At 49.7% G+C, this 70,006-nt stretch overlaps 2 protein-coding genes across 5 annotated transcripts in view; both read left to right on the forward strand.

The window, feature by feature from the left end:
• The window catches only part of Top3b (DNA topoisomerase III beta), a 24,081-nt gene extending 6,816 nt beyond the window's left edge, over window positions 1-17,265 (forward strand). For 3 of the 4 annotated variants that reach the window (XM_059277722.1, XM_059277723.1, XM_059277724.1), the window contains 17 exons: window positions 1,705-1,888; window positions 2,890-3,021; window positions 3,265-3,371; window positions 4,718-4,792; window positions 6,578-6,774; window positions 7,163-7,319; window positions 7,994-8,107; window positions 9,426-9,516; window positions 10,235-10,389; window positions 10,516-10,621; window positions 11,247-11,393; window positions 11,502-11,675; window positions 13,596-13,724; window positions 14,240-14,389; window positions 14,726-14,826; window positions 15,699-15,900; window positions 16,686-17,265. In XM_059277722.1, coding sequence (XP_059133705.1) covers window positions 1,819-1,888; window positions 2,890-3,021; window positions 3,265-3,371; window positions 4,718-4,792; window positions 6,578-6,774; window positions 7,163-7,319; window positions 7,994-8,107; window positions 9,426-9,516; window positions 10,235-10,389; window positions 10,516-10,621; window positions 11,247-11,393; window positions 11,502-11,675; window positions 13,596-13,724; window positions 14,240-14,389; window positions 14,726-14,826; window positions 15,699-15,900; window positions 16,686-17,167 — 2,589 coding nt within the window. In that variant the 5' untranslated portion in view covers window positions 1,705-1,818 and the 3' untranslated portion in view covers window positions 17,168-17,265. Of the gene's footprint in view, window positions 1-1,704; window positions 1,889-2,889; window positions 3,022-3,264; window positions 3,372-4,717; window positions 4,793-6,577; window positions 6,775-7,162; window positions 7,320-7,993; window positions 8,108-9,425; window positions 9,517-10,234; window positions 10,390-10,515; window positions 10,622-11,246; window positions 11,394-11,501; window positions 11,676-13,595; window positions 13,725-14,239; window positions 14,390-14,725; window positions 14,827-15,698; window positions 15,901-16,685 lie in introns of those variants that run through there. The other variant, XM_059277725.1, reaches the window with a different exon arrangement.
• Window positions 17,266-23,026: 5,761 nt separating this feature from the next.
• Window positions 23,027-53,540, forward strand: Ppm1f (protein phosphatase, Mg2+/Mn2+ dependent 1F). The gene is made up of 8 exons (XM_059277467.1): window positions 23,027-23,120; window positions 29,978-30,244; window positions 38,272-38,417; window positions 42,373-42,575; window positions 43,462-43,650; window positions 45,917-46,060; window positions 50,533-50,626; window positions 51,735-53,540. The coding sequence occupies exons 2-8, from the start codon at window positions 30,042-30,044 to the stop codon at window positions 52,112-52,114; spliced, it is 1,359 nt and encodes a 452-aa protein (XP_059133450.1). The 5' UTR covers window positions 23,027-23,120; window positions 29,978-30,041; the 3' UTR covers window positions 52,115-53,540.
• The last annotated feature ends 16,466 nt before the right edge of the window (window positions 53,541-70,006 follow it).

The following is a 70,006-nucleotide window of genomic DNA, read 5'->3' on the forward strand; positions in this document are numbered from 1 at the left end:
CTGCAGCAGGGCCAACAGTGGTCCAGATATGAGGTTTGCGTGTTCTCTTGCAAGGCATCACTGGCCATAGCACAGTGTAATGTGGGTTAGTTAAGACAGATGCCTGGCCAAGGGCTATGGGTGTGAGAAGAGAGGCTTGACTCTGGTAGACAGCGTTAGAAGAGCTCGGAGGCTGATGCAGCTCTGTGCAAGAGCCTGGCTTCCATACCCTGCCCAAACAATAAGCCAAGAGGAAGAGGGGTCACCAAACGGTATTTTTCAGAGTGGTAGAGCAGTCCAGCCAGGGAGCGCTGGCAGGGGCTCCAAATGGATGTCTTTGGTTGGTTGTGGTTTTGCTATTTTGAGATAAAGTCTCAGGTAGTCCAGACTGGCCTTGAGTTCCCTGTGTAGCCAATGACCGATCTTAAACTATTGATCCTCTCACCCTACCTTCCAAGTGCCCAAGTATGGTTATTGTTGTTTTGTTTTCTAAGACATTTTTAGTGAAAAAAAGATTTTTTTCATACAATATATTTTTATCATGTTTTCCCCTCCTCTAATTCCTCCCTACCTCTCTATGCACCCAACTTTGTATTCTCTTCCCCCCTTAAAAAAAAAAGTAAAACACAGATACAAACACACACACACACACACACACACACACACACAAAAACCAATGCAAGGAAAATGTCAATAAGACAAAAAATGTCCAAACAAAGCAAAATGAGACAAAAAGACTACAGAAATACTGTTCAGTTCATTTTGGGGTGGCCAACTACTCCTGGGCATGTGGCCTGCCCTGAGGTGTGGTTAATACACATTAAGACTCTGTTGGAAAAAAATGAAGTTTTCCTTTGCCAGTGGATGTCAGTTGCAGATAGCTTCCTGGTTAGGGGTGGGAGCCTGTGTCCACTTCCTTCTCTCAGTGTTGCGACTCCATCTGGCCCAAACTTTGTGCATGCTGCCACAATCTCTGTGAGTTTACATGTGCATCAGTGCTTTTGTGTCTGGAAGATACTTTATTGAAGTCTTCTATCACCTCTGGCTCTTAAAATCTTTCTGCCTGAGCCCTGAGGGGAGGGGTTTTTGATAGACATCCCATTTAGATCTAAGTCTCTTCTCTGCACACTGTCCTGTTGTGAGTCTCTGTTAGTTCCGGTCTCCTGAGCAAGGCACTGATGTGTGGGTATAGAATGTCATCAGGAGTCACTTTGCTGCTGTGTTCCTGTAGCAGAACAGTAGTATTTGGTTTTGCCAAATGTAAGAAAGAAAAGTGACTTTCCTTGTTCTACCCACCTAGCCATCTTACCAACCCATGTTGCTTATACCTACTAATGGGTTTCATCGTGACATTTTCATACATGAATATAATATATTTTTTATCACATTCATGACTGATTGCCCTTTTTGCCCCATTCTCTGGGATTCCCTTCTTCTTCCCAACTTGTTGCCCTCTGCTTTCACGTCTGACATCTTGTGTGTGACCCAGTGAGTTTCATTAGGTTATTTACAGGGTCCTGGACGTCACCAGTAGCTACACCACTGAAGAAAATGTTTCTCCTTCCCTCAGCAACTGCTGAGTGCATGCCGTTAGGTCCTTGCTGCCTGGTAGAAAGCATCTCACTATGCTTCACTCCTGCCTCTACCTTCTTTCTGCCTCTCTTCAAAGAGTTCCCTGAGCACTGGAGGGGATGAAATAAATGTATTGTCGTTTCTTCCCTTCAGGAGTCAGCACTGACAGTCGTGTTGAGCTACAGAGGAGACATTTCTAAGCTTTTCTCCTGCTGTTGTCTTGGGTGTGGGTGCTGCAGTCTGTGGCCCTGACAGCCTGGAGCAGGAATGAAGACCGTGCTCATGGTAGCAGAAAAGCCATCCCTGGCACAGTCCATCGCCAAAATCCTCTCCCGAGGTGAGAAAAAACAAAAGTACTAGGCTGTTTGATTGCTTTAATCTGTAAGCACTGTCATTTATGCTTTTTACAGCATTTCTTTTCCAAAAATGTGCCTCCACCGGCTGGTAGGGTGAGCTGGGATTGTTTTAGGAAACACCTCAGTAGCAGATCTCCTGTGACGTGCTGTGTCCACATACAGGGTACGAGGGCTGAAGCCTCCAGGGAGGATAGTGGAGTAGAACTGCTGTGTCTGTCAACATGCTGGACCAGCTAGGGGCACTGGTCATACGCGCAAGAAGCAATCCTGGGAGGAGGTAGATGAGACTAAGTCTTGGATTTTGCACCACTAGAAATTCACTACTGCCTACTGGGCCCTTGATGTACTTACAGTTACACCCTCTACTTCTCACAAGTGACCAGTGACCTAAGAGCCAGGAAAGTAGAGGAAGATTTGCCCATCAGGACCCACTCTGCCATTGAGGGTTGGCACATAGGGGTTGTTTCCCTCTAAATAGGAAGAGCAATTGGACCTTGACCTCCCTTTTACCAACAGTTGGAGAAGGAAGAACCCCTAGTTAAGCTGAGAATATATCCAAAGGTCCAGAGGGGTACAGAAGGCTCATCTCATCTCCAAGTACCAGGAGTGTTCAGCTGAGGGAACATAGTATAGGGTATGATAATTAGGAGGTTTCTGGTAACCTTAAAATCTAACTAAATGAAGGTAGAATTCAAATTGAGAAGAGAAAACAAATGCAGTGAGAGTCCAAGAGTCTCCGCCTCTAGTTCCCAGCCAGTATGGGACTCCGGTGTGAGTCACTGTTACATTTTCATAGATGCCTTTGTCCCTGAGCACTGTAAAGTCACCCCGTACCTACCTAACTGCAGGTGGGCTGGGGAATGTTATCAGTGACCACTTTGGGGAAGGAGTACTCTTGTCCTCTGAGGGTCAGCATGTAGGCTCAGGGACCCACAGCATCTACAACTCAGTCTCACGGTTGTCTGTGGCCTTGCCTCCCCAGGGAACATGTCCTCACACAAAGGACTGAATGGGGCATGTTCAGTGCACAAGTACACAGGAACCTTTGCTGGCCAACCTGTCCACTTCAAGATGACATCTGTCTGTGGTCATGTGATGACTCTGGATTTTCTGGGTAAGATGACCTCTCCCCTCCTGCCCCTGACCTATTGAAAGGAGCACTGTACAGTACTACCCAGGGTCCAGTTAGAGCCTGTTTCCAACAGGTCATGAAGTGGTTAGCAACTGGGTAAGGTAGCCATACCCATCTCTGCATGATGCACCTGCCGTATCCCTAGGGTTGTGACAGCTGCAGAGGCTGAGCCTTGTGAACTGTGAAGTATCTGTCATTCAGTGTCTTCATGGATATGGTTTACAGGAAAGTACAACAAGTGGGATAAGGTGGATCCTGCAGAGCTCTTCAGCCAAGCTCCAACAGAGAAAAAGGAAGCTAACCCCAAGCTGAACATGGTCAAGTTCCTGCAGGTATGTGAGGGAGTATGAGCTCACCAAGGAGGTCCCTCCAGCCCCCTGTGTTGTAGGTGGCAACAGCGCTCTTGTTGCACATCATTTGTGTCCTCGTCCACATCTTGGACACCAAGGCTTTTGCTGGCAGCCCTGGACCCATCTTTCTGCCCTTTCTGTGGAAACTGCTACCCCACGGGGCACTTCCATGCCTGGTTCCATGTCCAAGACATCCTTGTGACCAGTTCTGGAGAGCAGATATTCTGCTTTTATAATGGCTCAGCTAATTTTAAAATAAATATGTATGGAATGGAGAGATGGCTCAGAGGTTAAGGGCGCTCACTGGCAGCTCTCCCAGACGTCCTGAGTTCAATTCCCAGCCACCACATGGTGGCTCACAACCATCTATAATGAGATCTGGTGCCCTCTACTGGCATGCAGGCATACATTCAGGTAGAACACTGTGCACATAATAAATAAATAAAATCTTTTATAAATAGATAAATATGTACATATTATTTTTTAAAAACTGAAAAGTAAAGATAAGTTTAAAGAAAAAAAAATACGACCACATGACCCAAAACAACCACTGTTAATATTTAACTGTTTCATTTTGGCTCTTTTAATATTTATGTAGGTTGGGACATTAAGGTCATATTGTAGAACAGGAAGAGGGTCAGTGAAAGTGGACAAGACAAAACAATGGAGTTGAATATAATCGAAGTATATTATATACATGTTTGAAAAATATTGAAAAATATTGAAAATAAAACCTTCAGTAAATCTACTTTAATCTTTTATTACCCTCTGAAAATTATGGAGCACATGTATGTTTTGTTACCACATAATAAAAATAAGAATATTTTTAAATGCCTGTCATAGGGTCTAGAGAGACACTCAGTGGGTAAGAGCACTTGCCGCACAAGTGTGAGGACCTGAGTTTGGATCCCAGCACCCGTGGTGAATGCTGTGGAGGGCAGAGGCAGGAGGATCCCTGGGGCCTGCTGACCAACCACATATCTACAGGGCCAGTGGGAAACCTTGTCTTCCGGGAATAAGACAGAACGGTAGAGCAAGGTACCCAGCCACCTCCTCTGGCCCTGCCAGCAGGCTTCTGCACCTGCACAGTCATGCACGTGCACCACACCACGCAGAAGGATAGCTCACATTGTAATGACAAGTTTTTGATCTAACAGGATGATAGTTCTGAACCAAAATCTTTTCTGGGTGCGGAGACAGCCTCACTCCAGACAGCTTCCTGCTCAGCCCAGGCTTGGTCCTCCGACCGGAAGCTCAGAACCGGCTCCATCCCCTGTCCCCAGAGGGGAGTGTCACAGAGATGCTTGTCAATGTCTGCTTTGTGACAGGTGGAGGGCAGAGGCTGTGACTACGTTGTGCTGTGGCTGGACTGTGACAAGGAAGGCGAGAATATTTGCTTTGAGGTGAGTATGGGACCGAGTCTGGTTCCCTTTAGACCTTCTCCCCACCCTTCCTGACCTGATTGTGTCACACTGTTCCTGAGGCTAGCATAGGGAATATAGTGGCTTTAAAAAAAAGTCTTCTCCCACTCCATTTCAGAAAATGTGTAGCTACTTTAAAATACATACGCCTAGGGTTGGAGAGATGGCTCAGTGCTTAAGAACATTTGTTGCTCTTACAAAGGACCCAGATTTATAACCATCTGTAACTCCCAGTTCCGGGGCATCTGATGCCCTCATCTGACCTCCCAGGGCACCAGGCATTCATGTGGGGCACATACATACATACAGGCAAAACACTCATACACATAAAGTGAAAAAAATTAAATCTTTTTTTTTATTTCTTTTTTTAATGAATAAACTAGGGCCAACAAGATGGCTCCTCTGGTAAAGGTGCTTGCCACCAAGTCTGACAACCTGAGTTAATTCCCAGAGCCCCACATAGTAGGAGAAAGCCAAGTCATGAAAGTTGTCCTCTGACCTCTACACTCAGACCATGGCACATGCGAGTGCACCCACACTAATAATAATCATCATTATCTTCATTTCTTTTTTTTAAGCCCCATTCTGGACAGGTACAAGCTTCAGAATTGTCAGTGTTTGGTCTAGCTCCATGCCCGTAGCAGACCTTTAGTTGTTGTAGTTAATATCCTTGGCAATCTCCTAATATGTGTGTGTGTTTTGTCTATATGTATGTATGTATGTATACTGTGTACATGCCTGATGCCCTCAGAGGTCAGAAAAGAGCATCAGATTCCCCAGAACTGGAGTTGCCCATGGTTGCAAACCTGAGTCCTTTGTAAAAGCAACAAGCGCTCTTAACCATCTCTCTAGCCACAGATCTCATCTTCCACCTTACACGTCCTCGGCCCTACCCACCCTAGGGAGCCCTGCCTACAGGGAGGCTGGTGAAGGTTTCCTGTGTGCCCTCTGTAATGGCACTTGAATGCTGCTGGCTATGCCTGCTGGTCCTGCTAGTACCCCTCATGCTGTGGCTGCATAGAGGTCACCTCTGCGTCCTTATTCCCAGCCCCACCTGGGAACTAACATACTTGAGTGCAGGAGATGGTTCCAGTAAAACAGGGATTCAGGGCCCCCAGCGTTCTCGTGCAGCTCTCTTGGCAAACTTAATTGTATACTGTCTCTTCTCTCCTTTCCCTGTCCACCCCACAGGAGTACCCCCTCTGGGGCTAGAAACAACAGCAGCTCATGGACACTGCTTTCCCATAGTGATGCCACTGCAGGCCCCAGCTTCCCTGGTGACTTTCCTCCCCTGCATAGCCTTAGCAAATCTCAGTTCCAGGGCCACCTGTGCATAGCTCACACACACAGGGCCTGCTGTAGCCTTCCCATTCTTACTCATTTCCTCTTTTCCTTCTCTGTCTTTTCTCCAGTCATATAAAAATTCTACCTGTCCATCCAAGCACTCCCTACTCCCAGAAAAGGGAAGGGATTTGGGGCCATGAGGCCCTTTGCGGGCTTAGTAACGTAAAAGAGGTAGTGGCTGTGGGGCCACACTAAGGAAGGAACTGGGCTGCGGAGGTAGGTGCATACCTTATATGGAAGTGTGTCCAACTAGAAAGAGAGACAGCCAGGTGGCAAGGGGTTTGTGGGGAGGCCAAGACATCTAGAAGGACAAAGAAATATAGGAGGGCCTGGTATGGGTGGGGAAAGGTTAACCGGGAAGGGGGCCAGCCCAGCAGTGGGGGTAAAGAGTGAATTAACCACTGCCAGGATTCTTTCTTCCAGGTCCTTGATGCCATTCTGCCGGTCATGAATAATGCCCACAGTGGTGAGAAGACAGTGTTCCGGGCCAGGTTCAGTTCCATCACCGACACAGACATCTGTAATGCCATGACACGCCTGAGTGAACCGGACCACAATGAGGCGCTCTCAGTGGATGCCCGCCAGGAGCTAGACCTGCGCATCGGCTGTGCGTTCACCAGGTGCTGGCTCCTGCCACATGCACAGACTGTCCCTTTAGCCAGGATTCTGCCTCTCCTCAGGCCCTCAGAACCTGCATAAGCTACCAGAGATAACTTTTTTAAAACCTCAATAAAATATCTGTTTATCAGATGCACATCACACCCGCCACAACTTGATAAGCAGATTATCTGTGTGCCGTCTGTCCTCACTCTGTCCTGTGCACACAGGACAGACATCCTGCTCTTTGATGGCTTCTTGCTCTGTCACTTTTGCTTTCTTCTAAGTGAGGAGCATCCTCCTTGTGTGCCCTCTCTGCATGTACCCCCAGATCCACAAGCTAAGTTTGCATAAGGTTTGCCTAGAGTGAATCATTGATCTGACGTTTTTCTCTCTTCCCCAACCCTCTAGGTTCCAAACAAAGTATTTCCAGGGAAAATACGGAGATTTAGACAGCTCTCTCATCTCCTTTGGGCCGTGTCAGACTCCTACCCTGGGATTCTGTGTGGAAAGACATGATAAAATCCAGTCCTTCAAACCAGAGACCTACTGGGTACTACAGGCCAAGGTTCTCTTCCCTTCTCTGTTCCTGTGTGGTGGTGTAGGTTTGGGGTGTGGACTATGAGAGTTTTACCAGTCAGCATCAGCACTTTGTTGGTCCAGGCTAAGAGCACAAATGTGGGTTATAGTACCAAGCAGTTGTTGGTCCTGGTGCCCAGGAGGAAGAGGCACCAGTTTTCATGGGGTCAATAGGCTAGGCTGAACCTGGATACATTACATTTGGATAAGTAGGAGTGAGTTCCCTCTGGGGTGCATGATGAGGTCAGCCATTCAGCCAGTGTCTGCAGTCGGGAAATCCACGCATAGGATGAAGACTGGGCTTTCAAATTTTATCCGTCTTTAGAGCCTTTTTACATAAAAGCCTCCTAAAGCATAACAGAGGTTTAAAATGTAGGGCAGAGGACTGTGGGGATAGGAAGGTACTTTTGTTAGGCAGGTCTTGATAGGCAGGAGCAGAGTGAGAAGCACAGCTCTGTTCAGGTGTTCCTTTAAGGCCCTCGTCAGCAGGGCCTCAGGACTATCTGATGCTCAGTGGGTGAGAAAGAGTGAGGTATCAGCTCTGGACCCATAGCTCAGCAGTTAGGAGACATTAGAGCAAGGCCGTTTGTCTATGGACAAAACCAGCCTCCTCTTCTTCGGCTTTCCTCCCTGCAATGTGCTTTCCTTTTGTCTTTCCTACAGGTTCATACCAATAAAGAGGAGTCTCTCCTGTTGGACTGGGACCGAGTTAGAGTTTTTGACCGGGAGATTGCACAGATGTTTTTAAACATGACAAAGCTAGAGAAAGAAGCTCAGGTATTCTTTCTCTGTCCACATCTGTCACATCTGTCCTGGATGGGCAGGCCCTAGAAACCTATGATCAGAGAAATCATTGTGGCCTTGGGCCTTGCCTTTCTGCCTTTTTGAAATGCAGATGGCTTCTTAGACAAGTGAATGGTTATTCACACATACATTCCTGATATACTTCTGCCAGTGCAGCTGTGAAGCACTACCCCAGCTGCTGTCCACATCTGAGACACTGCCCCGCCATTTCCACTGTCTCCTCCAATATTCCCAGGTGCAAGGTCTCCTTTGGCAGGACTCCATTTCACACAGATTTTTTTTCTACAATATCCAAAGCTACTAGCTGCAGCTGGACCTTTGTTCACATGAGTGAACTTGCCTGAGGTCACACAGCTAGAAGAATATAGGTCTAAAATCTCATATTCAGTCACCTTTACCCTCCGGTGGTGGTGTGTTTTACTCGGGGCTTTTTTGGATCAGAGGAGTCTGCTTCTTGGTGATTAGGAAGACGATGCAGCTCAGCAATGGCTGGCTGCACAGGATAGAACCAGGCCCTACAGCTGTCACAGCTAACCTCCATCAGTCACATTCTAATTGCCTTTTTCAAGCCTTGTGTTGGTGCCATTTTGCTCAGGCTCTGCTGACTCACAAGTGAAGCTGTTTGATACTGGTAACACTGATGTCAGGACCCACCCCCAGGAACCCTAACCTCCAGTTAGGGTTGCACACAGATATCCTCAATGTCAGCACCCATATTTGTTGGTCTGGAATCTAGAAAGTGTTGCCCTGGCCAGTCTGTGTGAGGTTGGTAAAGGCGGGAGACTGGCTGGTTTGTTTGGATTATTTTTACAGTAGACAGAGAGTCAGCTTTTCTATGAGTATTCTACCCCATAGTGAAAAGTGGTGGCTCACCAGACAAGCATGGCGCATAGATAATTTCAAAATGATTGCCATCGAGCAAGTGTGAGGTTTAGCATAGAAACATGACTTGTAGCGTTCCTTAAAAAATAGGAAGGTTTTGCAATGCCAGTGACGCCGTTGGCAGCCCTGACACGGCCCGCAGGCTGGCCTGGGGCTTGGCCTGTGTTGACTTCAGTGGGATTTATATCTACAGCCCCTTCCTCCACGTTTTCTTCTTCCTTCAAGAAAAATAGGGAGTGTGTTTCTTCTCTTCCCCTTCCCCCTTGCTTTCCTGATCTAAATACTCAGTTCAGTTGTCAGGCTGCTGGGGAAGGTGAATTTCAGGAGCAGGAAGACCAAATGATTCAGTTCAGACCTTTGTCCACACAGTTCAACTCTGGTATGGCCTCCTCATCTCTCCCGACCTTAGGTGCAGGCTACAAGTAGGAAAGAAAAGGCCAAGCAGAGACCACTTGCCCTGAACACTGTGGAGATGCTGCGTGTGGCCAGCTCCGCTCTGGGTATGTAGAGACATTTCTCTAAAGCCCCACCCCCACCCCCAAAGACATCTGTAGACCAGCATAGGGCAGAGCCAGTATCTCAACCCACACCAAGCACCTCTCATGCTGTGGTGTTTGAAGCTTGGAGGGTGGGGGTCTTGAGTCTCATTTGAATTTCCTTTCTCTGTGAGTCCTAGAACAGGACTCCTCGAACGCTCCTCCTTAGCTGTCACAAGAGTCAGGCTGAATACTGGTGGTCTTTGACAGTCGTCCCTTAAAGCACCATCCTCACAGCGCTGGCCCTTGATACAGCAATGCCATCAAATGACCAGTAGCCAAGTGCCAGCTCCCCGGTTAGAGAGCGATAGGACAAGCTCTCTTAGAGCGCCGAAGCCTAGGGACACAGAACTGAGTTGTGGTTCCAGCAACCTCAGCTACTCAAAGACCTAGATCCAACTCGGTGGCCATGTCATCAGCACCACCATGACACTCTAAAGTGGTACATGGCACAGTGAGCAGTGTTTCCCATTGGGCCCACTTTTGCAGATTCAAGACCTCAGTTTTGGACAGGCTGTGTCCCAGGTGCCCAGCCAACCTCTGAGCCCTGGCAGTACCCACTAAGAGCTATCTTTGCCCTCTTAGGAGGTGCTGGTCTATTTGGGGAGAAAACGAAACTGCCCAAGCCTATGGGTGAGCTCCTAGCCACCTTCCAGACACCTGAGCCTCCTGTTTTTGGCAGGTATGGGACCACAGCATGCCATGCAGATAGCTGAGAGGTTATACACACAGGGCTACATCAGCTACCCACGGACAGAAACCACTCACTACCCCGAGAACTTTGACCTGAAGGGTTCTCTGCGACAGCAGGCCAACCACCCTTACTGGGCAGACATGGTGAGTGGAGTAGGCCTTGCCCTGCACAACCCATCAGCTGTGGCCTCCGGACAGGCTTTGGACAAACCCAAGACCAGTGGGAGGCAGCCAGCCTGACTGGACTCTGCTTTGCCTCCCCTCCCCCAGGTGAAACAGTTGTTAGCAGAAGGCATCAACCGCCCACGGAAAGGCCATGACGCTGGTGACCACCCTCCCATCACACCTATGAAGTCAGCTACAGAGGCTGAATTAGGTATTGGGTACTCCTCTTCCCAACATGCTCACGCTCCTCAAGCTTCCAGAGTGTGAAGGGCAAGCTGCTGTAGGCATTTGGCACCAGTGGACAGGCTCAGGCCTCTTACCAGTATGGCTGCTCCTCAGCCTGTCACTGGCTTAGGGAAGACAGAAGTGAAATGATTGCAGCTGTTTGGGAAGAGGCCGGGTTACAGACAGCCGTGGTGTCGGGGAGTGAGGCAGAGTAGCCGCACTCAAAGGTGGGTGGACTGTACCGCCTACCTAGCCTAAGGTGGTTCTGAGGACCATGTTCCTGAAGAATGCCAATAGACCAGGGAGAGCAGGCCAACGGAGCCAGGAGCTGCTGCCCCTCTGAGTGTGAAGCAGGAGCACCACTTATAGCAGTCCACTAGAAACACTGTAACGGGCCATCCAGGCAGTAGAGCAGCTTCCCTTGCTGTATTTTCCTTCCTCCTCTTAGGCTTTGAGGCTGGGGATAGGGCTTAATGGTACGGCATTTGCCTGGCATGTGCTTATAGCCCTCCATTCAATTCCTGCCATCATTAAATATTCACACATCCTTGATACCCATGCCAAGGCTCTGTTGTTAGTCCAGGGCGCCTGGTAACGCTCAGCCTTTCCAGGGGGTGACGCGTGGCGACTGTACGAGTACATCACCAGACACTTCATTGCCACAGTGAGCCATGACTGCAAGTATCTCCAGAGCACTATCTCCTTCAGGATCGGGCCTGAACACTTTACATGCTCAGGAAAGACAGTCATCTCCCCAGGTAAAATGGCAGGCCATGGGGTCCCTTTCCTCTCATCTCCACACACACATGGGATCCCTGGACGGGAGGCCCAGGTGGGAACCTCAAATGACAGTGGCGTCTCTCTAGGCTTCACAGAGATCATGCCTTGGCAGAGCGTGCCCCTGGAAGAGAGTCTGCCCACATGCCAGAAGGGTGACACCTTCGCTGTGGGTGAGGTGAAGATGCTGGAGAAGCAGACGAGTCCACCAGACTATCTGACTGAGGCTGAGCTCATCACACTCATGGAGAAGCACGGTATCGGTGGGTGTCCAGATCTGGGGTTTCCATTCCCAGGGCCCCTGGGCCAAAAGGTGATCCTAGCAAGCGTGCCCATGACCCCTGTGCACCCAGTCAGTGTGTGGTGACAGGTGGCCCAGTGTATGTGCACCCGGTGGTCAGCGTGTGGTGACAGGTGACCCAGTGTGTGTGCACCCAGTCAGCGTGTGGTGACAGGTGGCCCAGTGTGTGTGCACCCGGTCAGCGTGTGGTGACAGGTGGCCCAGTGTGTGTGCACCCAGTCAGCGTGTGGTGACAGGTGGCCCAGTGTGTGTGCACCCGGTCAGCGTGTGGTGACAGGTGGCCCAGTGTGTGTGCACCCGGTCAGCGTGTGGTGACAGGTGGCCCAGTGTGTGTGCACCCGGTCAGCGTGTGGTGACAGGTGGCCCAGTGTGTGTGCACCCGGTCAGTGTGTGGTGACAGGTGGCCCAGTGTGTGACCCGTGGCTCTGGCTGACCTCTGTGTACAGCTGTTTGCAAGGCCTTCCATCTGAAGATGTGGTATAGCCTTGTGCATCATGGGACCAGGACACACTGAGAAGTGTCCACCAGACTCAAGGTTAGCCCAGGATTCTGAAAGATTCCTGGGACAGATCAGCAGCCTCCCCAAAACACAGCTAACTAGGCAGGCTTACCCTAGAATTCTGGTCTAGGTCCGCCTCTCCCCAGGGCCCAGGTACCTGAAGTGAATCCTGACAGTAACCTCAGCCTGCAGCGAGTTCCCATTGATGGCATAGCCAAGTGCTGAGAACCTTTTCCACATCCATGACTTCTAGTAGCCACATGTGAGACTGTTCTGGACCCAAAGACCAACATACACTTCAGTTTGGGACAGTGAACAGAGTTCTTGTGTGACCTTCTGAACAGGAAAGTAAGTGAGAGCAGTACTGTTGAACAAGGTCCATGGGCCATGTGAAAAAGGCTTGCTTACCTGGGCGTAATGACTCCTATCTGTAATCCTAACATTTAGGAAACTGAAAAAGAAAGACTGTCACAAGTTCAAAGCCAGCCTGGGCTATGGAATGAGACTCTGTCTTTAAAAAAAAAAAAAAAAAAAAAAAGCTGACTATGGCAGCCACCCAGGGACTCTTGCATGTCAAACTCCCGTGATCGGGGCCAATCCCTACCTTTGGCTGTGAGCCGTGGAGCCTCTGGAGGCTCCTGAACCCCCAGTGCCGGTGTCTCCCCTGTAAAACGTGCTCAGAGTGCCGTGGGAAGGAGGTACGTCCCTCTGCCAGCACTGGCAGGTGTGCAGGCAGCGTTAAGTCCCATTCTCACGTCCTCTGAGCAGCAGCACAGCAGGGCGCCTCACCGTCCACTCCTCTGCCAAGAAACTCTGCCAGGTGAAAGAAGCTGCATCCCCGGAGTGGGAAGCATGCCTTGGGTGTTGTGAAGGGCCTAGAGAAAGGGAGAAGGTGAGAGGGGAAACGGATAAACTACCCAGGTTCAACAGTAGCTTAATGAGCTCTCTCTGAGAGAGGCTGGACCTGACATAAGAGGGCGTATGTGCCACAGTCCAGGTGGAAGAGGCCGGTTTGCATTTAGTGTTTTTAGGGAATGCTCTCTGACCTTAACAGAGGCCTTTATACTCTCTGGGCTTCTGTAGTCTGAACACAATGAAGACTGTTCCTGGATTCACAGGTGTGCCAGCACAGTACAGGGAGAGCCCTGCTCTGTCTTGGGAACCTTTCTGCATCATAGCTTCTGGCAGCCATACACAAGACAGCAGTCTGGACCCAGTGAGCAAAATAAGCTTCAGTTTGTGACATGATACTCCTTCCATGGGTATCTGGGAGGGTCCAAAAAAACAGGGTTCCTCTGACAGGTGGTGAAACTAGAGTGCATAGTCCAGAGCATCTTGTTGGGGCAGGCTGAGGAATACCCAGAGCCATGCTGTGCCTTCCAGGGACTGATGCCAGTATCCCTGTGCACATCAACAACATCTGCCAGCGAAACTATGTCACTGTAGAGAGTGGCCGCCGGCTCAAGCCCACCAACCTTGGCATTGTCCTGGTGCATGGTTACTACAAGATTGGTGAGTCTCTTACCCACTACCTATGACCTGCTGGGCTTCCCAGCTCCTTCCTGTGCTGTACCTCTGCTGCCTCCTGAAGTGGCCCTGTGCTCCTCATGCATTTCCCCAATCCCCACTACAAAGATGCTGTGGAGACTCAGGAATCTGATGGATGAACAGATTATAATGGGTCCAACAGAGGGTTCTCCTGCAAACCAAACCTGGTTTCTTTACTAAGATACCCACCATCTCTGCCCACTAAAGTGTGCCCCTAGTTCCTTGGGAGATGGAGAAATACAGCACAGACCTAGCCATCCTGCACAAGATTTCTACACAAAAACCTTTTCTGATGGGAAATCAAGGAAAGTCTGATGGCAATAGGAGCTGCCCTTGATGACTTCCAACTCTGTAGACAAGCAGTGCAGGGGGACTCCAGGAAGACTGGGTCAAACAGGACAGCAGTTCTTGCCTGCCTAGTGGGGTGGCAGGGTCCTGGGTACCAGTGCCCACAGCAGCATCCACCCACTGGCTTATAGATGCAGAGCTGGTACTGCCTACCATCCGCAGTGCAGTGGAGAAGCAGTTGAACCTGATTGCCCAGGGCAAAGCCGACTACCACCAGGTCCTGGGCCACACCCTGGATGTCTTCAAGAGAAAGTTCCACTACTTTGTTGATTCTATTGCTGGTAAGACCTGCCTCTTCCCTGCCCCTCGTCAGCAGCCATTCCAACAGGGCCGAGCCTCCTGAGGCCCACTCCCAGATAGATCTGGGCTCTGAGCTTCTGCGGGTCACAGCACTGACGTCTCCTCATAAGCTGTTGTTGGGAGCAGGTTAATTAACGTCCACATCAGGGATATACCAAGTCGATGAACAGGGCTGTAGCCCCCTAGTCTATCACTGACAGACAGTCACACTTGGCCCCTTGACCGTGTATGCTGGCCTCTGTTTAGTTCAGCCAGTTCCACCAAGCCATCTCTTGGAGGGAGGGCTGACCTGACTCGTGTGCTCTGCTTGCTCTCAGGCATGGACGAGTTGATGGAGGTATCCTTTTCACCCCTGGCTGCCACGGGCAAGCCCCTGTCACGTTGTGGGAAGTGCCATCGGTTTATGAAGTATATCCAGGTATGTGCAGCTGGAAGGACTACAGCCACTTCTGGCCGCAGCATTCCTGCGCAGACATTGCCTTAAGCCTCTGCTTTGTCATTAGTCACGCAGAAATAATGTTCGTTGTCTTAATTATCACACAAGAGTGATCGAAAGGCCTGAATCGGCACCAGTAACGACATAAACAAGCCACCAGACCAGTGTGTGGTGTCCTTCACACTTGTCACCATTCCTCTCTCCTTCCCCCCCCCCCCCCCCCCCCCCCCCGAGATGGGGCTTCTCTGTGCAGCCCTGGCTGCTCTGGAACTCACTCTGTTGTAGACTAAGCTGGCCATAAACTCACAGACATCCACCTGCCTCTGCCTCCTAAGTACTGGGATTAAAGGCGTACGACCACCACCCACTGACCACCACCCACTGCCATCATTTCTCTTGCTCTCATGAATATTGTTAACATTCTGGGGCTTTACAGTGTGTGTGTGTGTGTGTGTGTGTGTGTGTGTGTGTGTGTGTGTGTGTGTGCACGCACATACATGCATTCCATAACATGTGGAGGTCAGAGAACAACTTGTAGGAGTCAGTTCTCTCCTTCCATCACATGAGTTCTAGGATTGAACTCAGGCTTAACATCATGCACCTTTACCTGATGAACCATCCACCAGCCCCTTACTTAGAATCCTTGCCTTTGTGAGGGAGGTAGGAAAGAAGAGATGTGGTAACTGTGCTTCATACCAGTGCTTGAGAGGTCCTTGCCTGACACTGAATTATGCATTCTGTGTATCTGTCTGTTAGGTATTCTGCATTACCTGTTCAGTGCTGTGAAGGGGAGGACATAGAGCAAGAGTCAGACCCAGCAGCCCTCACCCCTGCTTATTGTCCCCATCCCCTAGGCCAGGCCAAGCCGCCTGCACTGTTCCCACTGTGACGAGACCTACACCCTCCCCCAAAATGGAACCATCAAGCTCTACAAGGAACTGCGGTGCCCACTGGATGACTTTGAACTAGTCCTGTGGTCCTCAGGCTCCCGGGGCAAGAGCTACCCACTGTGTCCCTACTGCTATAACCACCCACCCTTCCGAGACATGAAGAAAGGTGAGTGTGGCATGTGACTGTCCCCAGCTTCATACTTCAGACTCCAGTGGGGTCCCTTACCCATCCTTCCCTACCTGTACCCACTAATACTCAGTCAGGGACCTCAGGAAATACTTGGGCCACTGCTCAGGCCCTGGGTCACAATTGAACAAGCGGCTTGTTCACTTAGGATCTGGGCAGGGAGCAAGCTGTGCCTCAGGAGCTGGGCTGAGTGAGAGGCAGGCGGCCTCAGAGAACGACACCTGTCAAACAGCCCCCTAGGCTCTCAGACACTGCTGTTGTCTTCCTTTGCACTCTTTGCTGGAAAAAAAGAGAGCATGTATCCAGACTAAGCAGAGCTTGCCACCAGAGGGGCTCAGTGCCCACACCCACTCTCTGGTGGTACCACCCCTATCAGACTGGGAGCCAGTACCTTTCTTTCTTACCCATGGCACTTATAAGGAGTCCTCAGGGGGTCTTGATCTGCATTCATACTGCCAAGATAATGAGGGTCTCTTCCTGTGCCCGAGTGGCTTACAGAGCAACAGTTAAGTACCAGATGATCTGAGGGCAACCTAGAATAAGCTTCAGAAGCAAAATGAGGGTTTAGGGGTCAGCTGGAATCCTCAGAGCATTGAGGACTGAACATTTTTAGATAAGCAGAAACTGAATGCTAACAGTTAGAACCCAGGCCAGTGTGAACAAGATGCCCCCAAAGCAGGTTAAGAGAACCACTTTGACATTGAAAGCAGCCAGAGATGAGGGAGCCAAGACAGGTTTAGGTCACTGGACTCCTCTTCCCTCAGGCATGGGCTGCAATGAGTGCACACACCCTACCTGCCAGCACTCACTGAGCATGCTGGGCATTGGCCAGTGCGTGGAGTGCGAGAATGGAGTCCTGGTTCTGGACCCCACCTCCGGTCCCAAGTGGAAGGTGGCCTGCAATACATGCAGTGTGGTGGCACACTGCTTTGAAAATGCTCACCGAGTACGGGTATCTGCTGACACCTGCAATGCCTGCGAGGCTGCCTTGCTTGATGTAGACTTCAACAAAGCCAAGTCTCCCCTCCCTGGCAACGAGACACAGCACACAGGCTGCATCTTCTGCGACCCCGTCTTCCAGGAGCTGGTGGAGCTAAAGCATGCAGCCTCCTGCCACCCCATGCACCGAGGTGGTCCTGGAAGGAGGCAGGGTCGTGGGAGGGCCCGGGGCCGGAGGCCTCCAGGAAAGCCCAACCCTAGGCGGCCAAAAGACAAGATGTCAGCCCTGGCTGCTTACTTTGTATGACAACCCATCTTCCCTCACTCCAGCTCCAGTTTGGTGTGGACACATCATGGTGGTTGTCTTTAAGCCACTGAAACCATTAAAATGCTTTTTATTTTGTATTCTCTGGAGCAAAAAGCCTGGGGCCTTTTACTGGTGAAAGGGGGTGGAAGGCTGTACCTATGGAAACCTATTCCCCTGTACCCCTTTGTCCTGTGTGGTGATATATTGTCACCATGATAAAATTTGCCTGAAGATCAGAGGACAGAGCCAACCACTAGATTGAACATAGATGCCAGGCAGTGGTGGCACACACCTTTAATCCTAGCACTTGGGAGGCAGAGATCTGTCTGGATCTCTGTGAGTTCAGAGCCACCCTGTACTACATGAGATTGACTCAGTCTAGGAGAGAAACAGAGCCAGGCAGTGGTGGCACACACCTTTAATCCCAGTAGTTGGGAGTCACATGCCTTTAATCCCAGCACTAAAAAGGAAGTGATATGGCTGGGTGGAGAAAGGTATATAAGAAGTGAGGAGACAGGAACTAGAGGCTTTTCAGGCTGAGGAGTCCTAGAGGTAAGACATGGCAGTGGCTTGTTCCTTTGTCTCTCTGATCGTCAGGCAAATTTTATTAGGGTACACAATATATCACCACATTTGATCTTCAGGCAAATTTTATTAGGGTACACAGGATGTCACCTTTCCCCTTTTTGGTCTAAAATAATAAAAGGTTACAACTAATATAAGAAAAACACAGTAAGTACAATAAGTATATACAGTATATACAGTCAAGAATTAAAGTCCAGTCCATTAACATTTGACAGATTCAGAGAAAATACTCCATTATTTATCCTATTTTGGTGAGTCCAAAATGTACCTAATTCACTTTCTATCCTAACTTGTATTACCAACCCAAAACTATCTTTTGATGTCTTTCAAACTTATACACTTTATACCTCTGTAGTGAGTTTCTTTTCTGAATTTTTTAACAAGGAAAACTATAACTATAACTATCTAGTTTTCAACTCCCTCAGAGACTCAAGAAGGAAATAATATTACCTAAGTAAACAGGAAGTGCAGGCAAGTGACTTCCAAAAAATGTGAGAAATGACAGAAACAGCTGGCTGCCTGGGCAGTCACCCTGGGTTCCTCTGCAGTGTTGGGGCATCCATCTTTGGCCTACAGGCCTAGCATATCTGACAAACTTTTCTGTGAAGCAGGATTTTCTAAAGGGCCTTCCTACCTTGTCTTGGCAAGGATCAACAGTCCTTTCTTTTGTGTCCTGCTTGTCCATTTTGGACAGCATACTGTCAGCAGTCGAGGCAAGGGCACTTTCTTGCTCAGTGGCTAACTTGCCACAATGAAAGTAAATTCCATGTGGAGTTTCTTCTATGCCCATCATCTTCTCTGAAGTAGATTGGTGCTGCCAGGAGCAGACTGTCTCATAGTCTTTAAAAAAAACCTATGTTATTAAAACATCTTAAATTCCATAACATCAAACATTTGCACAGGAGTCCGGTCAGCTCTTACACAGCCTTGGTGATATCTATCATTGGCAGTTCCTGTAAGGTTACTGGATAGATTAAAGTTGGCTGTTTGAAAGCCTTAGGCTGTTCCTCTGTAACCTTATAATACAATGCTGAGATTAGTTCTCCTTTAAATTCCTCTGTGTGGGTCTGAATATCTCTGATCTGTTTTAACAGGTTTTTCTAAAACTTTTATCTTGGTATGCATATTATCCATCTTTTTCAATGGTAAAACAGAAATGATCAAACAATATTTATAATTGACATTACATAAATCCCATCAACATTAATTCTCCTCTCATTTAATTGTTCCATTTTTAGACCATCAATCATATTACCAAATAGAGAGCAAACTCCCTGCATTGTAAAAAAATGTTTCTGAATTTGTTAACAAAAAAAACTTTCTTTTAACTAATTCCTCCCTTTAAGAAATCCTAATTGACTCTCCAAGTCTGCTGACAGTGACAGTTCAGATGATGGTGTGCAGCAGCCCTAGGAAGGGGCCCAGAGTAAGCCAGAACCCACCGGGAAAGGAAGGACGTGAAGATCCAGCTGTCTGCACAGGGGCATGTGCAGAAGCGGCTAACTCCTGCGGTTCTTGGAGCCTAAAACCTGTGGAGTTTGCTGCAGAGAGGCTGCAACAAAAACCTAGCTGGCAGGGTGGGGACTCTGGCCATGTGTAGCTCTGGCCTGAGCCGATAAATTCGTGAATTTGTTCCCCAAAAGTTGGATGCCAGATATAACTTGAATTCTAATAGATCTTTTAATATAAATCCTGGAGCCTGGTATTGGGGTAAATGCTGAAAGATCAGAGAGACAAGGAACAAGCCACTGCCACGTCTTACCTCTAGGACTCCTCAGCCTGAAAGCCTCTAGTTCCTGTCTCCTGATGCCTTATGTAACTTTCTCTGCTCAGCCATCACTTCTTGGCATGAAAGGCATATGTGCTTCCCAAGCAAAGGCATGAGAGCTCAAGTGCTGGGATTAAAGGTGTGGCCACCACTGCCTGGCTGAGTGCTGGGATTAAAGGTGTGTGCCACCACTGCCTGGCTTCTATGTTTAATTGTTCTATTCTCTAATCTTCAGGCAAATTTTATTAGGGTAACTATATCATCACAATTCTGTGCATGTTTAAAGTGCACCCTGCTCTGGCCACACCATGGCAATGCCAGCAAGAGAGCCACCTGGGACCATGGGGAGCAATCGGCCTGTAGCTGATGCCAGGTGTGTACATGTACAGTGGTGTAGCTGTGCACAACATGCACAGTGGGCAGTCTAAGGTTGGCAGGAAGATGGGCACAGCAGCCCACAGAAGCCTCGACAAACCAGGTGGAGCAGGCAGAGCCAGGTGAAGTACTCAGTCTAGGTCTCAGTCCCTTGCTCACTGCCTGTAGCCTAGCTCCCTGATCCCTAACCCGTTTTTATGGCCGGCACTCAGAAACCCCAAGCAAATTTGGCACATAGAGTGTGTGACTCTGGTAACATTGTGATCTGTTTTCACTCCTGTTCTCATCATGAGTCTGTATTGCCTCAGCAGGCAGCTGGGTACCCCATTGAAGCTGGTCAAATGCCAAATCCAGAAAATACTCTGTAAGCCAGCCAGATTGCTCTGTGGTAGCTGGGCGTAGCTGTGGGCCACCTTTCTGACTGCAACCTCTTCCTATGTTCCTTCACCCACCCAGCATGGGTTCCTGTTTCAGTTGTGATAGAAACTGACTGCCCTCTGGCCGTGCCTTGCCATGTCTTGCAGGGCCTCAGCATTCCCACAGGAACCCTCCCTCTGCAGTAGATTCCCCGACACTCAAGGCAGGGAGACTCATGAGAAAGCCATAAGACAACTAGTAGTCTATCCACATGGCCCCACCAGGCTTCCCACCTAAGCCCTGAATACCATAGAAGATCATACAACAGAGGAAGAGGTGATACCTTGGGAAAGCTGCCCAAGTAGTGGATCAGGAAGCTGCATGGAATGTGTCCCAGGCGTATAAGCTATAGGACAAAAGGGACACTCAGAACCTAGCCTCTCCACTCAGTCAGAATCTGGAACCTTAATGGAACCACATGTCTTGTTGAGTTGGATACCTATCACAAAGCTGTGGCTTTGCTGTTCGGCCCATTTGGCCCAGTTCCATCTTGAACAGACTACAGGAGGGCAGCTCAGTTGTGTAGTTAATTTGGGCTTGGGGAAAAGACTGTCCTATAGGCCTTAGACCCAGACTATCCATCTTTAAAATTCTACACTGAGGTTTCAATCACATGGGCCTCTTAATGTGTCCCTTTGTTTTTCCCTGAAATTGTCCCTTTTGTGTGGAACTGCACTCTGAACCCCTGGCCCCCTCACCTTTCATCATCAGTGGTGTCCAGCCTCATTATCCTTGCTAATATGTCAACTGGGAATGATTAGGACAAGAGGTGGGGCGTGTTCTAAGCCTGAACTGTCTTTGGAGCAGCTGTGTTCCTGGCATCACTTCTTCTGCTTTGGAAGCTGATGAGGTCAAAGCTACAGGGCAGCCTGTGTTGTTTGAGGCAGCAAGATCCCAGGCTAGCCCTCCTTGTCTTTGCTTGTGGTTCATGGTGGCAGGGCCAGTGGTTTGTCCCCCAGGCCCTGCAGATTCCATTTCTGTTACCTTGCGATTGCAGTGCACGTTGACATGAGGAAGTCTGTTTCATCAGGTGCAGCACCCTCCCAGTGCTGTAGAAGGTTCCATGGACCTGTAGCTATGTATCATTCCTCCCTATCCCTATGAGAACAATCAGTACCCAAGAGGGAGCCAGTAACCCATCACTGAGATTTTTAAAGCCCAAGGGTGATGTATCTGGTCTCTGACAAGGGTGATATGGGCTGGTGTGATTGGGAGGTTGTGTGTATCCACCTACAGAGTGCTCAGGCAAGCTTCTGGAAAAGGCTTTAGGGGGCTGGGAGAGAGGACATGGATGGGAGATCTGGGACCTCCTGGCTCTACCCTACAGCTTGGGTGTTCCTTGCTGGAGAAGCCCAGGTTTGAGCTAAGCTGGTTGGTAGAGCTAACACTGAGATCCCTTTGACAAGAATGAAAGTTAAAAGCTTTGGTATAATGGACTACAGGCAAGACATTAACTGTGTGGACAGCAACTTCAGGACAAAAGGAACACACGGGTATGTCCTTGGCCTGGAGCCTAACAAGGGAGGGTAAGTTCCCAGTGCCTGCCTTTGCTTCGTCTCTGAGCCGTCACCCTCAACTCGAATCACTTTACCTCACCCAGTTATAACTGGCCTCAAACCTGGCTCAGATTGAATGAACCAGAATTGCTTCTTGCATAGCAGACATTCTCCCACCATGCAAACACACACACACACACACACACACACACGCACGCACGCACGCACGCACGCACGCACGCTCCCCGGTACCCACACCAGCCATCTTTTGGTTCTCCAGGCTCATGGCTTCCCTGAAACCTTCCAATCAGTGAGAATTCCCTGAGACCTTAGTTCCCTAAGTCAGTGTGGTCTTGATGGCATGTACTTGTCAGCACAGTTCTGAGGAGCAAACAAAATGAAACAAACTGTTATAAATCCATAAGTCTCCCACAACAGATTAAAACAGATTAATTTGCAGGATTTCTTTTGTGATGTCACCTGAAGCCTTTTTTTTTTTTTTTTTTTTTTTAAAAAAGACAGGGTTTCTCTCTGTAGCCCCGGCTGTCCTGGATCTCACTCTGTAGACAAAGCTGGTCTTGAACTCACAGAGTTCTACCTGCCTCTGCCTCCCAAGTGGTGGGACTAAAGGTGTGCGCCACCACTGCCTAACCGCCAAACTTGTCTTTAAGACTGCCTTACTACCCAATGTAGTAAGGGGCTGTTTTCATTTCCTGTCTGATAGCCCCAGGCCTCGGGCTGCTTATCTCACTCTGTGGCCAGGCAGCCCTGCTGAGCACAAAGGGTCAGGCATCAGGGACCCTGACCACATGGAGCCTGTTCCTAGGGGCAGGACCACAGTGAAACTTGGAGGGTGCTTCCACACCGCACACGGGCATCATACACGTCCATTGCTATCAGATGAATGTTTTCTTTCCAAGAAAGCATTCCCATGACCCTCTTATTTAAAAATGAAACAAGCGAACGTGACCCAGAGGAATGCGCCTCTTGTCTCTGATGAGTGGCCAGTCCTACGCAGTATGTAGCCACATCCCTGCCCTGCAGCTGATCACACGAGTTGTTTAATTTCTGAGCTTTGGGAAGCAAGGACTGCTTTCTGCCTACTCACTTCTGCTTGGAGAAGTGAAGCAGCTCACTGGTGAACGGGCAACGTCTCCTCCCAAAAACAAGAGGGCCAAGAGGCCGCCAGGGGGCAGCGGAGGCCCACCCGAGGCCCTGACTGCGCTTGCGCGGAGCCTGCGGCGCCCCAGGACGGGAAGTAGGCGTGGCCGGCCCAGAGCAGCTCGTGGGGAGCACTGCGGCAGCCTGGCAGGTGAGGCCCGCGGGGTGCTAGGGATGAAGGACGCGGGTGGAAGACTCCGGCTAGGGTGGCGGTCAGGTGGGGGCATGAGGTGCATGAGGGCGAAAAGAGACGGAGGAGGAGGAAATGGAGAGGCGAGAAAGCACTAAGGCCAAGACGGGTTTCGGGGGCCGAACTCAAGGGACGTGGGGTTACCCGTGAGCATAAGAGCGGGGCAAGCAACCGGGACCCTGCGGGACTGAGGCAAAGCATGGGAGCTAAGGACACAGAACTGGGAATCTCTTGACCCCATGGGGTGTGACTGAACCGAGGTCCTGGAGGGGGCTGAGCTGTGAGGCAAACGGGAGTACCACGGGGTGACAGTCCCCGGTTTTCAAGGATCTCCCATTCCCACCCCAAGCATGTGGGCCAGGCCCACGGCCCTCCCTCAGCCCTACTAGTGAAGGCCCGCTACTAGTAAGGCCCCCACATTGTCAACCTGAATGTCTGGCGCCCTGGCGCGCCCCTGCGTGTGTTTAAAGCTGGTGTTTTAGTTAACGCCTGGCTTGGAGACTCGGTCTGAAGCTGTTTAACTAGATTGCGGTTGAGCCTCAGTCATGAGAGCCTGGGGCTCCACCGTTACAGCTGTGTGGTCTCAGGCCAGCCCCTAAGCTGTCTGTGTAATGAGGAGGAAAGGCACCAGGCTGTAGGAATTTCTGCACAGAGACTAACATCTAGGGAGGCCCAGCGGAAGGCGGTGGTCTCCTCCACCAAGGCCTTCTACTTCCAGGCCCCTTGAGTAACAGATGTCTTCACAGTATACCCTGGGACAAGTTGTGTGAACGTTCTCACCAGAGGAACTGAGCCCATCTCTACCTCGTGGTCTGTATGCTCATATCCCTCCCATTGTCAGATTTCACTTTTTCTCCACAACAAACTGGGGTGGAAATGGCCACTAAGAGTGAGATCAGTAGCCTGAGGCCTGGAGCTATGAAGCAGGAAATGAAAATGCTCCCTTAGCACAAAGGGCCAGGGACCCTGACCTCATGGAGCTTGGGATCCACTGAAAGAATACTAAGCCTTTAAAAAGAAAACTGGCAGCCGGGCGGTGGTGGCGCACGCCTTTAGTCCCAGCACTCGGGAGGCAGAGCCAGGCGGATCTCTGTGAGTTCGAGGCCAGCCTGGGCTACCAAGTGAGTTCCAGGAAAGGTGCAAAGCTACACAGAGAAACCCTGTCTCGAAAAAAAAAAAAAAAAAAGAAAAGAAAAGAAAACTGGCTGCATAATAATATGGCTGTGCTTGTCGCCACAGAGTGGCCGTTAATGATGGTTCAAGTAGGGAGTGGACATGGCTGGGTAGAGAGCATCCGAAGCTTGCACAGGCCCTGGGTTGAGTCTCTAGCACCAATAGAGAAAAAAAAATTCTTAAGTGTTTTTTGTGTGTGTGTTGTTTCGTTTTGTTGGTTTTTTTCAAACTGGGTCTCATGTAGCCCAGGCTGGCCTCCGAGTCATAAGGTAGCTAAGAATGACCTTGAACTTGTGCTCTTCCTGCCTCCATCCCCCAAGTACTGGAATTGCAGGTGTTCACCAGGACCTCATGTCTTCAAGGCAAGTATCTACCAACTGAGCTACACTCCCAAACAGCACCCCACCACCCCTCCGCCCTTTGGTTGGTTGGTTGGTTCTTTTTTTTTGGGGGGGGGGGTGTTGGTTTGGTTTTTCTAGACAAGATTTCTCTGTGTAGCCCTGGCTGTCCTGGAATTCACTCTGTAGACCAGGCTGGCCCTGAACTCACATAGATCCACCTGCCTCTGCCACCCAAGTGCTGGGATTAAAGGCATGCGACACCACCACATGGCTGGATTTTCTTTTTTGAGGTTTCACTCAGAAGCCCAGGCTGGCACCAAACTGGTGGCAGTTCTGCTGCTTCAGTTTCCCAAGTGCTGGGATTCTAAGCGTGAACCACCATAAAGTGATGATTTATTTAATGTGTATTTATCACACTTTTTATAATCATTTTTAAATATAAATAAAATCTCTTCCATGTGTGAAGTAAAAGATTAGTTAAGATCTAGAAGGATTTACACCAAACTATTCTTAGCAGTCAGTTACAAATAGAGAAATGAGTCCTGAGGCTAGGGATATAACACCTATGATCCCAATACTGAAGAGTTGAGTCAGGGAGGTCACAAATTCAGGATCTTAGGAGCAGCTGCCACCTCATATGTATAAGAGAAGCACCAGTCCCAGAACCAGGAGGAACCAGCCAAGTGTCACATTTGGCCAACCAGTCAAGGCCATGCAGCCATGGGCGTCTGGAACTTGGTTTCCCCCTGACCCTCCCCACAGGCCCTCCCTTGGTGACGTACACACATTCATGCACATGTCCCTCTCATCCTGAGCCCTTTGCTGCTGTGAGACCATTAAAGCCAAACAGCCCCACACCAGGCCCAGCACTTGTGTTCTGCCCCACTCCGTTCTCCCCTGACTCCTTTGTCTAGCTGCCCACTACCAGCCAGCTACTGCTCTCCCCTCCAGTACCCCAGTGGTGCCATGCCCCTCGCCAATCCTTCCTGCTACTGTCTGAACCTCTCTCTTCGGGTCTGGGGCTTCCAGAGCTTGGTTGTTTCATATAACTTGGAAAGACATGCATCAGATTTAGGGTTTTGTCAGAAGGAGGGCAAGCAAGGAAGGGTATTGCTCTCACTCTTTGCCTCAGCTAGACTCCAGGGAAGGAAAGCTGTGGCCTGGTTCTTCACCGTGGCCCAAGCAACACAATGCAGAAACGGCCACAGCAGGCAGGATTTCTCTGGGTATACTGCCTTTCTAGTGCAAGTGGACAGTCAGGATGGGCCTTGAGAGTAAGCCAGCAGATGCAGGCAGAGCTTTGCACAAGAACATACGCATGGTGCCACGCTGTGTGCCTTGCCACCCAAGCCCCACTCAGCATACACGGTGCAGATCGCTTTGGGGCCTATGACAAACAGGTCCCGAGCCTGGAGCAGACAGCACAGGGCAGTGAGAGCAGGTGTGTAGCCAGGTACGTTAAAGACTTGGGTCCAGAGTGCTGCAGTACAAAGAGGGTGAGCCCAGATGCCAAGGAAAGAGGGTACACTGTGGGGAAGGGCCCCAGATGCAGGAACAGTCTGGGGGCAAAGCTTAGAAAGAGGCCTTCTGAGACATCTAGCAGCAGTAGTGGCAGGTAGGGTGATGCTGTGGGCAGGTGTTGCTAGTTGGGGCTTTCTGTGTGCTCTGGGTCTGAGCATGTTGTCCTTTCACTTTGACCCTAGTCATAGCTTTGTGGTAGCCCATTTCACACTGCTGGAGAACTTTGGTACCTTTAGGTCCTGTAGAATTGCATGGAATAATCCAAATGCTTGTCACTGCTTGAGAACAGCTTTGCAGTCTTCACACTTCTGTCCCTGCATACTAAGAGACTAGAGCAGTTGGTGAGTGGGGTGCTGTATGACGTTTGGCCTGGTCCTCTGAGAAATTGATGCCATCCCTTTGTCTCCATGCTCCGCCTATGTACAAACGCCCTACTGCCTCTGCTGTCCGTCTCCAACCCCAGCTCAGGGCCCACTTGATTCTTCTCCGTCTTACCTTTGGTTATCCTGGATCTGTCTCATTCCTGTCCTAATCCTTCCTTCTTCGCTCTGTTTACACTCTATCTTTTTACCTGCTTGCTCTTTGTAACCCAGGCTACATTTTATTAACTTGTAAATAAATGTGAGTGTAGACAGTGAATTTTAACTCTAGTAATTTATATATAACCTTCAACAAAAAGTACTGTATGTATATTTTTGTTTGTTTTTTACAAAGCTACTTTTAATACTTCGGGGTATGCCCCATAGGAATAAAAACACTGGGAAAGGGTAACCCCTCACCTCTAAGAGGGAGCGAGGCTACCTGAAGGAAAGGAAACACAGAAAGGACCCACTGCAGAGTCAAGACCAAGGGAATGTGCTGGAACCTGTGAGCACTACAGGAGGAAAGGGAGCATGGTGGGACTGGCTCCACACACACAGGACAGGAAGGTGAACCGAGCCCCGTGGGGGCCTCCTGGTCATTTGCCTTTGTCTGCTTCTGCTGCGTGATCTCCAAGTCCCTCTGCTTGCGAGTCATCTCTCATTCCCTTAAACTGAACTGTTCTACTTAGTCCTACTCTGCTGGTGGATGAGCTCAAGCTGGCTGCTGTAGACCGGGTGCAGGACCCTGCCTCTTCCAGTGTTGGAGGCTGTTTGGTTTTTGACACAGGGTTTCTAGCCTGGCCTCCCTTGGACATTGCTGTGTAGACAGAATGGCCTCAAACTTGTGGCAACTCTTTTGCCTCTGCCTCCTGAATGCTGGGCTTGCAGGCATGTGCCACCACCAGCATGTAGCTTCTTTGTGTATCTTTTTAAAAACAGATTCGCTCTTGATTCCAGCCTCTGAAAAAAGAAAGAGGTGTTGTGTTTTGTTTTTTTATCACTTGTACTTTTCTTGTTGCAAAAGAATACTTTATAAAGGGACTTAAGGAATGAGGGGTTTTCAAGGAATACAGTCCATGATGGCAACATAATCTTGAAGAGGGAGCTGGTCACATTGTGTCCACAGTGAGGGAATAAGAGATGGATGCTGGGCTCCGCTAGTGTGCTTCATTTATTTAGTATAGGACCCCAGCTGATAGAATGGTACCACCCACAATTGTAGTTGACCTTCTCACTTAGGGAATCGCAAACAGACAGGACTTGTCTCTTCAGTAGTTCTAGATCCTGTTAAGTTGACAATATTAGCTTTCACACCACACCTTTGCTTTTGTACCCTAAATACTATTTTGATTAACATGATATTGGGACCATTCCCACATCTACTTCTCCTTTTGTGTTTTGTTTAGTGTCCCAGTTGGCCTGTGACTCTGCATGGAGCCCAGGATGGTCTTGAACTTCTGATCCTCGTGGCCCTACCTCTCAAGTGCAGGGTCACAGGTGTGGTGCTGGGGACTGAACCCAGGGCCTTGTGCGTGTCAGGCAAGCAGTCTACGCTGAGATGCATCTCCATCCCCTCTTTGTGTTTTCTAGTCTTTTTGTACTAGAAACTGTTGTAAGTGAGGACAGCCTTTGCTGTCCCTTTGAGTTCCCTTTAGGTCTTCGGACTTTCCTCATCCCTGTGTCATACCTCAACCCTCCCTCCCAGCGAAGTGTGGAGACACCATCTGTGATCGTTCCAAGACTGATGGTTCTAGGAGTCTCGCCTGTCTTTCTACCTGATCCATTTAGTGGTTAGAATCTGAAAGGCCTTCAAAGGGAGATGGACTGTGAAGCTGCTCTCTAGGTTCTGCCTAGAACTTGGGGTGCTCAGAGTCTCACATCCATTTTATCACCGTAAAGATTGCCATTTGTTTCCTCTGATGGCAACACACTGAGTTGTTTCCTAATGAAAGTTCCTAAGCCAGAATATTAAGTAGAGCCCCCAAAGGTGCCACATCCTTGGAGGGCTAAAGTGAGTGGACAGTCGCACTAGGCCTGCGGTGTACCTGACAAAAAGCCGTGACTGCAGAGAGGGGCCTGTGTGAGCAGATGCTGGCAGGGAGGTTATCTGCCGGGGTGTGATGGGAAGTAGGACTTTGCTCCAGCACCAAGGAGAGCCAGGGGAGGGAGGGACCAACGCGCATCACAGGGATCATGAAAGAAAGGCAGAGGGGGTTGATGTGTGGCTCCATAGTAGTGGGCTTGCCTTGCGTACACCAGCCCTTGGGCTCAGTTCCCAGCACCACAAAGGAACAAAAAGCAAGACATAAGCAAGAGACACTCAAGTATTATTTGAGGCTGGATGATCGTAAACGAAGATAGGACTCTGTTTGTGTCATCGGCCATCTAAAGGGGTGACAGTGCCCTGCAAGACTTGGACACTGAGTACATGGTTGGCCATGCTGGAGGTGGCTCTGAGCCACATGAGAGCTAAATCCCACCCCAGGGAAGAGGGCAGGGTACAGCTATGGACTTGAAGAGTCTTGGGCATTTTGTGTACCTCAAGTGTGAAAGGGCTGGTGTGGGCAGTGACAGCTTGAGGCTCAGGCAGGGATTCCTCCAAGGCCTATCCTTATCCTGAGACCCTGGGCAGGGGACCACCTTCTCCAGATCCTGGTAAACTGGGGATTTAGCCTGGCTTTGCAGAGCTTGGGGGTCACACCCGGGGCCTGGCAGCTACAGAGCCCTCAGTGTCCTTAAGGATGTGGGAAGGGGCTGGAACCCATGTGCCCAGCTGGGGTGTTCAAAGCCCTTGACTCACATTTCCTGCTAGAGAGCAGTGAACAGACCTGACCATGTCCCAGAAGCCCCTCATCCCTGGCAGGCAGCCCCAGAGGTACCTGGGGAGGGGCCCATCTTGTTCCTAATTTGCTCTAGCTCCCAAGTAACTCTGCACTGACAGCCCCTGTGTGTTGGTGCTTCTGTTTATGTCCCTTTCTACCAGCTGGTCAATTATGGACATGCTGGCATCACTTCTTCCCTGGGCCCTGCTGGCTACTGGCATCCTGAGATCCAGTTAAACCCTTTACCTATTTTGATGACCCAGTCCCGGTGTCCCTCTCCTGCTTGCCTCTGACCATACCCGCCACTCTGCAGGCAACATGCATTTCCACTGTCACTTCTTTGAGATGGCTTCATGGCCTGCTCCTGATACTGTCTTCTAAGGCTAGTCTCTGGGCATGCATGCTTCTCCGCTTGAACCCATGTCAGGATACTAAACGGGATTACCACTCCATTAGCTGTGTTCCCTGAACCATGAGGCCCAGAGCTTGTTGAAGTACCTGCCTCACCTTGCTTGCTGGTGAAAGAGACAAAGCAGGGTCCTCCACATCATACAGAAACTGTCACCCTGTGGTATTCTAACTCTGACATCTCTCCCCAGAGTGAAGACTGACTGGAGACCATCTCACCCCAACATAACTGCAAGTCCCCGGGATGCCCTGGGCATGGCCTCTGGAGCCCTACACAACAGCAGCCAGATGGCCTGTGACAGTGAGATCCCAGGCTTCCTGGACACCCTCCTCCAAGACTTCCCAGCCCCACTGAGCCCAGAGAGCCCTTTGCCATGGAAGGTCCCAGGGACAGTACTGAGCCAGGAAGAGGTGGAGGCTGAGCTGGCTGAGCTGGCAATGGGCTTCCTGGGCAGCAGGTAGGCCTGGGCCGCCTCAGAAGGGAGAAGCCTGATGGAAAGGAGCAGGGTGCAGCATTGTCTGTCAGGTGCTGACCTTGACCTACCTGAGACTTGTGAGAGTGGCATGGTCTCCCCTTCTCTGTAGGGGTGCATTCCAGGAGAGCCTGAAAGTGCAGAGTGAGTGGTTACTCGGGCCTTTTCCTCCTGCTTCTGTGTCTCAGTTTTGCAGGCAGGAGACTCCTTCAGCATGGATCTCAGCAGGCTCAGCATGTCTGGGGATTAGGTCAAGAGCATCCACTATCTTATTTAAAGATACGTGGAAACCATTCTTTATGGTTCTCTTCACTGTCAGAGTGCAGCCTCACTGCTCCTGTGCTCTGCAGCTATTGCTAAGCAGAATAAGGGCCTTTTGAACACTGGTACTAAGACAAATGCTAAATGACTGATGGATAGGTGCACTGGACAGACAAGTTACTGTCCCCGTAAGACAAGCACATGACTAAGTTACTCAGAATAGTGCACCTATTTAAAGTTACCTATTTCTTACTTCTGCAGTTGGTGTTGTTTTTCTTTTACTGATTTTATTTTATGTGCATGAGTGTTTTGCCTGTATATATGGATGTGCACCACATGCCTGCCGACAGATGCCTGTGAGCACCAGTGTAGGTACTGGGAACAGAACCCTTTACAAGAACAGCAAGTGCTCTTAACCACCGAGCCATCTCTCCAGACCAAACATTTTTCCATTTAATGTGTTCAACTCATTGTTAAAAGTATTGAAGTAACAGAAAGTGCAACTTTGAGATGAGGGTGTAGGTGTCGTGGGGCTGCAGCACGCAAGTGTTACAGTCCAGGCAGTGAGAACAGAAGTTTGTCTTTGATAGGTCTAAGGGCCAGAGATCCAAAATCGAACAAGGCTGTGCTGTCTTGGACTCTCTGGTGGCCACAGCTTAGTGCTCCTTGGCTTTTAGACTCACCTCTCTGGTAAATTGCCTTTATTATCACATGGCGTTCTCCCTGTCTGTGTGACCTCACTTTTTTAAACTTCATTTTGTGTGGGTGTGTACAGCGTACATGTGGAGAGCAGAGGACAATCTTTGAAACAGTCCCTCACTGGCCTAGACCTTCACCGTGCAGGCCAGGCTAGGTGGCCCTCAAATCTCTAGGGATGCCCATGTCTCTCTGCTCCCATCACTGGGATTGCAGGTGTACACACGTACACTCCGATTTTCACATGGCTTTTGGGGATCTAATCGCATGGCTTCATGCTTGCGAAGGAAGCACTTTGCCGACTGAACTAGCTCCCCGAGTTTTCTTTTTGGCCTCCTTCCTTGAAGGATACTAGTCATATTGGATAGTAGATTAGAGGCCGCCCTTCCACGAAATGACCCCGCTTTACTGTAACTGCATTTATACAAACTGTAATTCTAGATCAGGTCACACTCTGGATCATGTCCTTGTTGAGGGGTACATAATTGAACCAGTCTAAGTGCTCAAAGGTAGGTCCTGTTTCTGCCAGTTTTTAAGGCAGAGGTAAGAGGGCTAGGAGACTGGCTTTATGGCTGGGCAAGGCAGGGCCACATGACTCTCGAAGCCCTGATGATCCAAGAGGCAGCTAGCCCTGTCCATCTCACAGATAAAAGATGTGCAGGCACCGAGAAGTGCCTGGTCCAGCCACTCTGCAGACAGGGAAGGAAGAGAAGAGGTTCTGTGAGGCTGCAGGACTGTCTCCTGGGCTGAACTCAGACCCCCTTTTTCAGAAGACCTGTGCTGGGCCTTGTGGACCTTCCCCTTCATTTATCCATTCTGGAATTACTTGTGCCATGAAAGACAGTAAAGGACAGATGCCATCTCTGATCTCTGCCCCCTCTGCTCAGATGGGTGCAGGTTATTGCAGAGGCAAGAGGACTTTCAGGCCATACAGCATCCATACAAACCTGGCCATTCATTCACCATGGGAACAAGCCCACAATTCTTGCTCTCAGAATAACTCATTTGACTCTTCTGCAGATATCCCGAAGCTAGAGCAAAGAGCAATGTTCAGCCTCAGTCTGTTGTCTCCTCAGTGTCCCCTGAGGATGCACTTTCCTTGCCCCCTTGGTGCCCATCAACTCCATCTCTACTCACCCAGGAGGAGTTGCTAGGACCCTAGCACAGTAGACAGTGCACAGGCAGTCTGCTTCAGAGCCGTGTCCACCCTGGACCCCACAGTCTCAGAAGCACTGCTCTGTGATCACGTTATATGAATATGGTGTTGCTGGTTAATTCGGAGAAAGTATCTTAGATACAGATGGTATAAATTGACTCATTCTCGGGGTGGGAAGGAACTGGCCGTTTCATGGTCAGAAGGCTTGAGTACAGGAAGTGAGAGAAGGACGGAGCAGCACAGCCACACTGCTGCAGGGGTGAAGCAGTTAGGAGAGAGCAGCCGCTGGATCGGCTGTGTAGATGACAAAGGCCCTTGCTGCCTGCAGGGCTCAGGAGTCCAGAGAGGAATCCAAGCCCAGAAGGACTGGAATGGGAGGGAGAAAGCTGATGGGGGATACCTGCTGGGATGGCCAGGACACATGGCCCTGACACCCAGGGACTTAGACGGGGTGTCTGAGCTGTGCACAGGTTCCCAGGTGTAGGTGGTGCCAAGGAAGGACTTTCCTGGGGAGACCTGGATGGAAGGAGCTGGTGTTGCTTTACAGCAGTGAAATGGGAAGCGGGGAGTGCATAAGGCGATGATGGCTGCTGGCGACAGCGGAGTGCCCGGAGTGCCCGCTCAGGGATGGGCTGAGAGGAGTTCTGTCCACCTGAAAGGGGGTGAGCCTGGAGTACAGAGCCCCAGATCAGGACTCGTCTGAGGTACACACAAGTGGTCGATGATGGGCAAAAGATGGTAGTAGGAGCCGGGGAGGGGGGATGGGTGACACCGTGGAAGCAGTGTCTTCCAGACACAGCAGGACATGATGCACATAGGAACTCCCAGAGACTGTGGCAGCATGCACAGGCCTGCACGGGCTCAAGCCAGATGGGGTCCCAGCGCTGAGAGGAGAAGTGGACATGGGCTCCCTCCCATCCCTAACAAGAAGCTGTCTCCAATTGACAACCATTTGGAAAGGAAAAATGAGTTTTCTCCAGTGGAATCTCACTGGGTTACAAAGCAGACGAGTGGCCATGCCCAGCTGTAGATAAGTCAGCACAATGGCATTTTTTGTAGATTTGTGTGTGTGTGTGTTTGGGCATTTTTTATCTTACTGGCCTTTTGCTTGTATATTATGGTTTCTGATTTTGTGTTTTTTAATGGTTTGTGTGTGTGTGTGTGTGTGTTGTGCTTTTTCTTTGGATGGTGGTGGTGTTATTATTTTGTTTATTAGATTTTTATTTGCCTGTTGGCTTTCTAAAGAGAGAGAAGACCGTGGAGTTGGATGGATAGGGAGGAGATTGGGAAGGGAAAACCATGATCAAAATACTGTATTAAAAAGTTTATTTTCTGATGAACTCAGAATGCATAATATCAAGTGAAGCCACACAAGATCAGGAAGAAAAAAAAAATGCATGTTTTCTCTCCTATGTGGGATCTAGCCAATAATATATACATATATGTAAACAAATGTACATGTGGCTATAGTAAACATGAAAGAAAAAGAACAAGAAATGCTAATCATTGGGGGATAAGGAAGGGCTGAATATGGTCATGGTCACTAATTATGAAAGAAGATAAAGAGCGAATTGTCCTTCCAGTTCTAATTCTGTCATGGATTTTTGTTGTTGTTTGTTTTAGTAATGGGTAAGCACACAAAATATAGTTGATACTGAAAGTATAATATTTAGTGTGTTGCTCCATAGCTTCCATTTTGAATGCCTATTTTAACTGTTCATTGAGTCAAGTTAGTTTTGATGTGGGATGTTTTTATTTGCATGCAAGTTTAACAGTAAAGTTTCTAAAAGTTTTCAAAGTAAAAAAAAAAAAAATTATTTTTAGTTAAAAAAAGAAGGATGGCCGGGCGGTGGTGGTGCACGCCTTTAATCCCAGCACTTGGGAGGCAGAGCCAGGCGGATCTCTGTGAGTTCGAGGCCAGCCTGGTCTACAGAGCGAGATCCAGGAAAGGCGCAAAGCTACACAGAGAAACCCTGTCTCGAAAAAACCAAAAAAAAAAAAAAAAAAGAAGAAGGATGGGGTGGCACAGAGCCCCAGGGACCTGCTGAGGCCCTGTGTATGCATCAATAAACAAACCATAAGTGTGCCATAAAAATTTAGTGCAATGGGCTGGTGGTGGTGCACACCTTTAATCCCAGCACTAAGGGAGGTAGAGACAGGCAGATCTCTGTGAGTTCGAGGCCAGCCTGGTCTACAGAGCGAGTTCCAGGACAGCCAGAGCTGTTACACAGAGAAACCTTGTCTCACAAAAAAAAAAAAAAAAAAAAAAAATAGTATACAGCTATAGTCTCTGTTCCAGCCTCCAAAGGGTTTGTTTTGTTCTTTTCTAACCTTCTCTCTTATGTGTGGACATGGGTGTGTGTCACCATCACCTGCCGGGTGAGCCTCGTATGTAACCTGCGTTGGTTATATGCAGCAGTTCCCAGGCATTCACATTTACCCATGTGCACACACACAGTTACTTTGTGCCCTCTTGCCTTGCTCATGTCCCCACAGCCAATTTAGAGTTGTGGGTATAAAATATAGTGAACCATTGTCTCTTTCTTCGGATTTTAAATGGTGTTCCTCTGAGACCATCCAGAAGTCATATCTCTGACCTCTGGGCTTTGCACACTCTTTTTCCTTTCTTCTCCGTTTATTGTGATTTCATTGTCACATCTCTAGGTCCCTGAGCAGTATAAAACTTACACTGTGATTATCTGGATGTGGTTTTCATCCCTGTCATGTTGTAGCTCTTTGTAACCCTTGAGGTAGCCATTTCCTAGGCACAGTATCCTCTAGCCTAGTTGAAGAGCTCCACTCCCAGGACCAGAATCAGGTGACAGGGCTGAGGGCCACCAGAACATCCATGGGTGGGTCCCTGGAGTGGGAAGGAAGTGCTGGTGGCCAGAGGCCAGGCATTGTCTATGTCTCCATGGCTGGAAGCTGCCTCCCTGCCCCCAACCAATGCAGCAGGCAGTGAGCAAGCAGGAAGCTTCAGCATGACCTCACCAGTGCCAGATGAGCGGGTACCTTCTCCCTGCCTCTACAGGAAAGCCCAGTGCCTGGCAGGAAGTGCCTCAAACGGGGACCTTGTTCTCGTGTCTTGGCTTCCTCCCAGATGTGCTCTTCTCTATTTGGGGTGGGAAGTGTGGCGAGAGAGGGGTGGGGATGTGACTCAGGGTCTCAGCGAGCGAGTGAGGCAGGTGCGTCCCGCCGGGCTGCACCCCATTGCAGCCAGTTGTTTCCTCAAAGGCTCGGCCACAGGCCTCTCCCGAGTCACTCTCTGTTTTGAAGAATTCAGCTCACTGTACAGCAGAGCCTGGCAGTGCTGTCCAGTAATGTCTGCTACTCGAGGTCAGTGCAGGAGGATTGACGCTCAGGCCTGCCTAGAATACAGGGCACAGTTGAAGGGCCTGGGTGAGATCTTGATTCAAAAAGTAAAAAGAAAGCTGTGGCCGACTTTTGCCTAGCCTGCAGGAGTCTCCAGGTTCAGTGCTCAGTTCTCTAAAACTAAAGGCCATCACTAGATGGCCAGTACCCTTAGGATATGACTCATCAGCAAGGCTCTTAGAAGGTCGTTGTTCTCATCAGAGCTGAAATGTCAGCCTGCCATGGTTGGTGCATTACTGTAACCCTAGCACTCCATCTGAAGAGGCAGAGGTAGGGGAATTAGGAGTTCAAGGTCAGCCTTGGTTACATAGCAAGCTTGAGGCCAGCCTGGACTATGTGAGATACTGTGGTTGGTTTTGTTGTTGTTGTTTGTTTGTTTGTTTGTTTGTTTTGTTTGTTTGTTTTAAAGGGCAATAAAGGGGCTAGGGAGATGGATGGTTCAGTGGGTAAGAGTGTTGTACAAGCATGAAAACCTACGTTCAGATCCCCAGTGACCACATAAAAGCTGGACGTGTTTGCATGTACCTGTAATCCCAGTATTAGGGGATAGAGACAGGCAGAGCCCAGGAGCTCAGTGGCTTTTAGGTTCAGTGAGAGACCCTGTCCCAAGGGAATCCAATAGAGTGACAGAGTAAGACATCTGCTTTTTCTAGCCTCTGCAGGAACATGCACACACACTTACACACACAAAAGCCAGGCATAATGGTTCACAACTATAATCCCAGCTGAAGCAATGAAGATCACCACTTTGAGGCCAGCCTGGGCTATATGGCTATTTCAAGGCCAGCCTGAGCTACAAAATGAAACCCTATCTCAATTTTTTTTTTAAATTAAAGAAGTTTTAAAAGCCAGACTGTCGGCCGTGAAGACTCAGCCAGATGCCCTTTGGAATAGGCACACTGGGCTAGAGCACATAGTCTAGCTTCGGGAATCCCCCACTAGACATGGAGGCAGGTTGTAGGGTCGAGGTGCATCCTAGAAGCTTTTGAGGCCCCAGGAAGACTGACCGCTTTGTCAGAGACTCGGGGCTTCTGTTTTAAACAGGATCCCCAAGGCTCAGAGCCCTGTGGAGGGCAGAGCAGCCATGGAGAGGTGCATCCTCAGCCTACTGTCTTCACTGCCCTGGCTACAGCAGGCTTCTCTTCACCAGGCGCCTCTCCTCTTTGGTCCCTTGTCCCATTTTGCACTGCTGCCTGCCCAAGGCCCCAACAGGAAACTGACATTTCCTCTCCCGGACTGCCGCCAGCATGAGGTGATGTTCCTGGGCACTGTCCTATGCTCTTCTGTGGTCCCAAGGAGGACACTTATTTCCCAACTCCCTCTCCACCAACTCTTCCTGGAGCAGGGCCTCCCAGCCTTCATTCCTCCTGGGCTCTAGCTCCTGCCAAACCATGTTCCCACAGCTCCTCAGGGCTCCTGAACTCTGCAGAACCTGTGGAAACAGAACCTGGCTCCCTGTCCCAGCTGGGCTCTTGGTGGGGCTCCCCCAAGCCCTCCACCCAGCTGCTCACATCAGGTACTTGGATTCTCTGTTCTTTCCTCTGACCCACTCTTGGTAGCTCCCAGCACCGTTCTCCTCTGTCTCTTTCTGTCACCAAGGCCCCCTGCCCAGCCCTTAGGCCTTAACCTCTCTAGGCTGTTGTCAACAGCATTCATCGTTCAGCCCATCCTCCATGGGCTCAGAGAGATCTAAGAACTCAGTCGGACACTGTCATGTCTCTCCTCAGAACAGACCAGAGTTCCCTGTGTCTGTAGCCTGACCCACCCCCAGCAGCCCAGAGACCCTGAGCTGTACCGAGCATAGGCAGCATGGGTCATCTGTCAGAAGGCATCACCTGGGCCCCACTCTCCAGTAGCAGTCTCCTGGGGCTGCCCGCTAAAGCACACAGACCAGACACCATAGTCTCACACTTGTCTCACAGGATGGAGGCCAAATGGAGGTGCAAGTGTCAGCCTGGCTGAGCCCTCCTGGTGGTCTGCAGATAATCATGGGCATTCCCTGGAGTGTAGGTCCAGAATCCCCACACCCCTGTCCTACAGCTGTGTGGCTTTCTCCTCATGGGTGTGTCTGTATTGTATTTACCCCTCTTCACAGCAGAAGCCAGTCATACTAAAGCAGGGACCCATCCCACTCTACCATAGTCTCGTCTTTACTAGTGCTCTCCTCATTGAGCCTACTTGTAAGAACGATCCCATCTGAGGCAATAAGTGTTCAGCCTTCAGCATATGAGTTAGGGAATACGGTTTAGCTCGTAACATGCCCTGGTCCCAGGGTCTCCAGCTTGAGAACCAGGGCAGATCCCTGGTCACCGAGGTTCACATGCCTCAAGGATACCTCTTCCAGCAGATCCTAGCAAATGGTGTGCCCTGGTGTTGTGTGGACATCCATTCCAGGTCCTTGGAGGCAGAGGTCACCGGTAATGACACCACAGGAAGGGTGGAGGCATAAGTCCGTCTGGAGGTGGAGGATGCAGGCCTGCCCCTCAGCTGGGAGCTACTCCAGCCTCCTCTCTTGTCTTCTCCCCAGGAATGCTCCCCCACCATTGGCTGCAGCGGTGACCCACAAGGCGATTTCCCAGCTGCTACAAACAGACCTTTCTGAATTCAAGAAGTTGCCTGAACAAGAGGAGGAGGAGGAAGAGGAAGAGGAGGAAGAGAAAGCCCCTGTGACCTGTGAGTTCCTCTCATATGGCTCTGAGACTGTTTAGCAAGTGACAGAGTCAGGTTGACACTGAAGGTCAGTGCCCTTGACAGCAAGGTCAGAGTACAAAGGAAACATGACATGGAGTAGGAAACCTGCAGTGGGGACTGGCCAGCACCCAGGTCAGAGCCAGCCAGTGAGGCATCCGGTCGTGACCAGGCACTGCCTTATCTTCTCTCTGTTATGCCTCAGAGCCCTTGGAAATGAATGACGCTCGTCCTGCTTTACACGTGAACCCAAGGTGTTGGCTCACAGCACACAGGCAACCTCCCCTGTGTTTGCTCCCCCTCAGCTGGCATGAGGCCCTCAGCAGTGTGGCATGTCTGCCCATGGAGGGGAGCAGCTGTTGTCTAGGTCCCCTGCCTTGACTTACCTTAGTTGGGACCATTGGATGTCAGCACTCCGTGGCCCCATCACCATGAGGTGGCAAAGGTAGAGGCTTACATGTCTGCTGCTGGAGCAGCAGCCGTCCGTGGGTTGGGCCCTACAGTGGTCCACCACAACCAGAGGGACCCAGGAGCTGGGAGTGAGTGCCCAGAGGCTTCAGGGCCCTTATCTGCAGGGCTGTCTTTCCTAGTCTTTTGGCAAGGCGTTGGTTGTTGTAAGGTCGGACTTGGCAGGAAGGAAGAGGCCGCTGCAGGAGTGCGCCACACAGGCTGGGGCTGTTCTCCTTCGCTGCTGCTTCTGTGTGCTTTAAGCTGGGCATCAGGGCATGTGTAGAAGGAAAGACACAGAACACAATAGGAGAAAAAGAAAAAGAGATACAGCCTCTAGAATTATGCCTACCAGCCACCCTCCCCACCCTTTTCCTGGCCCCTCCACAACTCCCTGCCAGCCTTCATCCCAGCGTGGCCTTGCCCCTTGCCTGGGAGACAGCTATCCACAATGACAAGGGCCATTGTTCTCTATAAAGCCAGCGGGCTTCCAGCCTGGTGGTAGCTGCCCCTGGGCCCCACAAAGGAAGCACCCCCACCTTCCCTCTCCAGACGGGAAACAGCATCACCTGCTGGTAGGAAGGAGAATTACAGCTGACAAGCCAGGCCTTCACCAGGGCCTGTGGAGACGGGAGGAGTCTGCCCTGCCCTCCCTCCCTGTCTGTCCCAGAGCTGCCATGCAGGCCTAGGCTTGTGGATTTGAGGGCCTGTGGCAAGCCTGTAGTTTCCAAGTTGCTCCTGCCCAGCTGTATCGGCATGTTCTGTGAGACTGTCCACAGGCAGACATGTGACCACAGCATCTCTGCCTACCTGCCAGCAGCTCCCTGTGATGGTTGTGAAGACAGACCTCCCAGGCAGTTCCTGAAGTCAGGGCTGTAGCCCTTGGCCAGAAGTCAGGGTAGGGCTCCAAGAGCCTGAGGCTGGGCGTTCCTGCGGGGCTTGCCTCCTCAGTTTTAATTGCCCTTTCTTTGCTTGAACAAAATTCAAGTCTAAACCTATTGCTGGAAATAGCAGTGTAGCCTGAGACTGAAAAGGAGGCAGCCCGGGCCTGGAGACCCTGAGAGAATGAAAGACCTAGGAAGTGATGTGGTTAGAGACTGGCTGGATTAGGGGCACACAAGTTCATCAGGAGGTTGCACTGGGTCACATTTAGAGCTGTGGTCCCTAGGTTGGGCCTAATATAGTCAGTCCTCCAGCTCCTGAGCCTGCCACTCCCACAGCTGTTTGTGAATGCTTGAGTGGTGCACTGTCCTGGACGTGACCTTACAGCAGGCTGTACATTTCCTGCCCCCACCTTGATAGAGGACTCTGGTTGGATTTATCCTTCTCCTTGCTCGTGGCTTTTCTTCTGTGGCTCCCTCTGGCTTCCTTCCATGCCTTCCTTCTTCATAGCCACACTTCTGCCAATTCATGTCCCTCTGGTGTGGCCTTTGATGTTTGAACTCTGTGGTTTTCAGTTACCTGACCTTGAACTGCCCCCTTAGACGATGGCTCTGACTCACGTATGCACCCAGACAGGCAAGAGGGCTTTATGCATTGAGATGAAGTGAGGCCTGAAAGCTTAGCCCCTGGAGTCTCCTTTGAACTTGATCCTTGGTGGTCTCTCCCTAGAAGCTAGGCTTTGTGGGACTTTTTTCCTTTTAAATCTGAATTCAGCTCTGCACAGCACATTACCAGGTCCAGCACTCAAGAGTGGCTTGAGCCCCACTGGCTGAGGAGCAGAGGGAAAGGCCACATGGGGCAAGCACTTGTAATGGGGAACTGGAAAAGTATTAAGCCATGTACATATGGGGAGTCGGGGAGCCCACAAATGTAGCTCCTGGGGTCCTACTGCCTGTGCCTTGGTTATACAGAGAGCATTTCTGCCCATTTTTTCCTGGAACAAAGTGATTTTTTTTTTCCGTGTACTTGTGAATAACTATATATGTCATTTTCTGTCGTTCTCAATTTAAAATCGTATCATAAGTAGTTTCACATTCTCGTAAACTTTGTAGTGTCTGTCTGTGCTGCCATGTAGTTTTTCTTGTGTGTGGTTCTGCAGACCTAACTCAAGCGGGTGGGCTAAGCAGAGGCTCCGTCACCAGGGTCCACCCCAGCCCTAACTGGGTTTTTGCTTGCTTGCTTGGTGTGGGGCTTGGGTTGGGGTGGGGAATTGTTCTGTTCTGTCCCATCCTTTAAATGAACTTCGTTTTGAAATAATCATAGGTACACATGCAGATAATTATGGAAAAAAAATGCAGAGCTATCCCAAATGCACTTGACTCAGTTTCCTCCTGGTAATAGCATACAAAACTGTAATAGTTTGTCACACACAGGATCTGAACATGGTCAGACACATGACAGTTTCCGTATCACAGAGATCCTTCTACAGGCCGCCCGGATTCACCTCTCCTGCTGTATACCCAGCCCTAACTCCTGCAGTGACTGCTTTTCTCCATTTCAGTGATGTCATTTCAAAAAAGCCTGACATCTGGGGAATGGCATCTTCCATTTGGTGTGGTTCTCCGGGGACTGACCTGTCTGGGCCACCTGTCAGCGCTTCCCTGCGTTCTGCTGCTGAACCCTCCCCCAGGGTCTAGCTGCCGAGTCATTTGTAGGTTGGAGGGAATCTGGACAGATGACAGGTTTGGGCTGTCACAGATGAAGCTAGTGTGATCCATGCACTGTTCTCGTGGGAACAGCCCTCATTTTCTGGGGTTCATGCCAAGAGCACAGTTGCTGGCCTAGAGGATAGTTGTGTGTTGAGGTGTGGAAATCGTTTTTCTTCTTATTTCTTTTTTTTTCTTTTTGGTTTTTTTTTTTTTTTTTTTTTTTTTTTTTTTTTTTGGTTTTTTTAGAGACAGGGTTTCTCTGTGTAGTTTTGGTGCCTGTCCTGGAACTCACTCTGTAGACCAGGCTGGCCTCAAACTCACAGAGATCCGCCTGGCTCTGCCTCCCAAGTGCTGGGATTAAAGGTGTGCGCCACCACCGCCCAGCAGAAATCTTTTTAACAGTAGCTCAATTTTTCATCAGAAAAGGCAGAATTCACTTATGCCTCTGTCATTGGACCTAAAGTATTTCTAGTTAATGGGCAGCCCCCCAGACATTTTTTTGTCAGCAGCAACAGACTTTCTTGCCTAGTTTATAGGTTAGTGTGCTAAGCTTACCCTGGTTGGTGAGGTGGGGCCCTTGTAGGCTTGAGTGGTGCTATTTTTTTTTTTATTTTTTTTTTTATTTTTTTTTTTATTTTTTGGTTTTTCGAGACAGGGTTTCTCTGTGTAGCTTTGCGCCTTTCCTGGAACTCACTTGGTAGCCCAGGCTGGCCTCGAACTCACAGAGATCCGCCTGCCTCTGCCTCCCGAGTGCTGGGACTAAAGGCGTGCGCCACCACCGCCTGGCAAGTGGGGCTATTTAAACCCAGGGAACACGGCAGGAAAGGAGTACGGGAGAGTAGCTAAGCCCCAGTTGTATGGTTTTGCTTTTTGGTTAACAATTTCTCCATCATGCCCTTCAGTGTTTGATGCCAAAGGCCTGGCACGGAGCTTCTTTAACTGCCTTTGGGAAGTATGTAGCCAGTGGCAGAAGCAGGTGTCCTTGACTGCCCAGGCCCCTCAGCGGCAGTGGCTGGTTTCTATCCATGCCATCCGGAACACACGGCGCAAGATGGAGGATCGACATGTGTCCCTTCCTACTTTCAACCACCTCTTCGGCTTGTCTGTGAGTGTTGCCCCAGCAGAGCCCAGACACGGGCAGTATAGCATGAGGGTGGGGCTGATGCAGAAGGTGAGGAGCCATGAGTGCTGAGAGAGCTGCCGGCCAAAGCTGAGCTGGGGAATACTGAGAAGTTGCTGTCCTGCGCTGAGTGCGAGGCAGCTCTCAAGTACCACCCTGTGGAGCCTGAGAAGCTAGTTCACAGCACCAAGCTTCCAGGCACATTCCTTTCCACAGCCAAAGACTAACCAAAGCCAGCAGTTGGCTGTGTTTATATAAAGAGGCCAGGTGCTAGGTTCAGACTTGAATTGCTGTGTCTCTAACAGTGAATGCCTCCTGATGCATCTTACCTTGGGTTATGTCTGCAATAGCCTGGAAGAGCTGTTGAGCCTGAGGCTCTGAGGGCTGACCTTTCCTAAGCCTCGCTGTTTGTAGTACTTGAGCAGTTTGACTTGTCTGATGGTAAAGGCCATGCCAGTTCTTCCAGACCCTACTTGTCTTGGGTGTGTTTTGTTGCCTGAGGCTAGGTCATTTATGAAAAATGTATTTCTGCTCTGGAGACTGAGAGGCTTTATGTCATGGGCTGCATCTGAAGAGGGCCTTCATGCTGATGGGAAACTCTGCAGAACACCAAAGCAGTGAAGGCTATCACATAGCAAGACAGAACAAGTTTCCCAAGGAGAAAAACTCCTTGATAGTCTATTCATCCCTCGGTGGATTGATCCCAGTTATCTCCCAGAGATCTCCCTTACATACCGTGGGGATGAGGTTTCCAACATAACGAAGTGTGGACAACTCTGCAACCATAGTGCTACCCTAGCTACTGCCTGGAGAACACCCTCCCCGATGAGAGCAGCTGCCTCGGGCCTGACTCCCACCGTGTTCCCACCAGGACTCTGTGGACCGCGCCTACTTTGCTGTGTTTGATGGTCATGGAGGAGTGGATGCTGCAAGGTATGCCTCGGTCCACGTGCACGCCAATGCTTCCCACCAGCCAGAGCTGCGCACAGACCCGGCAGCGGCCCTCAAAGAAGCCTTCCGGCGCACTGATGAGATGTTTCTCTGGAAAGCCAAGCGAGAGGTGAGAACGGGCACTGAGTCTAAAGTGCTGTTTGCAGAACTGTAGCTGTTAGCATCAGAGAGTTCTGGTCTCCATAAAGGAAGAAAAATGAAAGTGACTGGTGGTTCAGGAAGGAAGGGTCTCACAAAGCACAGCTGGAAGTCATTCATCCCTTCAGGTATGGGGCTCAGTTTTCATTTGAATGGAGGCAGCACAAAGCTTGCCTGTTGTACCAGTCTTGTTTTTTATCACCATAACAAAATAATTGAGGTTGGATCACTTTATAAAGAGGGTTGATTTTGTACGTGCAAGGTACATGGCCTTCTTGATAATGGCCTTGCTAGTAGTATGTCATGGTAGCTCAGAGCAAGAAATGGGGAAAAAGAGAGAGATAGAGATAGAGATAGAGAGAGAGAGAGAGAGAGAGAGAGAGAACACAAATGTGCATGTGCACGTGTATGGATATATATGTATCTCTGGTCTCCCTCGGTCTCCCAAAGCCACCAGGACCTAACTATGATGAGATAGCTCTACCCTGTGCCCTATCCATTCCTTATCCAGCCCCAGTCACCTCCCGGTGCTCACCCCAGCAAAGTCATCTTCCCCAGTGCTGTAGCTGATGCTTCGACCTTCTTAGTACCTCATGATGGAAATGAAGTTGTAGCACACACAGACTTGAGACCTGCAAACCACAGCACTCCTGGACCACCGTGCTGGATCTCTACAACACAGACACGGTCTGCCAACCCGGCGAAGGGCCACCTGACTTAAGACCCAGGCTGGTTCCTTCCACTGAGGGCGGTAGAATGGCAGACAGGTACTAAGAATTGATCATTTACAGCTCCGCGAGCAGAAGTCACAGGGCAGAGAGGCAAGCCTGGCTTCCCAGGAATCTGAGTCCCAGCAAGCTCAGTTTTAGGTACTCTGAATTACCCCTGCTAGTCTGAGCTTTGGTACAGCCCCCAGCTAGCCAGTGCCAGGAGAACGTAGGCCCTGTAGGTGAACAAGGCAGCCTTGCGGGCCTGGGCTCCAGACTGGCTGGTGTGCCTGTGGAAGGTAATACTAACAGAGCTTGGGTTTGTGTCACCAAAAGTTCAGCAGCTCTGGGAGTGCTGGTCTCACCAGGATCAACAAGATGTCAATTCATCAAAAAAAAAAAAAAAAAAAAAAAAAAACAACCAAAAAGAAAATAGAAAGCATGAGTAACAAACTGTCCCAGTGCCCCTTGTTCAGCCAGGTCTCGACGGGCTACTGGGAGCCACTGGGTGCTTTTCTTCTTGGAGTGACAGCTGTGTGTAGGCACGAGGCCCTTGTTTATGAAAAAAGACCATGGGCCTCTCCTCTGTGGCTAAAACCGACCTCACTGGGCCTCCCAGCAGCAGTGAAGACAGGGTCAAATGCTGTGGCCATTTTTGACATTGAGACACTGATGCTTTAGATGCTTAAGAAACCAACCCCAGAAATGGGCCTGCAGGGACTGTGCTCAGGCCAGCCCAGAATCCCGCAACAGCGGCAGGCAAAGAGCAGATGGCCACTGGCTGACAGTGAGCAAGGAGGCCACGCTGCCCAGAGTCTGGAAGACCTCAGGCCCGGAGCTTCACTGGTAGAGGCCACCCTGGAATAACAGAACACTGGAGAGAGATTCTCAATCATCATACACCGGCCGAAAGACCTTAGTGGAATACAGCAGAACTGAAGTCTATTTCTCAGCAGAAAGCTGTGGAACATCTAAAACTCTAGGGGCAGCCTAGTGGCCTCCGTCACATCCAGCAGGCCACCGAGATTAGGGTTACCCCTCAGAATAGAGGAAGACGTTTCCTAGGCAGGTGTTCAGTTCCCTTCCCTTGCCTCCTTCTTGGTCAGGATCAAACTTAAGGGCCTCACGTGGGTAGCACAAGTGGTCTACCACTGATCTGCACCTTCAGCCTTTTATTTTTTCATACAGATTTGCTGAGATGTAATTCGAGCATATGTGCAGTTGAAGAAGTCTGACTTGTGCGTACACTCGTGAAGCCCCACCTCAGTATTGGTCATGCCTAAATCGTCCTGCTCTCTGTGGCCCCGCCCACCCCTGCCCTTCCATGCCCGTTTTCAGTATCAGTGGTCTGCTTCCTGCCACCGCAGACCATCCTGCCAGTTCCAGCGTTGGGTCTGAAGGGGGTCCTGTGGTACATGTCCTCTCCATACAGCATGAAAATGAGCCTGAGTATGGCTGTGGGGTTCCTTTGTGGAGGACCGCCTTCCTCCTCAGTCCTCGACTCTCCATGGTCTCCCTCTCTCCCTGCAGCGACTGCAGAGCGGCACCACAGGTGTGTGTGCACTCATCACAGGAGCAACCCTGCACGTTGCCTGGCTCGGAGACTCCCAGGTCATTCTGGTACAGCAGGGCCAGGTAGTGAAGCTGATGGAGCCACACAAACCCGAGCGACAGGTAAGCGGTGCCCTTCATCCAAGCTTAAGACATTCTCAGACTCCTGCTGTGCTGAGCCCCAGTTGGGGACCCATGTCTGGGGACCCCACGGGGAAGTGGAATGCCAGGAGGCCCCAGCACAGTATTGTTGGGGTAAACCAGAAAGTACGAAAGGATCCAGAAGACTCCCAGTGCTCCTGCAGAAGGGCAGGGGTCCCATGTGAGCCCTTCCTGGGAGCCCAGAGTTTCAAGCAAGAACAGGACCTTGTGCCCTAACAGGCAAACCCAGCAATGGGCCTGTGGGGCCTGCGCTCAGGCCAGCAGAGAACCCTGCATCAGTAACAGTCAAAGAACGGATGGCCACTGGCTGAGAGTGAGCGAGGAGGCCACACTGCCCAGAGTCTGGAAGACCTCAGGCCACTGGCTGAGAGTGAGCGAGGAGGCCACACTGCCCAGAGTCTGGAAGGTCTCAGGCCGCTGGCTGAGAGTGAGCAAGGAGGCCACACTGCCCAGAGTCAGGAAGGTCTCAGGCCGCTGGCTGAGAGTGAGCAAGGAGGCCACACTGCCCAGAGTCTGGAAGGTCTCAGGCCCGGAGCTTCAATGGGGAGAGTACCCTGGAATAACAGAATTCTCAAGCCACTCAGCCTCTTGAGTCTTGAGGTCCTTACCTTGGACATATGAGTTCCAAGTGCTCAGGTTCTGATCTCACAAACATGTCTAGACTTTCTCCTAGAGTCAGAAAGGGAATGCACACTCAAGGAATGCCTCTACACCACCTGCCCAGCCCTGCTTTCCCTGTCCTCCTCTCTGCCTGTGTCACTTCATTGTACAGCTGGGACCTCCCTCATCAGCACGCAAAGCTCCCACCCTTTCTTACAGACACATAGCGTGGCCTTCCATTCACAGTCCAGGCCCCAAGTCACAGACATTCACCAAGATTCTCTTCTTCCCGTTCTGAAAGGTGGCATCAATGGTAACTATGTACATCACATGGTTCAAGCTCAGGTGTCTGCACAACAGGTTTCCAGGAGTAAGGATGCTAAGTCACGGCAGACATACTAGTCTTGGAAATTTGCCCAGCTTCCGTCCTCAGCCTGGACCAGCCTGAGCCGAGCACTGCTGCTGCTGAGAGTCCATTGTCTACAGTCTCAGCAGTCCACGGAGTCTGCCCATCTGCTCCATGGCATTTCATGGAGAGAAGTAAACAGATGCCTGTTCACTCCAGATAAAGTATTGGTGGCAAACCAGAGTCACCTCCCCCAAGTCTAGTGGGTGAACCAGGCGTTTATTAGGATTACTTACAAGTAACTTGAAGCTGCATCATGGGAAACCTACACCAGGCTCATGAAGGCATCATCCCTGCAGCTTCCTGCACAACATTCTGGGCTCCCCAAACCTTAAAAACCCAGTGAGCTTCTCTCCCTCCAAAAGGGTCTGATTCAGTTGGAAGGAAATTGTTCAACACCAGCTGGAAGGCAAGAATACCTCATTCTTTTCTTTCAGAGTGAGTTTGTTTTAGTTGTGGGGGGAGGGGTTGGTTTGTTTGTTTTTTAGGTAAGTTCTCCCTAGGTAGCCCTGCCTGGCCTAGAACCTGCTGTATAGCCCAACCTAACCTCAAATTTGAGACAGTCCTTCTGCCTCTGCCTCTGCCTCTCAGGTGCTAAGATTACATGTGTGAGCTACCACACCCAGCCTTCCAGAGTAAATCTGAGCATATTTTGTTGTTGTTGTTGTTAAAATTTCATTGTTTTATTTATGTGCAAGAGTGTTTGCCCACAAGTATGTGATCTACATTTGTGCCCAGTATCTGCAAAGGCCAGGTAGGGTGTCAGATGCCCTAGAACTGTAGTTACAGGCTGATATGAGCCACCATGTGGGTGCTGGGAACTGAACTTGGGTTCTCTACAAGTGCAGCCAGTGCTTTTAACCACTAAGCCATCTGTCCAGCTCTTGAATATCTTTTCAAAAGTTCAAGATCATTGCATTCTTTTCCTCTGTCTGTCCTTTGCCTGTTTTTTGCACTGACTGTGGGCATTGTGTCCATGTTAGGGAGGTCAGCTCCTGCCTGAGGACTTGGCCGTGTTCCCCACGCATCCCTCTTCCGTTGTGTAAGGACAGGTAGCAGGCAGAGATGTGGCTCCTGGTTTGGGAGGCACATGTGCTCATGCTAGTGTATAGAAGAGAGAACCAAGGTTCAGAAAGGTTCAGTCACTTATCCAGAGCACACAGCTGAGGTGATAGCCTCAGCCACTCTCTTTCCACCACAACTACCAGGGATTGATATCTGCTCCCTGACAGGTCCTCCTTCCTTGGGCAGGTAAACTATAACCAGTTCTGGATGCATACCAACCTTTGCCCAGGAGCTGGATATTTTATTCCAAAACCTGCAAGCTGTGTCCAATAGCCCCTTTTTCCACCCAGTCCTGAGTCCTAGCTTAACCCTTCTGAGCCTGAGGGTTTGTCTGTCAGACAGAGTCCCTTGATGGCATGGGCTGAAGATGGAATTAGTGTCTGCACAGCAGAAGCATACCTATGGGTCAGGTGTCTGCTGACCTGTAGCCTGCCAGAGCCAAGATCAGATCCGAGCTCCTTCCCCATCCTGCCACTCTCGCCTGTGATCCCTGTCACTGCCTGCCAACGGCCAGAAAATCAATTAGACGTCTGTACAAAGACCCCTGCTGGAGCCAGAGCCACAACAGGAACATGTGGACCTGGCAGCCTGCAGAGCTTCAGAGAGGCCCAGCAAGCACCACAAGTGACTCTGGGGTTGTGGGACTCATGATGGCTTCTTATCCTGCAGTTGTCTAAACAGAACCCACCCCACTCCTGGGCTCAGTTAGGCCAGCCGGCATTTAGTGTCTACTTCGTAGGATGCTTTGCTGAGGCAGCACGATGATGAAATGGGACCTCGTACCCTCTGCCCAGGCACTCTGTTTGGTGGAGAAGCAGGGCACAGCAGTGAGCGTGTAAGACCCAGGTCAAGTACTGTGGAGAAAGCACATGAGGCATGGGCTGCGTCGTGAAGACAGATGACACTGCAGCAAGTCAGTGATGGGAGAGAACAGATGATGCACCACTGCCCTGCAGAGTGGAAAAACTCTACAAGGAGTCACTACCAACCCTCATCAAGGCCAGGCCACTAGAGGGCAAGCTGAGGTCTGGTCTCAAGAGTGGGCTGTGAGTTGTCGATGGCATCTGCAATTACAGATCAGTGGCCTCAGGAAGGAGGAGTCCAGGCTTTGAAGAGGTAGGGAAAGGGCCTTGAGAGTCCACCGGGATGCCGAGGTGCTCTGAGTGGCACTGAAACCTTGTTGATACCAGGGAAAAGGGTACTGTGGTTGTTCATAGCAACTGCTGTGCCATCTAGCTTCAGCTGCAGAGAGGCTGTTTCAGGAGGTGGGGAGGATAAAGCAGGAGGAACCAGGGGAGGGTGTCAGAGGAAACAGACAAGGATGAGTTGCTTACACCTGGAACAGGCATGAGCATAGGGCAAGGCTGTGGTCAGTACAGACCGAGGAGGGATCCAGGAAAGGGAAGAAGGGCCAGGCTAGGGCCAATCTCTGCAAGGCCAACCAGCTCAGCACATTACTCTAAATCCTGGTGCTGTCACCGGTGCAGACTGGATGGGCCTGTCGGCACTGAGGCCTTCGCTAGGGATTTCCAAATTGCTTGTCATGGTGGGGATCATTGGCCCTGGTGCCCAGTTAAGCCCTGTTCCCACAGCCAAATATCTCAGAACCTAGAGCTTCAGAAAGGAGGGTTCTGCCCCAAGGGAGATGTGAAGATGTGATTTCTAAAACAAATAAAATAGGGATATGCGTGACCTCCCTCATCTAGGAGATGCCTTGCCCCAGAGGGCATAGGGTATATACACCAGCCTCCAGGAGACAAACTACATCTGGAAGGCTGCTCCCCAGAGGGGACTGACAGAACCAAAGAGAGTTTTGAGATACTAGTGGCTAGACCACGCCTCTATCCATCCCCTTGCAGTTAGGGTTGGAACGCCATGACCTTCTAGCAAACAGACAGTGCCTAGGACTGAGTGGGGAGGGGTGACCAAGGGCTGCACACTGGGCTGCCTCTGACGGCCTGGCTCCAGTGTGTGCCCTGTCCTGTAGCCTTCTGTACACAGCACACACTTCACCCAGCAGTTTTCAAGGTAGACCTAGAAGCCCCAGATTAAAGTTGAGGGATCTGCCCTCCAAGTCTGAGCTACCCCTGCTTAGAGACACATCATGGCTTACATGGCTGGCCCTTCTATGCTGCCCCATTTCTTGATTAACCGACCATTCCCACAGCTAAAAGATAGTGAGGTTAGTTACAGTTGACCCTGTTTTAATGATGTCTGACTTGGATATCTAGCTAAGCCTCTTGACTTGGTTCAAGTACTTTGGCTTCAAGTGTGTCTTAGGACTGACTTAGGTTCTATTTATATAGTAACATTTGAGCCCCTCCCCCCACTCAAGTCCCCACCTTATGACTGTCTCTTGCAGGATGAGAAAGAACGTATTGAAGCACTGGGTGGCTTTGTTTCTCTCATGGACTGCTGGAGAGTCAACGGGACCCTGGCAGTGTCTAGAGCCATTGGTAAGGGAATACAGTGGGGCAGCTGCAGGGTGGGGAGCCGCAGGCTTACTCGGGGACTTAGGGCGGAACTGTGTTCCTCAAGTACTCACAGCATGTAGACCTCCTAGACATACAGTCGAGCTGCCTCTAAATAAACCAGGATAAACTAAAAACACCGTGTTCAGAATGTGATCCACCCAACCTAGTGGACCCCAGCTCGGCACAGTCTAGGGGAGTGTCAGCAGCTGCCTCCAGGATCCCAGCTGCTTCCTTGGCACTGAGAAGGTTGGACCAGGTCGCTGTTCCCAGGAGAGGCTTGGGTTCAGGGTGCAGCTTGTGTTGACTGTGAGTACTGTCACACACTCTAAAGTCCAGAAATTATTAAGAAGGAAGGGTGTAGCTCGGTTGGCAGAGTGCCTGCCCAGCACACAAGGAGTCCTGGGCGCAGTTCCTTAGCCGTAGTCCATCCCAGCGTTCAGGAGGTGGATGGAGGAGAATCAGAACCTCAAGGTTATCCTGGGCTGCATAGGGTATTTGAAGCCAGCCTGGGCTAGAGACCTTGTCTCCAATAATAATAAAGTAGAAACAGAAAGTCAGGGGCCCTCTCTAGGCCCCCCTAAAATATAGTAGGAAACCCCTAGCCAGGGTTAAATATTCCATAGATGAGGTTCTTCTTTCAGCCCATTCACACCAATGGTTCTTTTCTTCCTCCAAAAACCATGTTCAAGGTCCATTTTCCTCTGTATGCCACCACTGCTGGGACCCAACTCAGACACTACACCTGCCCCTTCCAACAACTCCACCTCCATCTAGTCCTTGGGAGTTTGGCGTCTGCCCTCTCACCTTCCTAAAGAGTCTTTGTTGGCTCCTTCCCCGTGGCCTGTCTTTATGCTGCTGTAGCTGTTTATCTCTGGACACACTGGGGATGGCAGCCATTCCTGGAGCAAGAACTGCTCCTGTAGAGCTGGGGGATGATGACTGTGCTCCCAAGAGGGTGGGAAGCACCAGGAGGTGACCCCTCAAGAGCCAGCTGGGCTCTGCACCTCCATGCGTGTGGGGATGGTGATAGGAGGTTGGTCCTGGGCCTGTGGGCAGTAGGAAACAAGACTCTCTGTCTCTTCTTTCCCAGGGGACGTCTTCCAGAAGCCCTATGTGTCTGGTGAGGCAGATGCAGCATCCCGAGAGCTAACAGGCTCAGAAGACTACCTGTTGCTTGCCTGTGATGGCTTCTTCGATGTTGTCCCCCACCAAGAAGTCTCGGGTCTTGTCCACAGCCACCTGATCAGGCAGAAGGGCATCGGGTTGCATGTTGCTGAGGAGCTAGTGGCTGTGGCCCGTGACCGGGGCTCCCATGACAACATTACAGTCATGGTAGTCTTCCTTAGGGACCCCCGAGAGCTGCTGGAGGGTGGAGCCCAGGGAACAGGGGGTGCCCAAGCAGATGTAGGAAGCCAGGACTTGCCCACTGGCATCTCAGAACTTGAGACCAATACCTCACCAAGAAGCTGAGTGGTCCAGGCCCCCAGCCCCACCCTAACTCCTCCTGCCCTTGTGATTCCCCCCCTTCAAAGACCTTAGATCCAGCAGGTATAGTGGGCAGGGGTGCATACCCTCACAGCATCCCCTTAGTACCCCAGCCCTTCATGATGCCTGCCACAGTCTGTCCGCAGAACTGCAGTAGGCAGCAAGTGGATCTCAGAAGGAAGCATAGGAAAATGATCTCACTGAAGAGAAGATGGCTGAGGTGGTCCCAGCAGTACGGGGCTGAGGACAGAAACCACAGGCACCTGTTGGCATCCTAACCAAAAACACAGGTCAGGTCTTAGACCTTCACACAGACCTTTTAGGCCCATCCTGGGGTAAGGTCTGCAGCCAGGTGTCTGGCCTGGGCTTGTGGCTTCTCACTGTACCACTGACCCACTGCCACTCTTAGCTGAGTTCAAAGGGTCTTGTAGACCTCTTTCCCTTGAGCATCCTAGGGAGGTGAAGTCAGACGTGTGTGAGTGTGTGTGTGTGTGTGTGTGTGTGTGTGTGTGTGTGTATACACTTAGAGTTATTGCAAGGAAAGGTCTAATCCAGAATCAGTATTCAGGTTTTATCGTGTTTTATCAGTGCCAAGCTGACCCACAAGGTCATGTAATTTAAGCTAAGCTTAGCATTTATTTTATTCCTGAAAACTTAAGTATTTTACTTTTTTATGTATTCATGAAGACATTTGCAGTATTACTGGGGTTTTTTGTTTTGTTTTTTGTTTTGTTTTGTTTTATTTTCCTAAATCAGGATGGAAACAAACTTTTCAGGTTGTGTTAACAAGCCACTTAAGTGCCTTAATCAGCTTTGGCGTAGATGAGAGCTGCTGGGGCCCAGCATGGATCCTGGTGGGTGTGTTCAGGTTCTCAAGAAGGCAGCACTTGCTGTGGGAAGGTCCTTTTGTGCTTCTGGGAACCTCAGAACTTCCTTGAAGTGATCATCAGAGGCTGTGACTGTGGGCATCTTGGGTGACAGTGGCCTCCTTGCCCACCATTGAGGTCTGGCTGGATCCCACCTAGGAAGATCTCACTGCCCTTGGACTAGAAGTTTCAGAATCTTAGTATATTTGTCATTACATTGAGTCATTGAGGACAGTGCATAGTTAAGGGACTTTGGCCAGCCCAGAAGTACACCTCCTTGGGCGCTAGCAGTCTGCCGCCACGGTCACCACCTGTCTCCTGTGGCTGGTGTCCTTCCCTTCTGGACTCTGTCCTCTCAACCTGAGCAACATGAAAGAGTGCCACATCCCTAGAGCAGTGGGTGGGAGGTGCAGCAGTGATGCCTGGCTGCTTGGAGAGCTGTGATGTATAAAATCAGACAAGGAAGCCAGGCCTAGGGAAGGACACCCAGAGCAGGACTAGGGAGGTTGTGAGCCAAGGCTGCAACATGCAGACACCAGCAGGTCCAGAGGACAATAGGTGTCTTAGCAGAGGCGCAGGGAGGGCAGCATTGGGAGGAAGCTTCCTGTGAGGTCCCCATAGAGAGGATGATAGTCTCAGCAAGGTTTGCAGAGCTTTGCTCAGCACACCTAAACCCTCTCTCAAAAGAAACAAGGGCACACATGCTTTTGATCCTGAGGCAAGTACACTGCCCAGCAGTGTGGGAGAGCAGAGCCAGCTTTGGTGGGCACACCACCTGAATGCTTGGCCTTCACCCATTCCCACAGCAGGAATGGAGGAGTTGAAACCATGTAGTTGATTCCTTGGTCAAAGTCTCCTGATAGGAAGCATCCTAAACACTCAGATAATTGCCCACTGTAAGTGACTGGGTATTGCTCAACTTGAAGGCCTGGCGCCCTCTCAGCACAGGAGTGTGGTTGTTGGTCCAGCCTGCCTGTAACAATGACTTTGATAGAGGGAGATATTGACTTTGGTTTTCTCCCTTTTTTGCCAATCTTATTCTGTTCATTGCTGGTAAGAGTGGAATTTAGGCCCACATAGATGTCCCTTGATGGTCTGATTGATACTCACATATAAGGTTGTGCCAGAAATCAAGGCCTCAGTGTAAAGGGAAGCCCTTTCCAGGCTTCTCTGAGTGCCTCTCCTTCCCCTCAGTCCATCTGCAGTGTTGATAGCCAAGCCTCTGCTGGGGAGTAGTCCAGAACCAACGTTAGGCGCTGCTCCATCCTTACCTGGTGACCAAGAGCGGGCACACTCTCCTGCTGTTGTGGGCTGGCCTTGTGCTAGCTCATGGACACGGAGAAGGGCTCTTCTGTCTTGACTGGAGCTGCCATATCTAGCCTGCAAGAGGATCCCCTGACCAGAGTAATCTTCTTAAGTCCCAGCTTTGCCACCATCTCATTGCATGAGCTGAACAAGTCGCTGTACCTCTGGCCTCAGTTACCCTTTGGTAAGGCACGGAGAGGGTGCTCGGCATTACCAGTCCTTCTGACCTGGAATTTAGGGGCTGCTCGAGGTGAGCAGCTGCTGGAGCAGAGGAGTCCGTCCTCCACCAGCAGTGGAGAGGGGTTAAGTATTATTAGTGTCTATTCTTAAAATTGAGTGGGCCGGGAAAGAGCTGAGTTACAGATGCCAGTGTCTTGCATGGATACGAAAGCTAAAGCAGTCGGGCTGCCTCCCAGCTGAGCCGTAGGCGTAGGAGGTGGGAGGGCAGGGCAGGCTTGAAGGGGTTTAGTCAGAAACCAGGATGGAAGTGCTGTGGAAGGGGTGTGGAAGCAAGGCATCTGCAGCAGAGCTTTGGGAGTCTCGGGACTCGGGATGGGAGAGGTAGAGGCACCTGGAGGTCTCGGGGAAGCCCCTGGCGCTCACCGTGATCTGTCGCCCCTGCCCTCTTGGGTCCTGCATGCAGCGCCCTCTTCCCCCCCCCCTCCCCCGATGGTAGGTTTCAGCATGGGTGTGCTGGCTACCTCAGCTGTATTCTCAGGGCCAGGAGGACGGCCCTAGCCATTCTGTAGGGAAGCCAGGCCAACTTGGTGTAAAGCAAGCTGTGTTTCTGGCTTGATTCTGCCTCTGTAGTGTCCAGGGATCATCTTCAGGAGTCCTGTGCTTTCACTGAATTCTGCAGCTTTACCAAACACACTGAGCTTTGCCAGTTACATGCCATGTGGGCCTTGCCAAGGGTTTATTTCAGGGGCCTTCCTGGAGTCATATGCAACAGCGAGTCTTGTTCTAAGATACCATGTTTCTCTAATCTTAGGGACAAGTGCCAGCGTGATGAGCTCAGAAGGACAGTCTCCTGGGGCCCATTGTACTGTGTCAATAAACGCATATTCAAGACTCCCGAGTACCACTTGAATCTCTCCCCTCCGAGTGTCTGTCTGTAGTTACTTCTGTATCACTGACAAACACTTAGCAGAAAAGCTAAAGGTATTCAAGAGAGACCCCATGTGCTTGTGACAGACTTCATGGGTATCTACCTCAAAGCTGACCCAGGAAGTGTGAAGAGAGGTGACCAGGGACCCACACCAAGTGATCGGCTTCCTCAAGCCAAGTTCTGCTTGCTGGTTTCCACAATTTCCCAAAATCGTACCAACAGCTTGGGACCAAGCATTGAGAGATGAGCCTCTGAGAGACATTTTGGACTCGGGACCCTCTTGGTGTCCAGGGCATGTTTTGAAGCTGCTGAGGATCTGAGTGAACGCCCAGCCAGCTGGTCCTAGTTACCATCCTGAGACTATCCGTCCCACCAGCTATTGGGATAGAGGGGTCAGGCCTCTCAGGAGCCCCAACAGCGTCAGCGGTACCTCATCGCAGCCAAGAGCCTGAACCGGCTCCGTCACTTGGCCACTGAGCCCCCCACCCTCTGCCTGGCACTCCTCTTCCTGCACGCAGGGCCTTCAAACAGGGCAAGGGCGGGGCTCTCAGGAGAGGGCTGCGCAGTCCTGGGTGAATGTGCTAAGCTCTCTCGCTGGTTTCGAAGGCAGGGTTGTGGAACACTCTTTTTCCTTGTTTAGATTTTTCCGATTCTGTTTACTTAATACAGCAAACGTGCTTCTGTTTTCAGTCAAATGTTACTTCGATAGAACAGATGAATGTTAAAATACCATATTTTGGGTATATTATCTCCAAATACCCAAATGAACTAGTTACTTTCACATTACTGTGATGATGAAAAAAAAAAAAAAAAAAAAAACCAAAAAGCAAGTGATGGAAGAAGGTTCCAGAAGGGCACAGTCTGTCTGAACAGGGAAGGCATGTCAGGAGCATGAGATAAGGCCAGCCCAGCAGCCTGGAAGAGCAGAGCTCATCCATACAGAGGAAGCAGGAAAAGACCAGAAGTCAACTATAAACCTTCGAAGCCCACCCCCAGGGACCCACTCCCCAGCAAGGTCCCAAGCAGTGCCACCGGCTGAGGACAAGTGTCCAAGCACACAAGCTTGTGGGGTGCATTTCATATCAAGCCACAACACCCCTTAGAAGCATTTCACTGAGGGAATCATAAAGAGCTTGCTGTTGCTATGGAAACAAGCTGCAGCACAGTGCTGTGCGTCAGGACTTAACACACAGTTCTATAACTGAATCAAGTCAAAAAGGTTTGTTTGCTGTGTCTAGAAACCATTTTTGCCAAGAGCAACTGAGGTATCTGACTTGTAGAGAGCTTTCTTTAGGCTGGACATGGAGGCACACACCTTTAATCCCAGCATTAACAGAGGCAGAGGCAGGACTATCTCTGAGGGTTTGAGGCCGGCCTGGTGTCCATAGTGAGTTCTAGAACAGTCAGGGCTACACAAAGAAACCCTGTCTCAAAAAAACAAAACAAAACAAAAAAAGAAGCGTGTGAGAGATCAGCTGGTAGCATAAGATAAGGGTACTAAGACCTCTCTCTACAGACCTAGCAATGGCCTGAGCAGCCAGCTGGAGCCACAGTCCAGGTAGCTTAAGTCAAGGGTATGGAGGACAACAGCCTGGGAAGTGGTAGGCTCACTGTTCTAGTGAAGGGCCTGGGACTACAGGACCCAATGGCTAGAGAGAGGTCCTTCAAGGCTTGCCTGGAAGGTAAGAACCTACCTCAGGACCATTAGCACAGGTGGCCTTTAAGAGAGATGTGCCAGGACCCACCCAACTCCCCATTGACTGTAGACCTGCAGCCTTCCATCCCTCTACGATGACCTCCAGCTCACCTTGGGGACCTCACCCACCTTGGGGACAGCCAACAGCTGGCTAGAGTGGGATTTGCTTCCCGAGGCCTCAGCTCCAGTAAGCACTTGCAGACTCAAGTAGGCTGGAGCCCCCAGAACACAGGAAACTGCTCCTCAGGACACCTGAAAGCCTTCTCTATCCCTCCAGGGTCAATACATCAAGTCAAGATGACTGAGAAGTCACCGGTAGCAGGGCTCAGTGCAGCCATGTACAGACATCAGCCTGGTGTGTGTAACAGCTCCCAAGGCTGGGATGAGGGCAGCCTACAAAGCCAAACACCGAGTCTCCACCAAGAGTGAAAGGTACATGGCAAGTCTTCAGGGGCAATTCTTCTACCTGAGGAAGGAGTTTCTAACTAGTTTCTGCCATTTGGTTAGTTTCCTTCCTCAAATAGGAAAAGAAAGTAGCAAGAATGGCAGCCTCTTCCTGGGCTTCCTCGGGAGCCACAGAGACCATCAAAGCTGCCTGCACGAAGCACAGACTCAGAATATCCGTTCGGATAGGATGGGTCATCCAAAACAAAGTATGCATGAAAATTCCATAGGGAGCCCTGTTACTGTATAAACTATTGAAAGCCAGTCTTCCAATAAACTTCACTGTGCTTTGTAAAATGTCCTGAACCCTCCCTAGAACCTAGGAGAGGCCCGTGTGCCTTAGACATTCCGGGGACTTAGCAGCCCTATGCCTGCTGCACCTCCTCCCCCCCAGCACTGTCTCAGCCCAGGCCTCGTCCACTCTGCCTGAGCCTCTGGGCCGCTGCTGTTCCCCAGCTCGTCGGCCTTGTTTCTCTCAGCCCTTCCCCAGTCGCCCAGACTGGCCCTTCCAGGCTGCAGACTGCTTTACGGAAGGCAACCTCATCGGCTGCTATTGGGCCTGGGGGCGTGGGATTGGAGATACTGGAGCTGGGGTGTGGCAAAGCCAGGCAAAGAGGCAGGAATTCTTTGTTTGTTTGTTTGTTTTGTTCTTTCACAAATGTACATAATGCATACACTCCTACAACCCGCCCTCTCTTCTCATCTCCCTTTTACCCTGGTAAACCACTTCTCTCCCCTGCAGACCTCTTTTCTGTAACTAGTGGGCTGGTGCCTAGCCTGTCCCCAGAGCTCCCTGCCCCCAGGGGACACAGCTGCCCACTAGGCAACAAGCCCAGAAGAAGATAATGCCAACATACAAATCTGGGGGTTCCTCATCAGGCCCTGCCCCCTGCTACCCACGCATCCATCTGCCTTCCCCCTCCCCCCCACCCACACAACTCCTCCAGAGCGCCTGGCAAAACCTCCTTAAGTATACGCTGCCTTACTCTTCCCTGATGAGTCGGCTCGTGTATCAGTCTCCAGATGGTGGCTTGCACTCCCCCTGTCCCCCAATTGCATGTAGCTTGACACCCTCTCTCAGAGCCACCAGATGGGAGTGGGGGAGGCCCGAAGGACAAGTGAGGTGTGATGGGCAGATGGGTGCAAGCTGAAGGTACTTCACCCAAGTGACCAAGAAACCAGGATAGGGCAGAGGATGTATTGGACTCGGCCAGTAGGAGAACAAGCGAGATCTAACACAGAGAGCAGGGGCCACAGTTCACCAAATGAGGACTTCCTTCTGAGGAAGGGAACCTGAAAGCCTGGACCCCAGGCTGGGTCTGGAATGTAGCAGAACCAGGGAAAGAGAGACAGGAATCCTGACTAGCAACCTGGTATCTAACTTGACCACACATTTCTCCACTCAAGAGCCCTCCACACCCATCTCAGCCTCATCAACTTGTCTGGGACCTGCATGGGCTCTAAGCCAGTCAAAGATAGGTCAAAAGAGGAGTTCAGATGGCACACAGGTCACCATGGGTCCATAACCCCAGCATGTAGGAGGCCAGAGAAGAGAACTGAAATCTCAAGGCCAGCCTGGGCTTATATTGGGAGACCCAGTTTCAAAAAATCAAAGCAAGAGGCTAGGGAGATAGCTCTCTTGATAAAGTGTTTGCCTTGCAAGCAAGAAGACTTGAATTCAGTCCTTAGAATCCATGATTTTAAAAAGCCAGACTTGATGATGTATGTCCCAGAACTAGGGAATCAGATGGGAGGATTCCTGGGGCTCTTTAGCTAGCTGGCTCTATTAGAGTTTTTTAGAAGAACAGAAGCAATGGAATGAATATACACTAAAAGGAGTTTTATTAGATTGACATATATTATAAAATCTGGGTAGTCCAACAATGGCTGTGTCACACCATAAAGGCCAAGAATCTGGTAGTTGCTCATCCATGAGGGTGGGTTACCTGATAACTGCTGTCTTCAGTCTACACTGGAAGCCTAGAAAAGCTGGTTCTAGTATCAGCGAGGATCGCAGCAGCTACAGCAGCAGAACAGATGAATTGCCAGCAAGAATGAAGGCAAGCAGGCAGAAAGCAAGCTTCCTTCTTCCCTGTTGTCTAAGTTGTCACCAGAAGGTGCCACCCACATTTAGTGTGAATCTTTCCATTTTAAATCAGCTAACCAAGAAAATCCCTCAACACTCGGGAGGCAGAGGCAGGCAGATCTATGTGAGTTCAAGGCCAGCCTGGTCTACACGGCAAGTTCCAGGACAGCCAGGGCTACATGGACTCTTTCTCACAAAAGGAAGGAAGGGGGGAGGCAGGGAGGGAGGGAGGGAGGGAGGAAAGAAGAAAGAAAGGGAGGGAGAAGAGAGGAGAGCAGAGCAGAGCAGAGCAGAGGAGTGCCCAGCACTTAGATGATAGTAGATCCAGTCACCTTGACAACCGAGATCATCCATCCCAACAACCTAACATACTTGGTGAGTTCTAGGTCAGTGAGAGACTCGCTCTCAAGAGAAAAGAATAAACAAGAAAGGGTGGTAGCAACTAGGGAATGACACCTGAGGTGGTCCTCATACACACACACACACACACACACACACACACACACACACACACGGCAAAACAACTTATTTTACCTCACATAACGTAAAGCATAGTCTTGAGGCCAAGGCAGGGGAGCATAGTGAGTGAGCACCTGCTGGTGTCTTGGAGAGTTGGGAACTAGTGCTCACTACAGTAAAATCAGTTATTTCTGGGTGGTTAGATGCCATGCGTTTTTATATACAAAAAAAAAAAAGTATTTTCTTTCTGCTGCTTTGCTTGTTTGTTTGTTTTAGACAGGATCTCATGTATCCCAGGCCGGCCTTGAACTCCTGATCCTCCTGACCCCCCTGTACTGGAATGACACCTATACACCACCACATTTTGCTTGTGTGTTTTTTCCCTTCTCCTCCTTAGAACTCCAAGTCTCACCCACGCCAAGAAGAAACTCACCATTCCGCTGTTTCCAACCCTGTATTTCCCAGGTTTTTTTTTTTTTTGGTTGGTTTTTGTTTTTGATTCAGGGTCTCTTATAGCCCAGGCTGGCCTCAAACTCACCTGCACCTGGAAATACAAGCACACATGATCACACCTGGCAGGAGAAAAAAGAAAACATGGGTTCTGATGATCAAACTTAGGTCATATGTACAAAGCAAGCTCCAGGCTCCCCCCACCTTTTGTTTTCAAATGTGTGTGTGTGTGTGTGTGTGTTTGCAAACACTTGTGCGTGCAAATGTGTGCATGTATGTGGGTGAATATTTGAGGGTCAAATATTCCTGTTTGTAGCTGGAAGTTTTCCTGGGTCCTACCCAGTCCTGTGGCTGCTGGGTCCCAAGTAAACACACAGAGGCTTATATTAATTACAAACTGGCTCAGGCTCATTATTAACTAGCACTTATAACTTAATTCAACCCATTTCTGTTAATCTATGTTTTGCCACGTGACTTCATGGGGTTACCTGTCCTCTCACATCTTGCTTCTGGAGATGGCCCACAGCTTCTGCTATGACTTCACTCTTTCTTCATCTCGGTCTTCAGTCTGCATGTCCCGCCTAACCTTATTCTGCCTTGACATTGGCCAAACAGCTTTATTATCAACCAGTGAGAGCAACAGTTGTCTTCTTGGAGACACCTCTTTTTTTTTTGTTTTTTTGTTTGTTTGTTTTTTGTTTTTCGAGACAGGATTTCTCCGTGTAACAGGTCTGGCTGTCCTAGAACTCACTCTGTAGACTAGGCTAGCCTCAAACTCACTGAGATCCTCCAGCCTCTGCCTCCCAAGTGCTGGGATTAAAGGCATGTGCCACCATGGCCTGGTGACACCTCATTTTTTTAAGATAAGGTCTTTCACTGGAGCTCACCCAGTAGGCTAAATCAGGCTGTCCAGCAACTCCAGCGACCCCCTGTCTCTGTCTCCCAGTGCTGGGATTACAACATGCACCACCATGCCTGGCTTTGATGGGGGGAAGCTTGGGATCATACTCAGATCCTCCTGCTTGCAAGGCACACTATTTTTTTCATTTTGTGTTTTGCCTGCACATATGTGTGTGTGTGTGTGTGTGTGTGTGTGTGTGCAGCACATGTGTGCAGTGTCTGTGAAGGCTGAAAGGTGTTGGATCCCCTAGCACTAGAGCTACAGATGGTTGTGAGCCACCATGTGGGTGCTGGAAATCAAACCTGGGTCCTCTAGAAGAGGGACTGGTGCTCGACCACTGAGCGTCTCCCCAGCCCCAAGGCCAGCAGGTCACCAACTGCGCTATCTTCCTAGCCCGTTTTATATCTTATTAATAAGGTTTTTTAAAAAAACATTATTTCATAAAACCAGATTGATCCACTCATTCCCCCAGGGTCTGCTGGCCTTATTTCAGACCACACACTGGTGCAGCTGGTTGAGTAGAGAACAGAGCAGCCTTCTTCTGTGGCCATCCGAGTGTGTAGCAAGTGGAAGGGGCAGGCAGGAAGATAGGCTTGCTGCTCACCAGATCCGACTCAGAGGCGGCAATCCTGGGAGACCTGGAACGAGGTGTCCTCCAATCTTAATAGTGCAGAGACAATCGCCTAGGGCTGCAACGGGACACAGAACAGACTTCAAGCCTCGTGTCTGACAGTCTTGACCCTGAAGCTTCTGGATGGTTCTGATCTAGAGACTGGCCAGGTGATGCTTTCTGGCATTCCACTGTTCAGTAATTGGAGGCAATGGTGGGCCCAGAGGCCTAGAGGCCATCATGGGCTTGACACCTGAAGGAGAAGCCAAGGCGGGGTTTGGTGGCTTAGGCCTATAACCCTAGCACTCGGGAAAACAGAGGCAAGAGGATTGCCCGCAGTCGGGGGCCGGTGTGGTCTACACAGTGGAGTCTAGACTGAGTCTTCTGTCTGCTCACTTAACAAACGTCCATTCCTACTGAGCCGTAGACAAGGCCTGAGAGGGACACAGGAACTAGCAGGTCCCAGGAAGAGCTGGAGGTTGGTGCTGTGGTAGAATGCTGAGTCCTGTGTGAAGAGCAGAACGGCAGGGAGAGCAAGAGCTGGAACAGCGTGCTCTGCAGAGGAAAGACGCGCCGGCATGAGGAGAAACAGCCTGCCATCCTCCTGGCCTGTGGTTTGAACACGCCATCCCTGAAACAAGCTGCAGCTTGGATTTCCCAGGCTAGAGGTACAGAAAAGCCTTGGGCAGGACTGGGTCAGAAGTAGAGGTGAGAAGCACTGGTCTATAGACATTTTGGAGTGACAGAAACAGTGTCCACCTTGTTTTGAGCCTTGATGATGCTAATAAACTCATTTGTCCATGTGTGTTAGATTTACGCCTGAGACTAGTGCAGCTCGCTATGAAGGAATGTCATGTGAACAGGTCGATGCCAGGTCTAGTGGTCCAGCTGGTGATGCCTGCACTTGGGAGCCTGGGCCAGGAGGATCACAAGTTTGAGGTGTAGTGAGACCATGATTTAGGGTAAAATACTTGTTGGATTCTGCTAACCGAAGTAGTGGTATCTGGGGTCTTCCCTGGGAGGTGCCCTGAGGCAGGCCATGAGTGGGTGATGAGCTGGCTGAGCTTGAGGGTGGCTAGTGGCCTGATGGCCAGTGGACATACTAGTAATAAGCCATAGCCACTGCCCGGGTGCCTACCCAAAGGGTGACCACTGGGCCAAGACACCAGCTAGTCCTGGAGGAGTGGGGGTGAGAGGTGGCACTCGCCCCATATGCCTAGACGGAGTGTGTCACCCCGATGTGTCCTTCCAGGCAGTCAGAGCTGAACTTTCCTCTCTGCGGTCACCACCTGCAGTATCTGAGAACTGGGATGGCAGGTGTGTACATGTGTGCAAATGTGAGGTGGGAATGTGTGTGTAAGAACACAAGTGTTTGTAAGGATGCCAACGTGTGTGCTTGTGAATGTGTCTGAACATGCGAGTGTGAAGAGAGTGTGAGTGTGTATGTATGGAATTGTATGTGTGAGTGCATGAGTGTATGTGGAATATATCTGTGAGGGGTGTGTGTGTGTGTGTGTGTGTGTGTGTGTGTGTGTGTGCTGTTCATGGCTCAGAGAACAAGTGTGAGTGTGTGTGAGCCGCGTGGCTGCCCATGTAGCTGAGTAGATTTAAATAGAACACATTTCTTAGAAATTAGATGTGTGTACCAGCAGTTGGTCTTCAACAAGTCTTACTGAATTCTTATGTCTTGAGAGATAATCACTTGCTTAGTTTGGAGAATAAATACAGAGTTGGCACAGTGCTGCTGAGCAGGGGTTAGGTGGCAGCCAAGGTCTCCAAAGGATTTGCTCTCTCTTGTGGGGAGCGGAAAGAAAATGTACTTACATGTGAGGAGAGCCCCAGGGATGTCAGAGTGCCTTCCAAGCTATCATAGTTTTAATTATTAACTTGATTAATCACCTGGGAAGAGAGTCTCAATAAGGGATTATCTACATTGAGTTGTCCTATGGGTATGTCTATGGAGAACATCCTAATTATGTTAATTGATTTGGGAAGACCTACCCCTCAACAAGGCAGGAGGTCCTGAATTGAATGTAACTGAAGAAATCCAGCTGAGCACAAGCCAGCAAGTGAGCATGTGTGCACTCCTTCTCGCTGCTCTTGACTGTGGGTGAGTGCGACACTCCTGCCTCAACGTCCCCACAATGATGGACTATGACCCGGAATTGTGAGCTGAAATGAACCTTCTTCCCTCAGTTGCCTCTTTTTGTTTTTGTTTGTTTGTTTGTTTGTTTGTTTTTTGAGACAGGGTTTCTCTGTGTAACTTTGGCTGTCCTGGAACTCACTCTGTAGACCAGGCTGGCCTCGAACTCACAGAGATCTACCTGCCTCTGTCCCCGAGTGCTGGGATTAAAGGTATGCAATTACCATGCCTAGCCAGTACCAATATTCTTGTGCTTTGGGGTCAGTACTAAGTAAAATAAGGAAGAGTCCCCAAAACTCAAGCATTTATAATACCAAAACAATCTCCTGTGACTAGCAGGTGGGTAGTATATATGGCGGGGATGTGTTGGACAAAGGGGTGACTGACATCCTGAGTGGAAGGAAGACAATCAGTGCAAACTTCATCACCCTACTCAGAATGGAATGGCACACAGTTTAGAACTGATCAAATATTTCTGTGATTTTCCACTTAATGTCTTGAAACCACATGTGACCATGGATAACTGAAACCACAGAAGGTCAGACAGTGAGAGAGAACTATACCAAAGTATAGGAAAGGTCAAGAAATTGTAGGGCCAGCAAGAGAGAGCCTGGGGCCATTGCCCTGCCCAGGCATGAAGGTGAGAATGCAGTCTTCAGCCTTCTGGTGCTTCCCTCCCCAACCCACCAGTCTCTTTCCAGAAGCTTCTAGTCAGTCCACCGACAACCAGCCCAAAGGGCAAAGCAAGACTGAAGTGCCCCTCGATGGCATGGCCTGTGCAGAAAGGATAAATGGTGGAATAGTCTCATGATGGATCCCTGTATGTCTCTTGAAAAGATGACACGAGTGTTACACTCAGAGCTGGGCAAGAGGAAGCAATGAAAACACACAAAACTGTCCTGTTCCAACACTGAAAATGATAAGAACTTGCATGTGTTTTTTTTCCAATACTAGGGATTATACACGGGGCCTTGCACATACCAGCTTTACCCTGAGCTACAGCTCCAGTGCCTCTCCCCTATCATCACAACACCATCATTAATTTCTTAGGTTAGCATGTAAAGAAATAAGTATTATCACGTATGTTTGTTCTGAAAATCACACGTAAGAATCTAGTTCCATCCTAGTGTTGGTGTGAATGAGATGATGTGGACTTTCATGCCATGCTTCACACAAGTTGCATCATTGGATTTTGTAAAACTGATTGTCTTAGTCACTGCTCTATTGCTGTGAAAAGACACTATGATCAACTCTCATAAAGGAAGACATGTAGTTGGGGGCTTGCTTACAGTTTCAGAGGGTTAGTTCACTGTCGTCAGGGCCGCACACATAGCACTGGAGCTGAAAACTACACCCTGATCTGAGGGCCGAGAGAGACACACCACCTTGACATGCACTTTTGAAACTTCAAAGCCCACCCTCAGTGACACATTTCCTCCAACAAGGCCACACCTCCTAATCTTTCTAATCCTTTCAAGCAGTGTCACTCCCTGGTGACCGAGCATTCAAATATGTGAGCCTGTGGGGGCCATTCCTGTTTTGTTTTGTTTTTTGTTTGTTTTTGTTTTTTTTCAAGACAGGGTTTCTCTGTGTAGCCCTGGCTGTCCTAGAACTCACTTGGTAGCCTAGGCTGGCTTGCCTCTGCCTCCCAAGTGCTGGGATCAAAGGCAAGCACCACCATGCCTGGGGGGAGGGGCATTCTTATTCAAACCACCCACTGAACATGAAATATTTTTCTCTTGTGTGAGTGTATGTGCTCACATGTGTGTAGTGTATGTACATGTGCATGTGGATGCATGTGTGTGTGTGCTTGTCCACCTCATTTTAAGGTAGGGTCTCTCACAGAACCTAGAGCCTATTGATCCAGCTAGGCTGGCTAGCTAACGAGCTTCAGTGTTCACCTGTCTCTGCTTCCAGTCTATGATTACAAATGTGTGCTGCCACAACTGACTTTCATGTAGACACTGGAGATCATAACTCAAGTATTCATGCTTGCACAGCAATCACTTTACGTGCCATTTCCTCAGCCCCACAGCAAATACTTTATAATTAAAAATAAAAAGAATAGACAAACATGGTTATACATGGGAGTTAGACACAAGGGAATCAGGAGTTCAAGGATATCATTAGCTGTGCAGCAAGCTTGAGGCAAGCCTGAGCTACACAGACTCTGAAGGGTTGGCCGTGGGTGTCAGAAAGAACTGCTAGAACTGCCAGGCTGGGGAAAAGGCTTAGGTGAAAAGAAGGGCTGAAAAGTGCCTGACAGAGAGATCGGGCAGTCAACATGAGGCAATGGAGATGTGGCAGGGGCTGGGCTGCAGGAGATTCGCACACAGTCCTCTGCCTCCTTACCCTTCTCCTCCCTTCTCTGCCTTCCCTCAGAAATGACAACATGGCTGGAAGCCAGAGGAGGCAATTGGCGTGATTGGAAAATTGAGCAAATATATTGAGGCTAACACAAGGGATGATTCTCACTGCTGAAGAGAATAACAAATACAGCTCTTAAGTAAAACCCCCAAGAAATGAAGCTGAATTCTTTATGAGTATGTGTGCATGCAATTGTCAGCTTTCAATCACTGTGACCAAAAAAAAAAAAAAAAAAAAGAAAAAAGAAAAAAGTCCTTAAGTAATCAGTTTTAAAGAAGGAAAAGCTCAAAGTTTCAGAGATTTAAATTCTGGGTGGCTTGGCATCATTGTTTATAAGCCTGTAATGATGCAAAGCCTACATGACAATGGTAATGTCCAACCTGGAGGAAACAACCACACAATACATATATAAAAAATTCTATATAAGGATATATTTATAAATTCTCTAGAGATAAGCTATATAACTCTTAACAATGTATGTGACCTCTCATATTTACATGTGTAAATATGTATGTTAACTCTCTTTGTAAGTTTAGATAGATATCAGGATATAGGAGCCAGCTTGAAAGAGCTTTCCTTCAGTGGTCTATCTGACCTTTGGAGCATCAAAATAAAAAATAATGAGAGAGTAATAGATGTAGTCCAGTGAGTAAACTCTTGCTAGAATTTACAGTGCCCTGAGTTTGATCCCAGCACCAGTGTCAGATGAGTCAAGGGCATCCTTGGCTACATAATAAGTTCAAGGCCACTTAGGGCTGCATGAGATTCTGTCTCAGGAAAAGAAAAGAGTGAGCAACTACTAACTACTGACTTAGAGAGACATCTATGAGTCCATATTGTTCAGTTGAGGATGGGAGCTCTTCTCTGTGTGCAAAAACAACTCATAAATATAGAAAGGGCAACAAACTGAAAAAGCAGCCATCTAGTCAACTTCACTTAGTCTAGGAAGAACAGGCATGATGGAGTCGTGGCTGCTAATGCTGGTAGGGTAGAGGTTTGATGAGGAACAAGATATTGCAAAATATAAAGTATATTTCAAAGATTAGCTCCAACAGAATTCCTCTTCCTCCACTCTCTTGTCACACCCTCATCAAAAAGTGAGGCTAGTTTCTCTCCCCTGAAATAACTGTGGCCCTTAGAACATGGCAGGAGAGACACCATGTAACTCCCAGGGCCAGGGCCAGAAGACATACTCCTTCTCTCTCTGGAAGCTACCAAGCTGTGGCAATTCCCAAGTCCCAAAGGGAACAATCCTTCCTCATCTGTCTTTCAGCCCCCACATCCTAGGGTACCAACCTAGAGGTGAATCTGGAATATGGTGGCTGTTCTTGGATGTCAGCTTGACGTCATCTGGAACTAACTAAAACCCAAGCAGCAGGGCACGCCTGTGAAGGATTTTTCTTGTGTGAATCATCTGAGGTAGAAATACCTACCCTAATCTGGATCTTTTGGTGTGGGAAGATCTACTTTAAATCTGGGCCACACCTTCTGGTGGCGGCCTATATAAAGGACATAGAAGAATGAAGCTTTGATTTTTGCCTGTTTGCCCTCACTCTGGCTGGCAAGTCCTTTCCTACTTCTTGGGGATCACAACATACACTGAAGACCAGCTAAGACATCCAGCCTTGTGGACTGAACAATTATTGGATTCTTGAAATTTCCATGGGGAGATAGCAATTGCTGGACTAGTGGGACCTCTAGGAGGCCCAACTCTAATAAATTCCATGTGTGTGTGTGTGTGTGTGTGTGTGTGTGTGTGTGTGTGTGTTCAGTCTATCAGTTATATTCCTCTAGAGAACTCTGACTAATACACAGAGCCACCAGCCATTTAAATTATTTTTAAAACTTTGAATCATGTTAGGGCCAGACATCATGAGGAGACTCAGAAGTCAAGCCTGATATATTCTACCTGAATTCCTAATCCACAGAACCCATAATGAAATATATTTTGTAATGTCATAACACTTTGAGCACTTTATCTGGCAAAAATAGATAATGCAAGCATTGGCAGAGTATCAAACACCTCTGTATGAGACACCACAGGAGTTTTGTGGTAGAAAAACCAACTTGACCATGGTACCAAGGTCATCACAATGACCAAGTAGTCACCATGTCCCTCTGATAGGTTGTGATGTGTCTCCCCCCAGCATCATCTTGTAACAGAGTCCTAGACCTTAGTAGGCCCCCCCAGACCTGAGTACAACAAACTTCATGATATAAATGCCACTCAGGCTGTAAAACTCAGCATGTAGACAGTACCACCTGCCAAAACAAAAACAAAGACCTAATCCGTCAAAGTCCATAGTTCTGGGAAAATCTCTAAGTGTAATAACCTTGGTTTTCAGTTTCTATAGTTCTGTTTCTGGCTCACAGTTCTTGTTAACTGAAGTATGTCAACCTAGAACATGGTTTTTATGCTTAAAAGTTGACCCTGAGAAAGGCTCAGGATCCTGAACACCCACAGTAGTCACTGGCCAGACTTTCTATTGGCTCAAACCCATGTCTGAGCAGTCTTCTCTGGTGAATACCCCACAACAGTCTCTGCAGCAATCATCTAGGTTAAATCTTAAGAAAACATCAGACAGCCAGTTGTGGTGGGCACGCCTTTAATCCCAGCACTCAGGAGACAGAGACAGGTAGATCTCTGAGTTCGAGGCCAGCCCAGGGCTACATGGAGAAACCCTGTCTCGAAAAAGAAAAGAAAGAGAAAAACATCAGACACACCCACGTTGAGACAGGACCGATGTGTCCATCATACTTTAGAGGCCCACAAAAAAGTTTTGATTTTAGTGTTTTTTAAAAGTAGAGGGAAAATGAACACATTATTTCTGCCTTCATTGTTGTATTTTAAAAGTGGTGCGAAGGAGTCAAACTATACAACAGGGCCCACGAGGGAGGTTTATTGAGGGGAGGGAAGGGGAGAGAAGAGGCAGAGACTAGTCCCTGGGGATGAGAGTAAAGGAAGAGGAAGATGAGGTGGGCAAGGCCCGCCTTTTATAAGGAAATACAGCAAATGTGCACAGGGGTGCTCTTCGTGGCTGCAGCTGAGGATATATCCTGTCAGGACCCTAAGGGCAGGCCAGTACAGATGCCTAAATGCTAACATTTGTACTTATCTCTAACAAAACATCACACAAAAGGGATTCTGTGGCATTTTTTTTACTTTTTATTTTGATTTGTTATTATAGGGTCTTACTCTTAGACCTTAAACTTGCAACATTCCTCCTGCCTCTACCTCCCAAGTACTGGACTGCGGGTATGAACCAATTCTCTGTCTATCTCTCCTTTCCTCCATCCTTTCTTCTCCCTTCTCTCTCCTCTGTCATTAAGTAGCGAACTGATAGCTAGTCGGTGGTGATGCACACCTTTAATCCCAGCACTCAGGAGGCAGAGGCCGGCAGATCTCTGTGAGTTCAAGGCCAGCCTGGTCTACAGAGTAGTT

The sequence above is a fragment of the Peromyscus eremicus genome, chromosome 12 (genome assembly GCF_949786415.1).
Source record: "Peromyscus eremicus chromosome 12, PerEre_H2_v1, whole genome shotgun sequence".
Taxonomy (NCBI): domain Eukaryota; kingdom Metazoa; phylum Chordata; class Mammalia; order Rodentia; family Cricetidae; genus Peromyscus; species Peromyscus eremicus.

What these genes read in the sequence shown, in the direction of transcription:
- Ppm1f (XM_059277467.1), top strand. Translation starts at nt 30,042, where the DNA reads ATGGCCTCTGGAGCCCTACACAACAGCAGCCAGATGGCCTGTGACAGT. An exon ending in ATGGGCTTCCTGGGCAGCAG is followed by an intron (nt 30,245 to 38,271) that starts GTAGGCCTGGGC and finishes TCTTCTCCCCAG; the next exon opens with GAATGCTCCCCCACCATTGG. An exon ending in AGAGAAAGCCCCTGTGACCT is followed by an intron (nt 38,418 to 42,372) that starts GTGAGTTCCTCT and finishes CATGCCCTTCAG; the next exon opens with TGTTTGATGCCAAAGGCCTG.